We start from the raw sequence: 71,137 nt of genomic DNA on the forward strand, positions 1-71,137 counted from the left end.
CCCTGCTGGGCAGTGTGGGGAACTGCAGCGCCGGCGCTCAGCTGCTGGGCCAGACGCGTTTCAAACCATCAAACCTGGAAATTTGGGAAAGGGAAGGAGCGGAAGGAAAGGTTATCGGAGGCGAGGCCCCCATGTTTTTCTCTGAGCAGCCAGATGGGTCTGTGGGAGTCTTTTCAAGAGGGAAGAGGAGCCGGGAAGAAAATGCAGCCCATTCTCTCAGCGGCAGGATCCGGATTTCAGCGGAGTCCACTCCCGCAAATCGGTGGATTTCTCCAGCTGAGGCCCAGGCTAACCTTGAAGGAGATCAGTTGCAATTCAAGGCCAATTCCCCAGGGACCCTTTTTGGAACTTCTGGCTTCCCTGGGTTTCTTTCAAGTTTTGTGTTTAACGTGTATTCTTTTATCCAAGCCACCCCACATAACCAGAATTTCAAATTTAGTTTTTACCCACACTTTCAAATGCATGTGCAAGTTCACTTTCAGAAAGAGGAAATGTGTTGGCCAAGTCAAGATTGTTCATGGACTCAGCGTTTTTACTGTGTGTTTACTACGTGCCGGGCATGATTCTAGGTGCTGGGGACATGGCAGTGACAAAGACAGACAAAATCTCAGCTTGCATGGAGCTGATGTTCTAGTGTGAGACACACACACAGATGTAAATATCTAACTAAAAATCGAGGTAAGTGCTGGGAAAGAGAAGAACAGGGTGTTATGAAAAAGAGTAAGTAGGAGCAGACTTCAGTTTGGGGAATCTACCCTGGAGACATGAGATTTAATCTGAATTCTTCTCCCAATGGCCATGGGCAGTCTGGTGGGGGAGGAATGAGGAGCAAGAGAGAAGCTGGAAGTTTCAGGTTTTCAGTCTTAGTGAGATATCCCTACCAAGAAGAGTCATTTGTCCATTTTAGTAAATGCTTGCTCTGCAGAAAAAGTACAGCATAGGGGTCTAGAATCAGAGTCCTGGGTTCAAATCTCAGCTCTGCCCCCTTCTTTAGTTTTTACCTCCTTTGTCCCAAGTTATTATAAGGATTTAATGAGATAATAGAAATGTAACTATCGATACAGTGCCTGGCAAGTAGTAATTATTCAATAAACAATAAACATTAAAGGCTCTGAGAAGGTCTGCAACTGGGGACCTGTTGAACTAGGTTCCCTGTTTGGCTATAGAAACTTTTTGTTGCTGAGTATTTTGTGCTCCACCCTATATAGTTGGGAAATATTACTTCAGTTTTGGGAGGGGTTGAGCAGACATTATTTATTGCTTATCCTAAATCCATCTGCCATCTTTTTTTCTTGTTAACAGAACACTGATTATGTTCAGGATTAGGCCAAAGAGCCTTTGGTGTCAAAGAAGGCAGGCCAGGCTTGGTCTAGATGTGGGCACCTTACTTGTTCTGGCCAGTGAAATGTATGGAAAGTTCCCTGGGGGCTTCCCCAGGAAGATGTTTTCCTCCCTGATAAGAAGTAGACGTGCATGTAAAGAAACATCCTCCCAGCCCCACCAGCTGCAGCTCCTGCTTTGAATGTGCTGATGTGGGAACAGGACACTTGGATCTGGGGTCACCATCTTGGGAAGACCTGGGAAAGGCCAACGGAATCACAGAAACGACACCAGGATTCCCAGCCATGCGCGGCTGCTGAACGAGCCTGGAACCACCTATTCCCAAACTCCTTGCGAGAAAACTAACCCCCCACGGGTTTAAGCTGCTGCTAATGGTTTTCTGTTACTTGCAGCCCAGAGCATTCCTCACTGATCCAGGGTTCCAGCTCTCTGTTCAGAATTAAAATCATCCTGGTTTTCTCCATTTGTCTTAATACTCTCTGGTTCACCTTGAGGACAGCCTCCGGGCATTGTACCAGGCCTCCCTGGGGCCTGTTTCCTTTGTAAAACCATGACTCACTTCACAGGCCCTTGCTGGCCTCACACCTTCATTCCAGAGAGGATTCCATAATCCATCCCTCTTTGTCTTTCTCTCCTCTCCTGTCTATTTTTGTCCTTTGGCCACAACTAGGATATAGAGGTATTAGTATACCCTCCCCCCTAATCCCTCAGGCTCCTGTTCCCTTGTCCAAAGTCACCCAAGAGAACAAAGCCAACTTAGCTTTATTTGCCTGGCTTTTCCTGGGGGAAATGGAAGTGCTTCATTGTGTGTCCCAACCCCCAAATTCTCTCCATTCTCTTCACCATGCATGGCACTAGAATGAATTTCTGTCTCAGGGGATATTTACAAGGGAGGAACAGCAGATACACAGCACATGGCATGCACATCACCTCTTTACATCTAGGGCCCATGGCAGACATTGCTAATCAATCACAGCACTCTTTCTTAGTGAGCTTAGTTGGAGTTGGCAGGGAAGAAAGTTGACATCCTTGAGCTCTTCAACATGGTTGGGGCAGGGGATAAAGAGTAGAGTCTACACTCAACTCAAGAAGATTCCCCTGGGGCCTGTCACCCTGGTGCTCTCTTAGTCAGCCAGAGGGGGACCCAGCTGGCCTGGAGAGCTTCAGAGAGGCAGGGGTGGGTGTGAAAGAATCGGTGACTTCAGCCCCGAGACTCGGCATAGGCCCTTCCCACAGGTGTCCTGGACTCACTCCAGAAGCATCTTCAGTCCCTGTTGCATTCAGTTCCATGGAACAAGCCTATCATGGTCACCTACTACGTGCCAGGACTGAGGGCCCTGGAAAGATGAATGAATCCTGGCCCCTGTCCTGGAAGATTCTACCAGAAGAGACTGACTAACAAAACAAGTGAATGCTACAAGAGAGCATCATTCAGTCATTCAACAAACATGTGTGGGGTGCCGGGGGACGCCATGGTGAGCGAGATAGGCTTGGTCCCTGCCCCATCACACAGCCTGGAGTCCAAGCAAGAAGTCAGATGTTGATCAGAAAATCAGAGGAACCAATATAGACTGCGGCTAAGGCTGAATGTTCGGGGAGAGAGGAACACAGTGCTGGGGGCCTGGTCTGGGGAGTTGGGGAAGAACGGACAAAAGGTACCTAGACCAGTGCTTCTCACATGGGGGCAATTTTGCTCTCTGCCCGCCCCCCCCCCAGGGACAGTTGGCAATGCCTGGAGGCATTTCGGTTGTCACAATTTGGAAAAGGGGGAGTTGCTACTGGTAGCCCCTGGTGGAAGCCCACAAAGCTGCTCAGCGTCCTGTAATGCACAAGACACCCCCCCCATAGCCCGAATGGCAATAGACCCCCGGCTGAGAACACCACTCCAGAGTCAAAGCCCCACAGACGCCTGCGTCTCTTCCCGGGCAGGGGCAGGGCCCTGTCCCCGCAGAACTCTGCTGCATGTTAGCTGAAGACCTGTTGAAAGGTCCTTCACCCGACAATCTCAGGTCGGATGACTAATGAGCCGGGAGTGTGACCTTTATATAGCTCCAGACCTGGGCATGAGGGACCAGGTTCGGCTGTCACCGTGCCACGTTCTTCAGCAGAGGGGCTCCAGCAGGCGGGCAGAGGAGAGCCGGGAGAAGCCGGCGGGGGAGGTCGGGGCAGCAGCTGTTGCTGGAATCTGGGCCTCTCGGAGAGGAACAATGGCCCGGGAACGCCAGGCATGCCACCGAGACAGCTGAGCCTGCGGGCATCTGAAGGGCACCAGTAAAAATGGGCTTGTCTGGGTGCCTCTGTCCCCCACTCAGGCAAGGCAGATGACCGAGGGCTAAAAATACCAGGGAAGAGAAAGCCACTGAAGGGTTGCCTGGCTGCCTGAGGCTGCCCCGAGTTCTGGGATCCCCAAGCTTCAAAATCAGAATGCCACGGGGGTGTGGGGGGAAGCGTGGGTGGTAGAGTGTGACAATCTGGGTCCGAAGCCCAGAGCCACCAGGTGCTAGCAGTGGGGCCTTGGGGAGTGACAACTCCTCTCTGACCCTCAGTTTCTTCATCTGGAAAATGTGCCTCATGTTAGTGTCGTCCTCATAGTGTGGTGAGGATTAAGTAAGATGATGGCTACAGCACTTAGCACCAGGCCTGGCACACAGGGAGCTGTAGGTAAGCGAGACGATGATGATGTGATTTCATTTGGGACCTCAGTTGAGTGAGCGCACAGCTCAGTGGCTGGATGGTGGCCGTGGTGGGCAGGCCGGGCTTCCCTAGTCCTTACCCACCCCTAAGGATGGGGCCTTAATGTCCCCTCGAGGAAGGGGGGAGGTGGATGGTGGGAGGTGCTTGGTGGGTCCCATGGGCATAGCTCCAGTGATGGATGCACTGAAGGCCCGGACTTCGCCAACCCTGCAATGTATTAATATCAGTGTAGCAGAACTGCACTTGTACCCCATGGATACATACAAATAAAAAATAAAGTATACCCTAACTTAAAATAAAAATCCCCTCGAGGACCCAATACATGCACGCTTGTATTCTGCCAGCTCAGTGCATCTGTCCCCAAGAGCTCTGTGTGACGGGCCTGGAGGGCGAGGTGGGGGCTGGAATAGGAAAGGAGGCTGGGAAGGTGACCAGTAATACCCACACGCATGCACACGCACATGCACACACACACACACACACACACACACACACGCTCTCTCATGGTGTGTGTGCTCTGTGGCTGGCACCGTGCAAGGCCACTTATACCCATCATGCGAGTAACCGTGTGGAGGGTGCTTAGACAGTGCCTGGCGCCGAATATGCACACGATCCATATTCACTGCTATCTTGAGGGTCACAATTATCCAGTTTTACTCTAACACCACTCTTCTAAGGCAAGCATTATTGTTTCCCCCAGGTACCAAGTGAAAACTGAGGTTCAGGGTGGCTAAGTCACTTATCCAGGGCCCCACAGTCAAGGAAGTGGAGGAGCTGACCTGGAACGAGCTTTCAAATCATTGCACCATTCTGGTAGGTCAGGGTCAAGTGGTAAAAGATCTTCACTGTCAGACCAAGGAGGAGAGACTTCCTCCTGAGGTAGCAGGCAGCCACTGAGGGTTCTAGAGCATGTGCAGGTCATCATGAGAGTGGGGCCCTGGGGAAAGGATTTGGAGCTGGGGTGGGAGGAGGGCAAGAGTGGAAAGTCAAGAGGGAGGAGGCCCCAAACCAATGGGGAGCGACCACCAAAAGCCTGAATTGGAGCAGGACTGGGGGGAAATGTTTGCAAGACATTTTAGAGGCAGAATAGATAGACTTTGTCACCAGCAGGGCAGAATCAAGATGGCTGAGGATTTTGATCTGGGAACGTGAGAGAGGGGTGAAGTCAATGATAAAGAAAGGTTTGGGGGAGGGAGAAGAGAGAAAATAACTTCATATTTGAACATGTCATTTCTTTGACCTCTGTCTCCCTTGACATGGGGACCCAGCTAGTGGTCTGGAATAAGAGCTGGCATTCACCGAATATCACCATGCCCAGCGGCATTCTAGAACTTTGTAAGTATCAGTTAACTCATTCAAACCTCACAATAACTCTTTGCAGTAAGGGCCACTATTATATATTCCCATTTCACAGAGAGGGAACTGAGGCACAGAAAGCTGATGTCACTTGTACCCTGTACATAGTGGGCGCCCCATCAATGTGACTGACTCATCTCAAGGCACGAGGCCTGGTCCACCCAGGTCCGACTTGTGGGGAAGCCGCCTTCCCTGCTTGGCGGCTCTCACTGACGCCTGGGGGCCCTGACACGAGGAGATAGGTGCTATCACTTGGTGACAACATCCACCAGCCACCTGGCTTTGGGCTGGCAGAGCCAAGTATGCCTTTGTTCTATCAGGAGGTGGCTGACTTCATCCCCTCCTTCAGCCCCCTCGTCCTGCTTTACTTCCCCCAGAAATCACAGCGAACACTTCATGTGGCACTTTTCTGCGCCAGACTCTGTCGTAAATATCAGTGCTATATGAACTCTGTCATCTACTGGTATTAACATATGTACTCATGTGACCTGCTGACGAGTTTTATAAAAGACCCACACAGAGAAGGGCTTCCGTTTCCCCTTACAATGTGGGACAAGATAGCTTAGGCTTGCATTCTGGGAGCTGACGCAGAACAAGCCCCTGCAAAAGAAATGAATTAAACCATGTCCCCAGCCAGGCCTGGATTAAAACCTTTAAAAGCCCCAAAGACTGAAGAGATGCTGGTTCTCATTGCCTCGTATTGAATGAAAGATAAAAACAGTGCCAAATATCCAGCTAGCATGACAGCATCCCACAGCGTTCTGATTTTTCTACAGGGTCACTACTCGGACCCTTTAAAAAAATACATTAACCTTTTCCCAAAAAAGATTGTTCGTTTTTTGTTGTTGTTGTTGTTGTTCTGGGCTCGCCTGCTCAGCTGGTGCTCTGAGCGTGCATTAAACGTGCCAGCCGCACAGCCCAGCTCGGCCACAGAGGGGACACCACACGGGGCCACTGTCAGGGAGGTGGGGGCTAGGGACTTCGAGGAAGGTCTCCAAGGCCCATGGTGCAGTGGAAAAACCCAGGCGGCCGGCGTGTGTGTGTGTGTGTGTGTGTGTGTGTGTGAGAGAGAGAGAGAGAGAGAGAGAGAGAGAAAATGGAAGTCTGGAAGGCTGAGTGCAATGTGATATCCTAGATTAGATCCTGGAACACAAAAAGGACAATACTGGACAAACCAGTGAAATCCAAGTCAAGCCAGGAGTTTAGTCAATAGTAATGTACCAATGTCAGTTTCCTCGTTGTGACCAATGTGTCATGGTCATGCAAGACGCTAACACCAGGGGAAGCTGGGCCGGGGTGAAGGAGAACTTGGCCACTTTTCTGTAAATTCTAACATAAAAATTTTATTTTAAAAAAAGTCTGGAAGGAATTTGAAGAAGTTCTGGAATGGCAAAAATGAAGCCATGGGGCTGGAGGTGAACAGGTGGTTACTTTGGGGAGGGTTGCCTGCGAAGGGCCTGGAATGTTCTGTGTCCTGAGCTGGGTGGTGGTCACACAGCGCATGGGCAAATGTAAAAGCTCAAGGCAGCTGGATACTTAAGAGGCCTGCACTTTGCTACAGGTGTGGCAAATTTCAAAAGCAAAGAATAAAAAACAGTCTGCAAGGCTTCACGCCAAACCACACGCACCGGTTCCCTGTGGGGAGGATTTGACTATAACGACAGAAAGGGAGCCTTTAGCTGTAACATTTTGAACTGTTTTATGATAAGAATGTGCTCATTCACATAGTGTTAATTTGATGTTTTCTGGACGCGTAGCACACACACACAGGCAAGAGCACACATCTTCACGAACGTAACACACCTCTGTAACCAGCCCCCTGCTCAGAATACAGACCATCCCGGCCCCCCTTAAAGACCCCCTAATTATTTGTTTATCTCAAATTCCGCTTTAACGGGATGTTTGCTGTATCTGTTGTGTTTTGCTAAACCTGGCAACCCCACCCCTACTGTCCTCCCTCAGTCACTCCCTCCCTCCATCCTGGCCTCTCACAGCACAGATTCGTTTTGCCTGTTCATGCATATATCATTTTGAAATTAAAAACAAAATGTTTCCTTTAAAAAAATGTCACCAGCCATGGTCATGAAAGCAGGGATGGAAGGTTTATAGGAACCCGAAGTTTCCTTACCTGTATCCCTTCGTTCCAAGCCCCGCGTCCACCCAGTAAAAGCAAAGGAGTCAGATCCAAGTTCAGATGGAGACACTGGCTCTGAGAAGCCCCAGTCTGAATTTTTCCACTAGAGTTATGTTCTCTCTGGCCAGAAGAATGTCAGATTTTTTTCTTAATCCTTGGAGTTTGTGAATTTTGCCAGGATATACCTTGGTGTGTGTTTTTTCCCCATCCTTCCAGCTTGGAGGTTGGGAATCCTTTCAATCTACAGCTTCTGTTCTCTTCCCAGCCAAAGAACGTTTCCTTGCATTACTTACTTACTACTTTAGATTTGGGTTTCTGGAACATTTGTTATTTGCATTTCTCCCTTATTTTGCTTCAAGTTATTCCCGAGATATCATCTTCTAGGCCACGATTCAACTTGCAACAGGAACTAACATTTTCTGCAGGTCACCTGCTTAATTTTTAATTCAGAAATCAGGTTTTAAAGGTCCAGAAAGTTATTGTGGGGTTTCACTTGAATTTCCCTTAGGCATTCTTTTTGTTTTGTTTTGTTTTGTTTTATGGAGTAAAGCAACACTTGGGCTTTAAAATATAATGAAATTAATACACTGCTCCCCTTTCAAAATTGAAGATTGTTGTACATGTTACAGTTGAACATAAATTCCCATTTTCCTCAAATTGAAGCTTAACACGTGTGTATCTCCCCTTCCTCTGAATGAAGCTTTACAGATGCACACGAGGCCCTGCACGTAGTGGGGCTCCAACAGATATCTACGCTTGAATCAATGTCCTTTGAAGTGGGGGTCAAAATCATTCTTGCTTAAAAGCAGTCTATATAGAGAAGGGTTGCTCACAAAATTGCCAATGAGTAATTTTTTTTAAATTACTGTTCAATAAAACTGACCTTTTTTCTTTCTTCTTCTTTTTTGTTTTTTGGTGGATATTTCCACGAATTCTAACACACGGAAGTTTTATTGTCGCAATGACTATTACTCAGCTGTTGCTCTGCTGCCTCCAGCCTGGGCACCAAAGATGCCCACGTCCTAATCCCTGGAGTCCAGGAACATGTGACTTACACGACAAAAGGAACTTCGAAGATGTCATTAAATTAGGGATCTTGAGAGGGGAAATATCCTGATGATCCGAAGGTCCTCAAAAGATGGAGAGGAAGCAGCTGGTGAGAGAGGCTGGCGCCAGAGGTCGGAGTGACGTGGACCACGAACCGAGGAACGTGGCACCTCTAGAAGCTGCAAAGGCAGGGAACAGATTCTCTCCTAGACCCCCCAGGAGGAATGCCATCCTGCCAACCCATTCTCTGTCTGACCTCCAGAACTCCAAGATAAGGCCTATGTGCGGCTTTAAGCCACCAAATTTATGGTAATGTTTTTATAGCAGCAGTGGGAAACAAATACACTTGGTTTGCTTTCTGACGGTTCTAGAAGTTGCTATTCTGAATGACCGTCCCAGTTGCTCCTCTCTGGCCTCTGAGAGCCTCAGGTGAGCAGCTGTTTTTCTCTTTGGCGCAGTGGGACTCAGGTCTGGTTGCTGGAATCCTACAGGCAGAGGAAGGTAGGGGTCTCGGGCCCCCAGGCCTGCGGTTCCCAGGCAAGATGCCTTCGCCTCCCAGCCTCGAGGGCAGAGAAGCCGCAGCCGCCCACTCGCCTCCTCCCCACGCACTCTTGAGGTGGATGCCGAAACGGACCCCTGAAGCCTACGTAAAACCAAACCCCAAGTCTTCCCGGGATTCTCCACTCCGAGGGCCTCGTCCTCGGTCTTGGGGGCTCCCCAGGGGCAGCCCGACCCATCGACGAGGGTGAGGAGGAGACTTTGGGTCTTCAGTTCTCCCACCAGAGCCCAAGGCCTAACCCACAGCCTGTGGGCGCCAAGACCCGGCAGCGCGGGGACTGTGTGCCCTGTGCCGGCCACCATGTTCCCAGAATCCCCCGAGCCGATCTCACTTAACCCTCCCCACGGCCTTATGGGAGTGTGTGCTATTATGGTCTCCATTTTCCAGATGAGGAAACTGAGGCCCTGGGAGGGTTAGTGCCCTGTTTGACACCCCACCCCTCTCGCTCTCCAGCCAGAACTGTCCTCCTGGCGCCCCTTCCATAGGCCCAGCTGTGCAGGGCCCCTCAGGGAAACACACACCCACCTGCCTCTGTGGGGCCTGATCCATCCTGACCCCTGACCAGGGCTCCCCAACCCCGCCACATCTTCTCCACATCTGCTGTGGCCGCAGCAACCTTTGGGCTTGGCCATTTATAGCTACTGACTGCGCACACGGCGTTTTAACGAAAATCCATGGTGTGCCTATTAGCTGGGGAAACATTTATTCTGGTGTTGTCAGAGAATCTTGGACAGAAAAGCTCCTCTTGACTTGTGCACATGTGTGTGTGTGTGTGTTGTGCCTCTATGCATGTGTGTGCGTGCGTGTGTGCGTGCGTGTGTCTTAGTCTGTGCATGCATGCACGAGTGGGCACGTGCACACATGCCTTTGTGCACACCCACATATGTGTGTGTGCACACTGGTGTGGGCACACACGTGAAAACACATCTTTTGTGATTAAAGATTCCATTAGAAGAGGCTCCTGGGTAATTCTAGCCCACGTGACTGGAAAGAAGAAAAAAAAAAAGCTCACGCCTTTTTTTGTCACAGCAATAAATAGCCCCTGGGTTTGTGTGCCCCCAAACTGAGACTTTTCTCTCCACCGAGAAGGGAAGTGAGTGATAGCCACCATTTACTGAGGGCTCGGGGCTTACCTCCTTTCACCCTCCAGAAAACCTAATAAGAAAACTTATTTCTTTTTTTATGTTCCAGAAAACTCCAGCCCCATGGGTTCTTCTGTTCCTCAAAGACTCCAAATTCATCTTCCTTTGAGGCTTTTGCAGTCCCCGCTGCCAGGAGCCCCCTCTGCAGTTTCTGCTCAGAGGGACCCACCCTGAGCCCGTCTGAGGCAGCTGACACCTGCCCCCGAATCTCATTCCCATGTCATGTTTGTTACCGCCTGCAATTATCTGGGTTATGCACTTTTTACTTTCTTTTTATCCATCTTCCCCTTGCACGTGAGCTCCAGGAGGGCAGGGAGTTTGTCACTTTGAGGCTGTCTCCCCTGAGCTAGCACAGCACCCAGCACCCAGCACCCAGCAGGGCTCCAGAAAGGGGAATGAACACTGTTCCAGCATCAGCCTAGTGTCCCCACCAGCAGGGAGGGGCGAGGGAATGTTCTCCTTCCACAACGATTCCAAGTGCTATGTTTTTGCTCCCTGAATCCCAAGCTGTCTTTGGTTTTCCCAAAACCATCCTGGGAAAGAGTATTAAATAAGAGGGCCTTGCTCTCGGAAAGCTAGCTGCTATTTCCAAGGCCCTTTAAGAGTCTGGACTCTGCGCACAAATGGGCCTCAAGATGGGGCCACCCCCAGCTCCACCACCGCATGACCCTCGGGGGCTCACATCACCTCTCCAAGCCTTCGTTTCCTCATCTGTAAAATGGGGGCACAGAAGATAATGTGATCCCTACCCCATGGGGTGATTGGAAAATTAAATGAGAACATGAGCCCAGGGACACAGTGCCTGGCACGTAGCAAGTGCTCAGTAAATGAAAGTTGTCGTTTCTTCACTCATTCAGCATATATTTATAGGTGAGCTGCTGCTGTAGGAGTGGGGAGATGGCAGTGAGGAAAACTGAAGAGGACCCTGCCCTCGAGAGCTGACGGTCCCCCGACGCCGAACAAAATAAACAAGCATATTGCATGATGTGTTAGGAAGTGACAAATGCCGTGGAGAAAAACAGAACAAAGAAGGGAAATGGGAGGCAGGGGTGAGTGGCTATTTTCAATACAGTGGCTGGGCAGCCCTCACGCAGGTGACATTTGAGCACAGGGGTGTCAGATAGGTGAGGAGGGAGAGAGCCGCTCCGCTGGGGGCCCTGCAGATGCAAAGGCCCTGCGGTGGGACCCGGGTGGAGAAGTAGAGAATTTTCACCGTTTCCTCTCCCTGCCATTGTCTTTCTCAAAACTGACAGGCACAAATGTCTCCAGCCCAAGCGCTGCAGAAAGCTCACAGTATCTCTCCCTGTGACCGTGACCCAGCCGCTGTCTCTTTGACCTTGAATGCCTTTTTGGGGCTCACGTGTCACCCGGTGGCGAGTGAGCGGCCCTTACTTCAGAAGAACGGCATGGGGTGGGGGGGCCTTAGGTGGCGTCCACCTCACCTATTACTGCCAAAAGTGGTCATGGGGTTATTTTTAAACGCGAGGAGGAAGTATTTATTGTTCTGGGCTGAGGACGGCTGGGCAGCGTGTTGAATTCTTCTCGGGAAGCAGTGCTGGGTCCCTTCCACCATGGTGAGTAGCAAGGGCTCCGAGAAGCGGTGATGCCGGGTGGGTGACAAGGGGAAGCCACCCACAAGCAAAGGAGCGAAGCGGAGGGGGGAAGAAAGGCGGCTTTCCAGGACCCCAGTCCCTCGTGGAAAAAGCGCTGTTGGCTGTGTGCGGTTGGAGGAGCCCCAATCAATGCCCCCATAGGCCACAAATAACAGCAGCTCCTGGGGACTCACAAAAACAAAATAAGAGAGTTGGCTTTTTTATGGCTTGTCTACTGACCTCTCGAGGAATCAATAACTCCCAGGGCTTGCAAAATGGGATTGAACGCTTTTAAGGATCAAATTGTAATTCTTTTCTCTTGTTCAGGCAGCTGGGGAAAAGAATCTTTTTGTTTTCACCTTTTGAACTTGTGAATTTCAAAACCTTTCTTCCTGTGATGCTTGGTTAGGTGTCCCCCGCCAACCCCGCCCCAAAGCAGGCAGCCCCCAAACCAGGGTCAGCACAGGAGGGAGGTCAGGGGCACGAACTTTGGAGTCAGAATGCCCAAGTTCAACTCCAGCTCTGCCTTTTTGTGTCTGTGAGACCTTGAACAAGGAACCCAACCTCTCTGAGCCTCGGTTGCCGCCACCCCCCCAATAAAATGGGGATGATGATAATAGCATTTATGGGACAGAGCAGTTACAAGAATTAAATGAAATAATAATGATCTCTGTAGAGTGCCCAAGTGTTTGCTGTTATTTAAGCTCAGAGAGAAGTGGGTTTGGGGAGAAAGGTTACCTCACTCTTCTCTGCACTGTTGGCATGGTGCAAGGACAGAACATTTAGAGAGGAGATTTCACTGCCATTTGGATCAAGGGAAAGTTGTGGGGTGGGGGGAGCAGTTGGATTTTAACATCCTGAAAAACCGTCATCTCGTCTGGGCGTGCATCACAGCGTAGCGAGCCTGACTTTTTCTTTCCCTCCAATCAATTCTCCTTCTGCGCATTACTAAGCTTTTTGTGCAATGCCCTGGAACAAAAGCGGCTGGACCCTGCCGGGGGCTGATCCGGGGGTGTGGGCTCCATCCCCGGAGACGCACCTGCACCTTCTCTTTTGCCGCGGAGCCGCTGCAGGAGCCACGATCTCTTATGACTCCCCAGGACCCGGGTGATCTGGAGGAATTTTATGTTGTGTCCTTTTATCCCTCCGGCATCGTTGCTTTGAGATATGATGTGAGCACCATCACCCATTTCACAGATGAGCCGCCGAGCCCCTGCAAGATGGACTGACCCACCCCGAGAGGGGCCTGACCTAGTTTTCTAATTCCCAGCCTCTGACTCTTTTAATCAATGCTCTTTCCTCCCCAGGCACCTAAGAAAGCTAAGAAGAGAGCCGAGGGCACTGCCAACTCCAATGTGTTCTCCATGTTTGAACAGACCCAAATCCAGGAATTTAAGGAGGTGGGTGCGGCTGTTCCCTCACCCGCCTGCGTGGAAATCCCACCTGCTAGAGGGAACCTTCTTTTGTTCAGATTCCCAGCAGGGGCCGTTTGACTAGATGTCTTTATCTTCCCAACAATCCCTAATTCAGTCTGACTGTATGTGTGAACCTTTTAAGGAAATTATTTTTTAATTACTTTTGCTGATTATCAAAGTAAAACATATTCCTTGTTGAAAATGTAGGAAAATTTTCCAGAAAAGCACAAAGAAGAAAATAAAAACTACCTACAATTCTACTACCCAGAGAGAATCAGTTCACATTTTAGTATATACCCTCCAAGTTATTTTTGTTATCTATTTATACACTTATTAAGCAAAGTTACAATCTTCTCTGCCCACTGATTGGTACCAGCATTTTTTTCTTTTAAGAAATTCAGCATCAAAATTTCTGTCATTTATTTAAACCATTTCCTATGGTTGGATGTTACATTTGTAACTAATGTCTTCCTATTGTAAATAACACATCTTTGCTCATATCTCTGGGTATTTCCTCGTGGTAACTTCCTAAAAGCAGAACCGCTGGGCCAAAGGAACTTAAAAAACAAACAAACAAAAAGAACTAAAACCAAGCAAAACTGCTGGCCCAAATTATCCTCTAGAATTACTGCAATAATTCCTCCTCCCATCAGCCCCAAGAAGAGAGTATCTTTTTCCTACATTTTCAACAACATTGAGTATTAACAGTTAAAATTTTTTTTTTTTTTTTGCAATCTAGAGGTGTAAGGCAGTATCTCCTGGATTTCGAAGTTTACAGTTTTCTTTTATTGAACACCAGCCAGGTTGAAACCCTGTCACATTTGAAGCGAATGTGCCTTATTAAGCAAACCTAAGTACCAAGAAGGCAAAATTAAGCCACTGCCCATGGACTTGGAAGGACAGATTCTGAATTAATTTTCCGGCAGTCGTGAGGGCTCACACTGAGTCACCCGCACTCGCACTTGGCCCTCCGGAGGCAAGTGTGCCCCAGCTATGCGAGAGACGCCAGTGTGTTTGCTGTCAAAGGGGAAACCGTTTGGGGCCACCAAACAGGACATGAACACTTGCACCTTTTGTCCCCCTCAGCATTCAGATTGCCGGAATGCCACATCTGCTAAGCCACCAGGGAAAAAGAAATTCCTGGGACAAGTGTCATATCTGAACTTGAAATAGTCACTTTCCAGGGAGAAAGCTACACCCACCTCTTCTCTTCAGTCTGCCCCAACCTCTGGAATGAGATCAGCTGCCGGGGTGTGGGCCCAGGGCGTGCAAAGACTTTCAGGAACCAGCTGCAGCAAAGATGGCAAAAGAATGTAGCCATGATACCTCGTTTGTAAAATACTCAAGCATTTATAAAGCTCTGGGAGCGTCCCTGGGAGCGGGGAATGATTACTGGCCCCATTTTATAGACAGCCCAGGCTTAGGAGTGGAGAGGCCAGATCAGACCCCAGTTCTTCACTTAAAAAAAACCCCAGCTTTATGGAGATATAATTCACATACACTAAAATTCACTTTTTTTAAAGTGTACAATTCAGTGGTTTTTAGTATAGTCACAAAGTTTTATAACCATCACCACTATCTAATTTGAGAACATTTCTGTCACCTCTAAATGTGACAGAAGAAAAAAAAGAAAAAGACCCCACACGCATTAGCAGTTACTTCCCATTCCCCCTCCCCCCCCGCCCCTGGCAACCACTGATCCACTTTCTGTCTCTATAGATTTGCCTTTTTGGACATTTCATAGAAATGGAATCATACAATGTGTGTCTGGCTTCTTTCGCTGAGTGTCACGTTTCAGGGTCCGTCCATGTTGTGGCATGTGTCGGAATTTCCTCCCTTTGTATTGCTGGATAGTATTCCATCGTGCACACAGGCCACATTCTGTGTGTCCATTCCGGAGCTGATGGTCTGTAGCTGTTTCCAGTCGGGGGCTATGATGAATGACACAGCTTTGACGTGGACATATGGTTCCAGTGCTCTTGGGTATACACCTAGCAAGGGCATTGCTGGGCTCACAGTAACACTACGCCTGTCGTCTGGAGGAACTACAAGGCTCTTTTCCATTGTTAACTCTTGATCTGATGTCTAGGATGCCCCTTGAAGACCCCAGAATGTCACATCTCCTAGTCCTTGGCCCAACCTCTTGGGCAACTGTGCCCAGTTTCTCCCGCATTGACCAGCAAATGCCTCCCTCCCACAGGCCTTCACCATCATGGACCAGAACAGGGACGGCTTCATTGACAAGAATGACCTGAGAGACACCTTTGCTGCTCTCGGTACGTCGCCCCTTCGAGCCCCCGTCCCCCCTGCACGAGGGTTTCTTTATCCCATAGCCACAAGAGGCACGAGGTGGGACCATCCAAAAAGGTCAAGAGAATGTCATTTCACAAAAAAACAGCTCAACCATAACTGGCCTGTAAGATGAATTTTAGAGGATGGAAAAGAAATGTTTAGTCTTTGAGTGTCCTCAGGTATCTTTTGTCTCTTGAAGTAACTGTTTCGGTGTGAGTTTGAGGGCAATGCCAGCTCTCAATAGAAAATCTGGGAAAGTATAAAGGGGAAAACGACATTACCTGCAAGGTTACATTCCTCTGTTAACATTTCAGTCTCTTTCCTCTGTGATTTTCTAGGCACATCCATTTGGTTTTGGTTTTTTAAATAATTAGAATCATTCTACTTTGAATTCACCTTTTAAAATTTACATCTTGACAGGGTGAGCATGGAGCTTTTTCAAGATAAACATGTCCAATCTGCCACCCACCACCACTACCAACTCCCATCCTTAGAACTCAGGGGCCACCATACACAGCTGTGCAGGTTGTGCACTGCACAATTCTACAGGGCACAGCACTACTCACATTTGTAGCTACTGTAGCTTTTTATATTTAAAACATAAATTGTCTTAAGGAGGGGTGGCTTTTTCTAATTTGCACAAAAGTGGACTTGTGGTAGGACTAGAACGGGTATATCAGAATCTCTGAGGCTGTAGGTTACAGCAGGTATTACTTGAAAAATGTCCTTCAGGGGATGCTGATCTGTCTCTCCCACCTCCAACTGAGAAGGGCTAGTTTACAATATGAGCATTTCCCATTGGAGTAAAAAATTAACATATCTGTATAAAATGTTCCAGGTTCTGAAGACACTATTTTAAAAAATAACTAACCTCTCCGCACTCTGGATGTTTGGGTCGCTTCCAGTCACCTGGTTATTATAAATAACACTGTTGAGAACATCTCACATGGATCGTTGAGCGTATCCACCCTATCTCTGACTATTCCTGCACTAGATTCCTTGAAGTGGAATTACAGGGGCAAATGCCAGTGTCCTAATAGCTGTTTCTCTCCCAGCTCAGAGTCCCTGAGTGTGTGTTTCCTGCCCTAGGGCGTGTGAATGTGAAAAATGAAGAAATTGAGGATATGCTCAAGGAAGCTCCAGGTCCAATTAACTTCACTGTGTTCCTGACCATGTTTGGGGAGAAACTTAAGGGTAAGCTCGTGTGTGTGTGTGTGTGTGTGTGTGTGTGTCTGTGTGTCTGTGTGTCTTCACCTTTGGGCATGAATTAAGGCTTTAAGAGAACAGACTGGGGTTGGCAAAAGATGGATCACTTTCAAGGAGACAAAGTACCATTGGAAAAAAAGAATATAAACAGAGCACGGCACTGTGGCTCGCACCTGTAATCCTAGCACTTTGGGAGGACAAAATGGGAGGATCGCTTGAGGCCAGGAGTTTGAGACCAGCCTGAGTAAGAACAAGACTCCCGTCTCTACAAAAAAAAAAAAAAAAAAAAATAGAAAAATTAGCTAGGCATGGTGGCGCATGCCTGTAGTCCCAGCTACTCGGGAGGCTGAGGCAGGAGGATGGCTTGAGCCCAGGAGTTTGAGGTTCAGTGAGCTGTGATGACACCACTGCACTCTAGCCCAGGCAACAGAGCAAGACCCGGTCTCAAAAACAACAAACAAACCCTAAAAACAGCAACTAACATTACTCCAAGGCTTGCCCTAAGCCAGGCCTCAGGCTGAGCACTTTATACGCATGACCTCATTTAACAGCACACAGGAGGCAGGTTCTGTTCTTATTCCCAGTATACAGATGGGGAACTGAGGCTCAGACACAGAAAGTCACTGGTCTAAGGCCACACAGCCAGGCAGTGCCGGGGTCAGGATTCAGATCCTAGTCTTTCCGACTCTAGATCATGTTTGACTTTGGGTTTGCTCAGAAGTAACCGGGTCCTCAGCCTTCTCTTTCAACACACCGAGACCCAGGGCTCAGGGGGAGGTGACTTATTTCCTCCGAGCAAAGCAGCCTTGCGCTGGCCCCTTCCTCTCTGGGGGGACTTGGGCCCTGCCACTTGGGGGGCCCCGGGTTCCCAGCCACCCGTGCCACACATAAGCTCTGTTTTCTGTTTCAGGGGCGGACCCTGAGGAGACCATTCTCAACGCGTTCAAGGTGTTTGACCCCGAAGGCAAGGGGGTGCTGAAGGCTGATTAGTGAGTGGAGTGGGGTCTGTGGGGGGGTGGGTCCTGCCTCCCCCACACGTACACCTGACACCAACACCTGCTCTCCCTCCGCAGCGTTCGGGAGATGCTGACCACGCAGGCGGACAGGTTTTCCAAGGATGAGGTAATGGGGTCCTTTGGCCACTCCCTGCACCCCCGTTCCTGGGCTCACCCTCCAGGGGCTCTGCCTCCCTCTCTAGTCTAAATCACCCCTGATCCCCCAGCGAGAGAGAACTAGCTATCATTTACTGAACACTTGCCTCACTGCATTCTTTCAATCACCCTATGAGGTAGAGACTAATATTATTGTCATTTTATTCAGATAGGGAAACTGAGGCCCATGGAAGTAAAGTCACTTGCCAAAAATATCAACACCAATGCTAAATGCCAGAGCCTGGATTCAAACCCAGGTCTGTCTGACTCCAGGTTCTGCCTTCCTCACAATGCATAGAGACCTGGATAGAGAATCAGTTTACTACGGTGTGAGGGGTCGCCACATACAGTCGTGTAAGTTGTGCACTGCACAACCCTCTGGGATGCCAGTCTTATAAAATTCATCATAGACTGTATATCTGGTTTTGCAATAGTTTTTCCAGCAGGCGGCAATAAAGTGTCTTATTATAATTTTTTAAAAATCAGTATATATGAACTTTTTCTGGCAAGTGCAGCAACATGTCTGGAAGAAGGGGCATTTGCCAAGGTTCACATGCGTAAGCAATGGTCCTGCCGGCCTTATTAGTGAACCTTAAATGAGTTTATTTAAAATAGTCCCTGTGTAGCTTCTCAGGCCTGTTTCCAAGTTCCACATTTTACTAAACATTGTATTTAGATTTACTCCTTCCCAAAACTCAAGCAGTTAAAAGAGCTGCCTTCACCTTCCCCCAGCTGTGTGACTTTGGACAAGCTCCTTGACCTCTCTGTGCCTCAGTTTCCTCATCTGTGAAGTGGGAATAATAATAGAACTACCTCACAGTATATTGCGAGGATTCAACAAGTTAATCTGTGTTAAAGTGCTGACATGTGTAAGGGGAATATAAGTGTTAACTAGTAACAGCCAACGCGTTTTTTAAAAAAATAACTAGCCAATGGGGAAACTGCATGTAAAAAAGAATCTATATTTCTGACCTCCCTGCCCATGTGGCCACATGCAGCTGGCTGTGAGCATCTGTCACCTCTGAAGATGGGTCACGTGTCTCCATTTAGCCACAGCACCCACGGGCCCATCTTTGTCCCTTACATAAACTGCCCTTGGAACACTCAAGTTCTCGATTCCCGCTTTACCCTGGTTGAAGGTTGTTTCCAGAACATCCCTGCAGGATGTTTACTTGGGAGGGGACTTGGGGTCAGTGCCTGGGGAAGGAAGGGCAGGGAAGAAGGAGTGCATGGGGGGAGATGTTGAGCCAAGGTTCAGGCTTGAAGACAGCCATGGCTGACGCACCCTGGAGCCCGGGGACTAGCAGAGCCCTTCTGAGAAGTCCCAGGTTGGGCGAGGTGGCCCGGCCCTTTCACCCCTGGCTGTGGGCTGCCCCTAGGAGGGCATGATCTCAGGAGAGGGTCTCTCTGCAGCAGCTGGGCAACAAGTCCTTTCCTGGAGGGGCTCGGAGTGGCCATCCCCACACCCCCACGCCCCAGCTGCCTCCCCACTCGGCCCCGACCTCCTGGTTCCCCTCCCCTCGCCTCCAGCACATCTTGCTGGTTGATTGCAGGTTGACCAGATGTTCAATGCCTTCCCCCCCGACGTGACTGGCAACTTGGACTACAAGAACCTGGTGCACATCATCACCCACGGAGAAGAGAAGGACTAAAAGGGGCTCGCCGCCCCGCCCGGGCTCACCTTTGCAGGGTGGGCTTGGCCCTCCTCCCTATGCCCCACCCCTGGCCTGTTGGCCCCGCAGCTGCCCCCATTTATCCACCCCCATCTTCTTTGCAGCCTGGGTGGCTTATGATACCACATGGCCACACGTACTGCAGCTGGAAATCCACCCAGAGCCCAAGTTTAAATAAACAGGAGGTCGTGTATATGGTCATGGTGCTCCTCTGCCAGCTAGAAGCATCTTGAGTAATGAAAGCAAAGGCGGCATATAAGCCAGTGATGACCCTGCTGTCATTACTATTATTATTGAATCTTAGTGACTCTTTATTTAATATAGACCTTTGCAGCCACTCAGGACTGTTTCTCTCAAGGGCTACATTTTAATGGAATGTCACCTGGATGAACACAGCCCTCCCTTCCATGTACAGGCCTAGCTTCCATGACATCCTTTCCCTTGGGACACCATCAGGACGTTTCTCCCATGGGTATGTTAACATGGGCCCCATGACAATGAAAGGAGGTGGCCTCACACACACGCTAAGAATGTGGCTTATTTGACAAAAATGACATCTGCTAATCATAAGAGGTTGACTTCTAGTTTCAGATAAAGCAGACGCTGTCTGTACTCCTCTCCTGGCAAACTGTGGGAGGGGTACTGATTTCTGACCCTCTCTGGGGTCCAGGCCTGGGTGTGAGTGGACCCTTGATTTTGAGTGACCAAAGTCATGGCGGAAGCATTCAGGTCTATATGGCAGCGAGAATCCCAACTTAGGAAACCAGTGGGTTCTCATAACTAAGAAGTCCAAGGGCTTCAGGCACAGCTGCATCCAGGAGCTCAAACACCGCGGTCAGAACCTGAGGCGGCCTCTCCACTGCCCTGCTTTCCTTCATGCTGCTCTGCTCTCCGCGGTGGCAGAACAGCTACAACTGCCCCCGGCTGCCTTCTGTCCCCTCAGCAGTCCCAGGGCAAACAGGGCACCCCCGTCCCCCCAGCTCCACACAAGCATCAGAACAGCACCCCTGGGGGCTCTCCGGGACCTGAGCCGCCCCAGCCCATCGCCGGGGTCTGGGCGGTGGCGCGCTCTGCCGGGCGGGCCTGGGCCACACGATCAGCCCCTCCGACCACACGCCGGCAGGGGGGAGCGGGGATCCCCCAAAGGAAAACCGAGAGGAAGCGGAAAGGGGGCGTCGGGCGCTCTGAGCCTGCAAGAGAAGCCCAAGAACTCAGGACACACCGAAGTTAACACCCTGCTGGGAAGAAAGAGCCGGGACTGGGGGTGGCGCGGGGCTGGGGCCACGCGGGAGGGAGGCAGGGCGGGGGCGGAGGAGCCGGACTCGGGAACAAGGACAGCGCCACCCCGGGAGGCGCTCGGGGCCAGGCCGCCGCTGCAACTGAAGAAATCGCCCCCTGGCTGTCGCGGACTGGCGCCCTGGTGGGCAGGGACCCAGGCGAGTCAGCGCCCCCCCCCGACCCAGGATGACCCCAGCCCTCAGGGACCCGCAGCCCCGCAGCCTCCGTCCGCTCCAGGCACGGCCCGGCAGCGAACGCGACACTGGGGCTCCTGGGGGCGCCGGGTCAGGACGCTCGCTGAGGGTCGCCCGTGGTGCAGGGCGGGACACGGCATGACACGCTCGCCCGCGGGGGACAGAGACACACACGACACACGCAGACATGCGCGGAGCCCCACGTGGCTCTGGGGTCTCGGGGCAACACTGTGGCTCCCCCGTGGCCCTGCGCCCTGCTCGTTCCCGCTTCGCCGGGTGGCCCCGGGGAGGGGTAGCCCGTGCCCGTCACCGCCTCAGAGGTCCCCAGGGCCCGTGTGGACCCCACGCAATTCTTGTCGCCCACGCCCGCTTTCCGCCCCGCCCCCTCCCCGCAAGCGGCTCCCGCAGCCCGGGGCTCTCGGCGACGAGCGTGGAGGGGCGCTGCGCTTGCGGGACAAAACATTTATTCTTTCCGGTCACGGTACAATTGCGGCCCCGTCACCTCGCAGCGTCAGCTTCTTCCTGGACCTGAGCTCGTCCGCCCTCTCGGGCAGGCTGTCCGGGCGCGTCCCGGCTCCGAGCCTCCCTCTGCGCGAAGCTGTCCCGCACCAGCTGCCGCAGGCTGCCGCGGGCCAGGGGCTGCTCCGCTGCGCCGAGGCAAGAGGCGTGAGGCCTTTGGAACTCAGGCCCGGCCCGGGGCCGCCCTCCCGGGGACTCGGTCTCCTGGTCCCGCTCACGGCTGCCCAAGGCAAGGACGCCCGAGCCTGGTTTGGTGTCCCTCTCCCGCGCTCCCGAGCGCAGTGTGAAAATTCTCAGGTCTCAGGGAGGGGAGGGTGGGCACGAGCGTCCTTCTCAGGGATGCCCAGACAATGACTGCTTTTCTCCTCCCAGACAAGGATGTGAAGGATGTTTGGTTTAATATCAAGGACACAGGGCCACCATGTGCAGTTATTTAGGATGTGCACTGCACAAGGACAACGATACCTAGAGGTGAACGGATGCGCTGAAATCTAGCCCCCACTTGACTGTGAAGCCGTGTCTACCCAGAGGGGCCTCTTTTCCTAATTAATCTACCCAGAAGTGGCACCTCTTCTAATTCACACCTACAGGCCACAGGGGCTAGGGGGCTAGGAGAACACAATGTTTACCAACCCTGCCTTGAACGGAAGTGAAGACGTTATCTGTAAGTTCCTGATCTTGTGAGGACAGCTTTCCCAGCTGCTGTGTCCCGCCCCACCCCCAGCCCTCCCATTTTAGGAAACTCCAAAGGGCCAAGGGAGTTGTGCTAAGGCGTGTGACATCTGACTTACCTTTCATACCCGATAAAACAAAGGGAGCTGTGTGCGTGTGTCTGTGTGGTGGGGGTCTGCCCCCTCCACCCGAGCACCCCTGAAATGCCGCAGTGGCCTCATCACAGCTCACAGCAACCTCCAACTCCTGGGCTCAAGTGATCCTCCCGCCTCAGCCTCCCAAGTAGCTGAGACTACAGTAGGCATGTGCCACCACGCCTGGCTAATTTTTCTATTTTTAGTAGAGACAAGGTCTTGCTCTTGCTCAAGCTGGCCTCGAACTCCTGAGCTCAAACAATCCTCCCGCCTCGGCCTCCCAGAGTGTTAGGATTACAGGCGTGAGCCACTGTGCCCAGCCTCAAGATTCTTTTAAAATGATTAAAAAGTAGTTGTGATCTTTTTTTTTTTTTTTTTTTTGAGACAGAGTCTCACTCTGTTGCCCGGGCTAGAGGGAGTGCCGTGGCATCACGTCGCTCACAGCAACCTCAAACTCCTGGGCTCGAGCGATCCTCCTGCCTCAGCCTCCCAAGTAGCTGGGACTACAGGCATGCGCCACCATGCCCGGCTAATTTTTCTATATATATATTTTAGCTGTCCATATAATTTCTTTCTATTTTTAGTAGAGACAAGGTCTTGCTCTTGCTCAGGCTGGTCTCAAACTGCTGAGCTCAAACAGTCCACCCGCCTCGGCCTCCCAGAGTGCTAGGATTATAGGCGTGAGCCACTGCACCTGGCCTTGATCTTTAAAAAAATACACAGGGTAACTAAACTCTGGGATCTGTGGCCAGGTCACCCTCACACCATAGGAAGCAGAGTCCACAAGTGAAGGATGTCAAGTGGCCACAGCCAAAATGGTACCCAAGGGAAATGACAGGCCCATGAGGGCTCATCAAGACAGGGAAACTGAGGCCCAGCCCTGCAGCCCTCTCAGGCACCTGGACACAGCATCGCCAGCCCTGAAGGCACAAGTTTTCTAGGAACCTCAACCCAGCGACCTGCACCGATGGGGACAGACAGAGAGAACTCACCATCATCCAACCTGTCGCTGAAGGGATCTGCCCCGAGCACCGGCGGGACAACCTTGATGGGTTCTGGGGGCTTGAGGAGGGCAGAGCCCCCCCAGAAAGGGTTGACAAAGGGCGTCAGGATATCGGTCTCGGCCCTGTCCATGTCCAGGATCCGCCTGTAGGACTCTAGCACCAGCAGGTCGTTGGTCTTCTTTTCAATGATGGCTGGAAAACAAGAAGCAGGACCAGGATGGCCGCCCAGAGGCCCGTTCCGGGGGGTGCTGCCCCCCGCTGGACAGGAAGGGAAGGGCAGGAAGGACAGGGGGGAGGTCACAGGCTCCTACAAGGACGTGGGCTTTCTCCTGGCTTATGCCAGACATTCTCATGGGGACGTCCCCCGTAGAGGGTGGAATGTGGTTCTTGCGAGGCAAAAATCAACTCCTTAACGTATCAAGCACGGGTATACATACAGGACATAAACAGACACACAGTATATCCATGGGATTAAAGTGTCATGAGAAGGGACAATCAGGAAAAGAATAGAGGCTTCCTGTGGGAGGAGGGTGATAATGAAAAGAAGCTTGAGAAACACTGGGTGACACTGAAAATTGAGAGCTGGGGACAGCCCGGCCCTCCACTACTGTGCTGGCTTTTCCCTAGCGCTCTCTGTCTCAGGCCTCCAGGTCTTTGTTCATGCTGTTCCTTAGTCCTAGAACGCCCTTCCCTACATCCTTGCTGCAGTAACCCCTATTGGTATTTTAAGCCTTAAGTCAGGCCTCACGCCCGCAGGAATGTTGCCCTGATCTGCCTTCTTCGGGAGAGCTGCCCTTCCCACTGTGTTTCCATAGCCCCGTGCAGCCACGAGACTTAGTCGTTCACTCATTAGCCACGCGCTGTGCTAGATACTGGGGGTGCAATGCAAGAAAAACAAAACTGTGACAATAACAGCAACGAAGACGCAGCCCTGGCCCTAATGAAACTTCTTCAGTGTGTACGGAGGGAGAAAGACAAGGTAAACCAGTGAGCAGATACACGTAGGCATCCCTCACTACCCCGATGTTCATTTCTGAATTCCACAACTACTGGATTTGGATTTTCTAAAAAAAATAAACCTCACACTGTCCAACTGTTGCCATTCTATCTAAAAATCAGAGACCAAGAATATTTGCAACTGAAACTGGCTATTGGATCTCAGGAACCTCATAGATTCAGACAGTGAAAGCTGTCAGCAAAGAGACAAATAGTAGGACAGCCGTGAGAGGCAGCTTCAGCCGGGGCAGAGGAAGGAGGCCTTGCTGGAGAGAGGACAATGAAACTGAGATCTGAGAACAAGGAGGAACTGGGCATGAGACAAGTCTTCCAAGAATAGCCTGTGCAAAGGCCCTGAGGTGGGAATGAGATGCAGCAGCAGCCGGGAAGACTGGAAGACAGACAGGACAACGGTGTGGCTAGAGGTGGTAAGCAGGGAGGGGGGAGCAGGGCAAGAGGAGATGAGAAATGTTAGCAGTGTCCGGTGACGGGCTGTGTGCAGAAAGAGTGAACACGGCAGGGCTGAGGCTCTCTGTCTCCTCTGAAAGGTCACTGACCAGGTTGGCCCTCGGCCGGCATCTGGGAACTTGGATTTCAGGAGCGTTCCCACCACCATCAACTGATAGGAAGTGGCTCACCATGCCGAAACTGTTTGCACAAATGATGTGTTTAATGCAAAACACCGTGTTCCCCCTTTCCCTTTTCTGATGTTGCTTTCACGGTAATAAATCACAGCCATAAGTATGGCTGTATGCTGAGTCCTCCCAGCAAATCGCTGAATGTGGTGGGAGGGCAAATCACTACCTCCAAAAGAACAAGTCCTCATGCCTGGTCACAGAAAGCTCTGGAAATGGTTGCTAAGAGTCCAGCAGGCCCCAGCACGACTCACCAAAATACTGAGGAAGGTTGATGTCGGTGATCTTCCCCGTCTCCCCTAACTGCCCCAGGATCTTGGTGGCGTCACAGTTTATCTTCTTAAACAGATGTCCCACTGAGTTCTTGAGACGCTCCAGAGTGTTGTTGGTCTCCCTGCATTTGCTCTCATACATGTCTGCCTCTTCCGTGGTCTTCCTCAGTTTCTCCTGGTGGCAGAACCCAGTTCCCACCACGGGTCAGCCTCCCAGGAGGACATCAGGGGAAAGGAGCTTGGGGGACCCTCAGGGGCCAGGGTCTCCAAGCTGCAGGTTTTCACACCTCTCAGGGGGCATGAGACCAACTTCATGAGCTTCCATCCCATTTTTCAAACAATGAAATAAAATAGAACAGTGAAAAAGGAAGAGAAATACTAGTGTGCATTAAGGGTCATGAGGATAAATACTGTTCAATGTAAGTTTTGTTTCACTTACATAGATGTATGTGTGTCTACATGTGTCCTGGATCATAATATTTTTAAAAAGCTGTTGGCTCATTTTTTAAAAGCCCACAGGAAGAGATACATTGCAACCCACTACATACAAACATATACATGTGTGTGCATATTTATATCATCTAATCACATGAAATTAGTTTCACAAATCAATATTATATGTATATGTATATATATATATATATGTATGTATATGTATGTGTGTGTGTATTTTTTTTTAGAGAGAGTCTCACTCTGCTGCCCAGGCTGGAGTGCAATGGTGTTACAGCTCACTGCAGCCTTGAACTCCTGGGTTCAGGGAGTGCCTCCTGCCTCAGCCCCCCAAGTAGCTGGGACTACAGGTGCCACCACCACACCAGCTAATTTTTTTTATTTTTTATGGAGATGGGGTGGGGAGGTATCTCGCTATCTTGCCCAGGCTGACCTTGAACACCCTGCCTCAAGCGATCCACCTGCCTCGGCCTCCCAAAGTGCTGGGATTACGAGCACGAGCCTCCGTGCCTGGCCTATTAGCTCGCTACTTTCAAATGCTGGTTGCCATCCCATTAACTGATTTCCCCATTCCCAGTTTAAAACACATTGGCCTGGCCCAGCGGTCCTCAAAGTGTGGTCCCAGGACAGACAGCACCAGCTTCACCCGGGAACTCGTTGGAAAGACATTCTTGCCCGCTTCCCCCCACCCCACCCCACCCCAGCCCAGCCCCGCCCCGCTGGATCAAACGCTTTAACAAGCCCCCGGTGGCACCGAGGCACGGGGAAGTCGAGAACCTCCACCAGGCTGTTGGATCGCAACCTTGGCTCCACACTAGCATCACCTGGGAGCCTCAAAAATATTTGCTGCCCACACCCCACCCGCAGGGGTTCAGACTTAGCCCGGGATGCCGAGGGGACATCAGGGAGTGTTAAAGCCCCCCAGGCGATTCCGATGTGCAGCTGGGGCTGGGAAGCTGTGCTGGGGTGTGGCCTTCACCCCATTCCTTCCTCCCCCCACGCCCCCAGCCCCGACTTCTCAGCCGGTGCAGGTGAACATGGCCTGCAGGACCCAGCCCGGCTCCCGAGGGCAGATACTGCATCCGCCATCCCAAATAACCATCCCAAGCGGCCAGCCCTCCCCACACCCCCATTTCGCAGTTGGAGAAACCCAGGCTCCGAGGCACTCGGCCAGGAGACAGAAACTAGGGTTTGAACTCAGTCTCTCAACCACACCAGGAGCCCCTCTGCCCCGCTGCCGGAATATTCTCTTCCCAGAGCTGCCCTCTGTAAAGGTGCATCAAAAGATCACGTAGGTTTTTCTTTTCAGTCACAGTATTAATTTAAAAACAAAAAAAGGTCGGTGTCAACCTGATGTGGTAATGCATGTCCAGCTCCCAGAATATTCCAGGCACTTTACACGAATCATCTCATCTCAGCCTCACCACTGGCCCAGCCCTCAGATGAGGAATACTGAGGCCAGAGAAGAAAAGAACTTGTGTTTAGCTTCTCTGTACTGAGCTCATCTAAGGACCTGACCTTGAGCTCAGCTCTTTACTTGAGCAATGATTTAGCAACAAAATGATGGTGATTTGAGTTTTTCTGACTTACAAGATAAATGATAATTTTGCTACCATGTATTGCTCTCTGTGCTGCAGCGTTCCAAGTGTGTACATGCACGATTTTATTCAACCTTCACAGCCCTAGGAAGTAGGTACAATTATATCCCTATTTTATATACGAGGAAACTGAGGCTCAGAGAGGCTAAGTTAGTATCTCAAAGTTACACAGCTAGGAAGTGACTTTTGTGAGAGTCATACCCAGGCTCCCAGGGCCTGGCTGCTTAACGCCTATGCAAACCCCTCCCATCATGGGAGCGGTCCCACCACTCCGCCCAGAGGGCAGGAGCTGATGAAATGGGAGGTGCAGGAGAGGCTTCCAGGATGGAGCAGGTGGAGGCGATCTTTAGCAGCGGGAAAGAAACATCTGTGAGCCCACTGCTAGGAAGACAGATTCTCCTGCTTAGAGTATTTGCATTTGGAAAGAAGCTCCCCAAAGTCAAGCTAAGCCAAAGAAACAAAAAGTTAATGGGGGGCCTTCAGGCAGAGGTTGGGGGGATGTTTGAGGTTCCCTGGGCAGCCTCTCCCACACCCCAAGATGTAGAGAGAGCAGCACCAGTCTCAACCCCAACAAGAGTCTGGACTCTGGGCGGTCCCCTGGGACCCCGTGGGATCCCCAAACATGTACCCAACTTCGGGAGGGTCTCCTTGGACCTGGACCCTGCCTGAAAGTCCGCAAACCCCCACACCCGATTCCTGGGAGATATCTCTGAGCCGAAGGCCTCAATGGGCAGCATTGCCATGGTGCTTTGCTGCCACCCAGTGGCCAAACAGAGAATGACACCGCCCTCCCTGTCTACCCGGTGCATGCCAAGGACAGAAATAAGCCACAAACAGGGGAAGAGAAATGACCCAAGAGCGCAGTTCCTGGGCCAGGAACTACTGGATTAGAACAGGGCTTTGCAGTCAAACTCTCTGAGTTCATATCTTTGTCAGATATTTGCCATCCATATCCCCCTTATGCCTTAATAAACCCTGATTTTATTTAGGGTGGCAATGTAACCAGCCAGGAGACAGTCCAGCTGAAAGTTACATTTCCAAACTTCTCTTGCAACAGGGATGTCCAGTGAGAAATAAATGCAGAAGTCATTGGCTGCAACTTCTGGGAAACACCTTTTAAGCTGGCTGACTTAGCTAGCAAGATCTTTTTTCCCTACGCCCCTTTGTTCCTGTCTGGAATGTATATGTGATGCCTGGACCATCTGTGAGCCCACTGCTAGTAAGACAAATTCCCTTATGACCCAGAACTGCGCTCCTGGGTCATTCATTTCTCTTCCCCTGCTTGTGGCTTATTTCTGTCCTTGGCATGCACCTGGTAGACAGGGATGGGGGTGTCATTCTCTGTTCTGCCACTGGGTGGCAGCAAAGCACCATGGCACATACTGCCCGTTGAGGGCTCCGGCTCCCAGGAATCCGGTGTGGGGACTTACAGACTTCCAGGCAGGGTCCAGGTCCAAGGAGACCCTCCTGAAGTTGGGCACATGCTTGGGGTCCCACGTGGTCCCAGGGGCAGCTACAGTGCAACAATCAGGCACCCGTGGAAGATAAGCCACACACTAAGGGTGACAAAACAGAAAAATAGATGACACCTGGGCCACTGGTGACATCGTCATGAAGGCACCATGCCGTCCCTGAAGTGTCTATTTTCAGGCTTATTTCTTAAATAAAATTCTGTCTTGCTCAGGCTGTCATTTTGGGTCCCTGTTATTAGCAGCTGAATACAATTCAAAGCTCATACAAAATCCCAGCTCCTTGATGTTGGTCACGTGACTCTACCTCTGCGAACTTAGTTTGCTCATCTGTAAAATGGATAGATCGATCCACCTGCCTCGTAGGGTGGTTGTGAGGATTCCACGAGATGCTGCAAGCAAAGCACTTAGCCCAGGGCCTAGTACATAGTGATTGCTCAAGAAATGTTTGCACTTGCCCTTACTGATTGAGAACAGGACACAGCTGGGACAAGCGGGAGAGAGAAAGAGAGGCTGAGGCAGGGATCTGTCTGGAAGGAGCCTGTCGGGGATGAAATTCTGGGCCCAATGGCCTGGGCTAGACTCCCTGAAATGGTGCTATGTGTCTAGGGACAAAATTCTGCAGCAGTACCTGTAGCAGAGGCTGCCTGTGACAAAGAATCGGGACATGTCTGCATGTGACTCAGGCCAGACTCAAGTCATGGGGCAGACATCTTACTGCCCCTGAGAATCGGCTGACAGACAGACAGACAGGCAAGGGAGGCTCCTGCGTCCCTCCCTCTGCATCCTGGTCTTACCTCCAGCTGTCTCAGGACAGAGCGGCTGTCGTCATGGGACGATTTCTGCTGGGATCGCAAGTCGATGATCTCGTTCTGCCGGGGAGAGAATCCGAACATGAGGAAAAGTGGGGGTGCCCCTTCCCTGCCGTGCCTAAAAAAAGCCTGTGCCCCAAGGCATTGATGAGGATTTCAATTTTCCAAGGAGCCCCAGACCGTGGGCCCCTCTTATGCCCGTGGAGGTTCTTTCTGATGTTTCTTAATTAAAAGCAGGGTGAGGGCATGGCAGGGGGGTTGGTTTCCTTCCTGGACAACTGTCTCGAACAGTGCAGGCAATAGTTTTACTTCAGTGGTGGCAATGTCCTATCTGCTAATACTGTAGTACTAGCCACACGTGGGTACTGAACACTTGAAATTGTATTTAATCTCAATTAATTTAACTTAAATACCCACAGGTGGAGAGTGACTACTGCAGTGGCCAGTGCGGCTCTAGAGAAGAGTTCTCAGACTCTAGCAGGTATCAGAATCACCTGGGAAATTGTAACAACACGGATTGCTGGGCCCCACGCCCCGGGGTTGTAATTCAGAAAGTCTGGGGTGGAGCCTGAGGACGCGCGTTTCTAACTAGTTCCCAGGTGACCCTGATTTTGCTGCTCTGGAGACCAGCTTTTGGGGCCACTGGGTTTGAACAACGTGTCCTAATATAAAAGGCACACGCCCTTTGAGCAAGTCCATCCCCAGGGATCTGTCCCATGGAAATAGGAGGACAAGTGGGCAAAGATGGGTTCCCCATGCTGCCTGTTGTTACTGTTCATAAGGGCCCCAGTTAGGGACAATCCAAATGTCTACTGATAGATCAGTTAAACCGATGATGGTACATTCATACAACAGGGGGGAAAGATCTCAAATAAAAATGTGGCTAAAATGCAGATTCCTGGCCCATCTGCAGAGAATCTAGGCCTGTAGGTATGAGACAGGGCCTGGGGAATCTGTGTTTTTAAGAAGTATCTTGTGATTCTCCTACAGGGCATCCGGGGTCCCCAGAAGCCATTAAAAGGAACACGGAAAATGTTGGGAGGTAACCATGGTAAACCAGGAAAAAATTTTACAAAACAGGATGAAGTGTCTAGTATGATCCTAGGACTATAAATAAGCATCTAGGGCTGTGTGTGTGTGTATGTGCACACGCACATTAGTGAGCACATGTCTAAGTGCACGCTGCCTTCAACAAGCAATGTCACCAAAATGTTAATTATCTCCCAGTGGTGAAGTCTTGGTGACTTTTACTTTTTCTTTATATTTTTCTGAATTGCCTACATTTTCCCACAGATGTGTATGTGTTATCTTTCTAATTAGAATAAAATCATTTTATTTTGGAAAATCATTAAAGGAAGTGAGTCTTCCAATCTTTTCAGGGGGGGAAAAAGCAAGAAAGAACCCTATCAAAAAGATTAAGCAATGCTATTTCCAGGTGACAGGATTCTTCCTGATTTGAGGTTCACACTTATACTTTTTAGTATTTCCCAAATTGTGTAAATAACGGATTCATATGGTGCTGCTCCTCTTCCCAGAACTGTCCCATGGCCCCTATCTCTCAGGGTAACTGCCAAAAACCCTCTGGAAATGTGCATGGCCTCCCTCGCCTCTCGGACTTCATCTCCTGCCACCTCCCACGTCTCTCTCTCCACTCCTTGACCTGCGTGCATTCTCCTGCCTCAGGACCTTTGCACATGCTGTTTCCTCTGCCTGGAACATTATTCCTCCAGAGATCTGGGTAGCTCACTCCTCCACCTGCAAGTTTGCTTAAATCTTAACTCCTCAACCACCATGTCCTCAAACAGCTCCAAACCCATCATATACTGTTCTACTTCATCTTTGTATCTGCACCATTTCTCACTTTATAATCTACTTTATAATTTATGTAATTATTAGGCTTGTTGTTTACTGTTTCTCCCTGCCAAGATATTAATAGAAGCTCTATGGGGGCTGAGCTTTTTGTCATTTTGTTCACTGCACATCACCAGTGCCTAGAACAGCGCCTGGCACATGGTAGGTTCCCAATAAATACTTGCTGGATGAACAAATAACCAAAAGGATGTTCTTTCAGTCAGAATGTACAACTTTATATATACTAGATATGAGCACTATATGTTAATTTAAAAGCACAACCAAAGAAAAGGTTAGAAGGAAATATTTCAAAATGTCACCTGTGATTGTCTCTAGGCAATGGGATAAAATTCCTTCTATCCTTACATAGTTCCCAATTTTTCTATAATGAATTTCTCTTATAACTTTTTTTAAAATTAGCTCTTCCCATTGGAAATCAGTGCTTTCCAGCCTTATTCAACAGGCACTTGTGGCTCTATTTAAGCCCAAAAAAGGTGCAGTTCTGTAACTTGAACAGAGCTTGGAAGCCGCTGTTCTGGCCCAAACATAATTCCACACATTGGGAAACTGAGGCCCAGAAAGGGCACGGACCTGCCCGTCCTTCGTCAGACACATTTGTCCTAATGAAGGAGACAGGTCGTGTAGCTAAGGGACAGGGTCCCCTTACGGGGAATGGGAAAAATCAAGACCGATTCTGGTTCAGGAACATTTCCTGATCAGGTCGGAGTGTTCAACTGGCGTCCTCACAGCCCTGTGCCGAGGCTTGTCCTCGTCATCGCACCGGGACTGGTAACGCGCTGCCTCCTGGAAACTGAGCATTTGGGGCTCAGCGCTTTCGCTCAAAGGCCTTCCCTGCAATACCGCAAACGGCCATCGGAGGGCAGTGGACTGGTAACGCGCTGCCTCCTGGAAACAGCATTCACGGCTCAGCGCAAAGGCCTTCCCTGCAATACCGCAAATGCCCATCAGAGGGCAGTGGACTAGTAACGCGCTGCGTCCCGGAAAATGAGCATTCAGGGCTCAGCGCTTTCGCTCAAAGGCCTTCCCTGCAATACCGCAAACGGCCATCGGAGGGCAGTGGACTGGTAACGCGCTGCCTCCTGGAAACAGCATTCACGGCTCAGCGCAAAGGCCTTCCCTGCAATACCGCAAATGCCCATCAGAGGGCAGTGGACTAGTAACGCGCTGCGTCCCGGAAAATGAGCATTCAGGGCTCAGCGCTTTTGCTCAAAGGCCTTCCCTGCAATACCCCACACGGCCATCGGAGGGCAGTGTTGGGCCGCCCAAACCGCCGTCGCAACCTCAAAGCCCGCTGGGCTCCGCCGGCCTCGAGCACATCAGACCCCGCGGGTGGCGGTAACCGGGGAGCAAGGGCCTGGCCCGTTCACAGGGACTCAGATGCCCGCGGGAATGTGGGCCGGAGTTGGCAGATCTGATTTTCCAAGAGAAACCAGAAATTCACATTTTCATATAGGATATCCTGATATTTAAATGTTGGCAACAAATCAATTAATAAATGGGGGGTGGGGACGGGGATGGAGGAGACCAAACAAAAGAAGAAAGAGGGCTGGATTCAGCTATGACCTCTGACCCCAGCCATCAGGTGGGGGTGAAGTCGGATGTTAGAATCCTAATCGTTTTTAATTTAAAAAAAAAAAAAAAGGCTTCTTTAGAACCTGACCCCAGTATGAGCAGAGGTTCCCCGAGAGCCCAGAAAGACAGGGTCCCAGGCGCCCTTCCCGTCCCCCTTTGGTCCAAGACTGCTCCATTTAATCTGTTTTATATTAGAGTTTCCTAATAACATCGTTCAGGCAAAAATGTTTTGTAGCTTTTATAGAAAAATTTGGAAGCTACTCCCCTAGCCCAAACACGTGTGTCATCCTACAGATGGGGAGACTGAGGCCCGGGGCGGACACGCTCGTCCTAACGCAGGGGGCGGCTGCGAGGCTGAGAGGAAAGGAGAGAGCACCCGCACGGTGAAGGGGAGGTCAAGGTCAGCTCTCCGGAGGAACCACTTCCGGTGCCCCCCACGGGGTGCAGGGCGCATTGTGGGCGCAGGGAGCCACCGTGGGGCCTGTCCCCTGGAACATGGCCCTCCAGGACGGGGACAGAGAGCAGCGCTCTACCCCACCCCTACACACCGAGTGGGGCTCCTCCATTTGCTTCCGGATCCACCTGCCCCCCCCATCACCGCGGGACCTGCGGGGCCCCTTGAGCTCCGCTCCCGGTTCCGGTTCCGGTCGGGCACAGCCAATGGGAGGACCAGAGTGCAGGGTGCACGGGGAGGGCGGGGGTCTTTGCCGCCCCCGGCAGGGCCGCAGTTCGGCCGCGAAGCTGCGGGGAGGGCGGTGCCGCTCTCCTGGTTCCAGAAACTTCTCCCGCCCCTCACCCTTTGTGGATCCCGCTCTTGCTGTTCCCGCACTCTTCCGTCTTAATCTCCTCGGACCTTAGTAAATAGTCCTTTTTTAAAAACTCTCCTCCATTTCCTCATTTCGACCGTGCCATCTGTTTCCTGTGACAACCCTAACTGATAGAACCAACTTAATTGCTGCCATGGTCACCTCCCACCTGGACTGTGATTATCTATAAAAATCTAGGATTATTTATTATGGGTTCTCTTGAAATCAACCAGTTTTATTTTATTATGTTTATTATTCTGTGTTTACTGTTACTACTTGTTACCCTAAGTAGCACCCATAAAATCACAAGTTTCCTCTGCAAGCTGTATTTTTCCTAATACTCATTGAGATTAGTTCATCACTAGTAAATGAAAATGTTTTCACCTATATTCTAGCAGCAATCTATTTGCACATGGCCAGCATCCACCCCCTGCCATTTGGAAAACAGTGACATATTGCAAAGCAGAGCTCCCCTTGTCATATAAACAGAGGACAGGGACCTCAGAGGAAGGAATAATGAATCCCCAGAGGGGGCGACATTTGTGCTGGGTCAGGACTAATGAGCAGGATTTCATCAGAAGGGAAGGGTGGAGGAGGGAGAGGTAACAGCATCAGGAGAGCACAGGAGGAGGGAAATGCCTGGGACAGCCGGGACTGGCAGCTGGTGCCTTGGCCAGAGGGTGCCCAGGGGGTTACAATGGGACCTGAGCCTTCAAAGGCAGGTTGAAGCCAAATTTTGAAGGGGTTTTGAGTGTCACACTAAGGGGTTTAGACTCTTTTCTGTGCAGACAGTTCCAAAGGATGTTTGTTTATGTTCTGGGGAGTATGTAGCCCAGGGAGCCAACTAGGTTTGGGAAATTAAGGGTTCAACAAAGGGAAACAGGTTTCTTTACTGCAGGACTTGTCAGAGCCTTTACTGTGCTCATCATATACATCAGGTCTCTCCAAGATGACAATTCCCCATCTCTCCTCAATTCTAGGAAGCTATCAATTACCAGGGGGTCTAACTTTTAAGGCAAAGGGCCAGATGTAAATATTTTCTGCTTTGTAGTTCTCTTGCATATTTTTCTTTTTTTTTCTCTATCACTTTAAAAATGTAAAAATCATTCTTAATTCATGGGCTGTACAAAAACAGCCTGGGGCTGTAGTTTACTGAACCCTGGATTATAAAACATGCTATGGATTATAAACGTCACTGTTGGGGGTGGGGGAGACATGAACACATTAAATGCACATACCAATTGAAAAGGTAACATGCAGGGGGAAGGCTGGGGGAATATAGCAGTGTTTGCCAAGTGGATTTGACCTTGAGACCCTTTTTTCTGCGGAGTGTCTCATGGAGCCTTCCGAGAAGCCTGTTTTGGGGAAGGCTGCTACGGGCACAGGGGGTCCCAGGCCTAGGGAAACAAGAGCCTCCCCCACCTGGATCCTCTGGGTCTTCTTTTGCATCATCTCCATGTCATTGTTGAGCTCCATGACGTACGTGAACCGAGCAAAGTTCTTCTCCTCCTTGGCCAGAAATTCCTCAATGAGCTGGTTCAGGTTCCCGCTCTCAATCAGCTTCATCAGCCGGAGGTGGGCCACCTCGTAGCTCTCGAAACTCTCTCCCTTGCTCTTCTTGCCGTGCTTCTTTGCCTTGAAAGCTAGGGAAGGAAACACCAGCCACACTGAATTCCAAAAGGCAGCCCCTTGGACCCGTGCCAGGCAGCTAGGATGTGATCGATACTATGACTCAATTCTTCCAGGAGATGGGCAGAAGCTTCATTCGTTATTCACTTCACAAATATTGAATTAAACATTTATTATGTGCCAGACACTGTACCAGGTGCCACTGACACAAAATCTCTGCCTCACAGAGCTTTTAGGCTGTGTTGGGGAGCACAACATTTACCCTAAGCATGGCTGGAAATCATCACAGGATTTAGGCAAAGTAGTGACAGAGTCTGGCGGTAACAAGTTGCTGAGGGTCTTAAATGATGCTGAGAAGCTTTAATTTTATCCCAAGGACAATGGGGAATCAGACAAGAAAAAGAAAGAAAGAAAGATACCCAAGTAAACAGAAAAAGAAATCCAGTCATTACCATTATGGCCCCCAGTAAGAATTTAAGGCACTGAGTCCCTAGTGTGCTCTCCTGGTGGGCAACTCTTCACAAATATTGTCACAACTAGATGCTGGAGGAATTAAGGGTGTTCTGTGTGACTCCTCTTGGAAGCTTGTGCCTAGTTTCCTCTGGACTCTGCCCCATGTCCCTTTTCCCTTTGCTGTTTTGTCTTTGTGTCCTTTCACTGTCATACATCGTAGCCATGAGTGTGCCTATATGCTGAGTCCCGTGGGTCCTCCCAGTGAATCATCAAATGGAGGGATGATCTCAGGAACACAAGTCTCCCCCCAAACAACAGGAGAGCCCAGAGTGAGGACACATCCTGCAGGTGAGGGCTGGCCCAGTTAAATTTGAATTTTGGACAAAGAATATAATTTTTAAAGTATGAATATGTCCCAGTTATAGATAAACAATGAATACATTTTTTATTACAAGTAAGTCCCAAATACTGTCTGGGACATACTTATCTTAAAAATTTATTGTTTATCTAGAATTTAAATTTAACTAGGCATCTTGTGTTTCTATTTGTTAAATTTGGCAACTCTATGACAAGGAGACTTGGGCACCTTAGGGAGAGAGGGAAAGAGGGAGAGTGCAGGAACACATGCACATGCACCTAGAGCGTGTACCTTCTTCCTTTTTGGCCTGCTCCTCGAGTTCAGTGCGGTCATTCAGCTTCCTGAGCAGGAAGGATTTGAGCTTGGTCTCGTGGGCATAGAGACGCTCCAGCTCTCGGATCTCCAGGTTGTACTGCGAGATGTCCTTCTGCTGGCGGTCCTCCATGGCAGCCATTCGGGCCATGGCCTCCAGCCTGGGGGGGTGCAGAACCTGAGTGTTCAGAAGCTCCCCCCTTCTCCTTCCTGTTCCCTGCCAATCAAGAGAGACCTTCTGCCTGGCCAATGTCTTTTTTTTTTTTTTTTAAGAGACACAGTCTCACTCTATCACCCAGGTTGGAGGGTGGTGGCATGATCATAGCTCACTGCAACCTCGAATGCCTTGGCTTGAGCAATCCTCCTACCTCAGCATCCCAAGTAGCTGGGACTACAGCTAATTTTTTTTGTATTTTGTAGAGATAGGGTCCCACTATGTTGCCCAGGCTGGTCTCAAACTCCTGGCCTGAAGTGATCCTCCCACCTCAGCCTCCTCAAGTGCTGGGATCACAGGCGTGAGCCACCCTGCCCAGCTGACCATCGCTTTTTTAATCATGAAGGTTTCTAGGGCAGAAAAACAGCCCTCCTTACCTGAACAACAGGAGCTGTAAGCTCTAGACCACCTCCGGGAAATTTTTCTATCATTAGTATCATATCACCTTTATCACATCATCACCACCATCATCATCACGATCATCTTCACCACCACCATCACCACCATCACCCCACCATCATCACCATCATCATCATCACGATCATCTTCACCACCACCATCACCATCATCACCATCATCACCATCATCATCACCACCATCATCAGCATCATCAGCACCACCACCATCATCATCACCACCATCACCACCATCACCATCATCATCACCGTCATCACCACCACTATCACCACCATCATCATGATCACAGCATCATCATCATCACCACCACCATCATGATCACCATCATCACCAACATCATCATGATCACAGCATCATCAGCACCACCACCATCATCATCACCATCATCTTCACCGTCATCACCACCACTATCACCACCATCATCATGATCACAGCATCATCACCACCACCATCATCATCACCATCATCACCATCATCACCAACATCATCATCACCACCACCACCATCACCACTTACCAACGCTATGTCCCAGCACTCCCTTACATACATATATTATTGAATCCTGTCTACCACCTAAAGAGACCCTACAACAACGTAGTAGTGATGGAGCCAGGATTGAAACCCAGGTCTGTCTGACTCTAAAACCCGGGCTCTTTGCAGCCCATCTATGTGCCTTTTGTCTCTATAAGTGTGAAGCCAGGAGAGAACCAGACTGAGAAAGACCCCTTGGACTAGAGGCAGGGACCCCTGGAGGAGATGGTATCGTATGGAGGTTTGAATGTCAGCTCTACCACATCCACCACTTACCTGGATCTCAGGTAAGTATTTTAGCGTCTCTAAGCCTCCCTGTCCTGACCTGTAAAATGGGGATCATAACCCCCAGGGCAAGTTGTGAGGGTTAAAATAATACCCTGAGCTTCCAGCATCATACCTAGCACACAGTCAGTGCTCAGAATTACTACTGTTACGATTATTATGACTTAAGTTTCCCCAACACGTAAGCACTGGGGGCAGAGGTGGCCCAGAGCGGCAAGCTAGATGCTTAGCAAGGGGCCAAGAGATGTCACTGTCCCGGGCCTCTCCCCCAGCGCACCTCTGCTCATAGGCCTGCGTAGATTGCTCGACAGCCGCCTGCATGGTTTTCTTCTGCACGGCCATGCGCCGGTGCAGCTGCTGGTAGACGTTGTCGTAAGCAGCCTTCTCAAACCGTAGGTCCTCAATCTCCTTCCGGAGCTTGGCGTTGGTGGTCAGCATCTTGTCAAATTGAACAGTGACCTGTGGGAAGGGCTGTGCTTCAAAACAAGGCTCATTCCTAGGGCGTGAGACAAGCTTCCAGGAGGCAGCTGGAGGGCTGGAAGGCCTTCATCCACCTCCCACCCCAGGGCCACAAAACAGTGGTCGGAGCACTGGGCGAGAGGCTGGAGTCAGCCACAAACTGGATTTCTCAACTACTTTTAGATCTAACTTCCAGTTTTCAGCAATTAACAGGGGAAAGAGGAACAAGCTAAATGACACCATAGGAAATAATCAACCAAACCCAAAAGGTAGAATGTTCTTTTTTTTTTTTTGAGATGGAGTCTCTCTCTGTTGCCCAGGCTACAGCACCATAGTGTCATGACATTTTACCCCAAAATACTTTAGTTTGCATCCCTTAAAACTAAACCTTTTCTTTCATAAACACAAGACTAGTATCACACCTCACAAAATTGATATTTTCATAATATTACCAAATACCAAGTCCATATTAAAATTTCTCTGGTTGGCTCAAAAATATCTTTTAAAGGTGAAGCCAATCAAAGTTCACATAATTGTTGTGTATCTTAAAAGTCTTTAATCTAGAATAGTGCCTGTCCGTTGGTGGTGGATTTTGCCTCGAAAGGGACATTGTCTCCAAAAGGAAACACTTGAAATTGTCACAATTGGGTTGGAGGTGAGGGTGCTACTTGCATCTAGTGGGTAGTAGTAGGTATTTAACATCCTACAACACACAGCAAAGGCCCTCACCACACAGAATCATCTAGCCCCAAATACCAATGGTGCTGAGTTTGAGAAACTGCACAAAAATAGCCCCACCCCAATTTTTCTCATGCCATTAACTTGTTGAAGAGTCTGTTGTCCTGTAGAAAGTCAATTGTCCTGTAGAAAGTTCTACCTTTTGAGGGCCAGGTGTGGTGGCTCACGCCTGTAATCCTAGCACTCTAGGAGGCTGAGGCGGGAGGATCGTGTGAGCTCAGGAGTTCAAGACCAGCCTGAGCAAGAGCAAGACCCTGTCTCTACTAAAAATAGAAAAATTAGCTGGGCATTATGGTGCATGTCTGTAGTCCCAGCTACTCAAGAGGCTGAGGCAGGAGGATGGCTTGACCCCAGGAGTTTGAGGCTGCAGCGAGCTACAACAATGCCACTGAACTCTACCCAGGGCAACAGAGTGAGATTCTGTCTCAAAAAAATTAAGTGAATAAAAGATGATGTTGTTGGTTACATTATTAGTGGGAATGTAGATTGGCGAAGCCATAATAGAAAACAGTATGGAGGTTTCTAAAGAAATTAAAAATAGAACTACCATACAACCCAGCAATCTCTCTTCTGGGCGTATACCCAAAATAAATGAAGTCACCACCTCGTAAAGGTATCTGCATTCCCATGTTCACTGCGGTATTATCTACCACAGCCAAGATTTGGAAACAACCTAAGTGTCCGCCGACACAGGAATGGATAAAGACATTGTATGTATACACAATGGAATATTATTCAGCCTTTAAAAAAGGAGTTCCTGCCATTTGTCACAACTTGGGCGAACATGGAGGACATTGTGCTAAGTGGAATAAGCTAAACAAAACAAAACAAAAATACTGCATGATCTCACTTATATGTGGAATCTAAGAAAAAAAGTAAAATGTACAGACAGAATAAAACAGTGGTTACCAGGAGCAGGGGGTGGGAGGAGGAAATGAGGAGATGTAGGTCTGAGAATACAAAGTAGCAGACAGGTAGGATAAACAAGTCGAAAGAGCTAATGTACAACATGAGGACTATGGGTAATAAAATTATACTGTGTTAGGAGAGAGATGCTTCCTTTTTGCTGGCAATTGTTCACATTGGGAGCTACTCAAGAATGAAGTCCACCCAGAGGAGAGCTGGACAGAGATTATGTCCTAAAGACATATTTGAAGCACCTGGATCCAGCTGTGCCTGAAGGCCCCATTTCCTCCTCTGAATTTTTCAGTTCTGTGACCTATACAGTCCCCCTTTTTTTTTCTGTTTTGCTTAAGCCACTTTGCAATTTAGAAAATCCTGCTTAATGCAAAAGTCACTGAAATTGAGGGCAATCAGGAACTGTCACTTTTCCCATCATCAAGTTATACACGTCTATGCCTTAGAGTTCTTAGAGACAACATCGACAACAACAAAAAGACAGTAGCTATAATAGAGACATGAGAAGACTGCCATGGAGGAGGAAGGTCTAACTAATTCTGCCTGGTGACCTGCTTCTTGAAACCAAGCAAGAGTTTTCAAGACAGGAAACTAGGAGTAGGCATCGCAGGTGAGGTGGGGGGTTGGAGGAAAGGGCTCAGGGGACAACAGCCTTTGCTAAGGTGGATGGAACAGGGTGGGTGCAGCAGGCTGGATGGTAAATTCTAAAAGGCTTCCTGGTCCACATGGGCACCATTAGTTAACCTTCTCCAGAGTCAACCAGCGAAATGGGTACATTCTGCTAAATGGCTCAGCTGACACCGTTCTTTAGTCTCAGCAAAGCGGGGAGAGCTGCTGGCAGAACTGCCGAGAACACCTTACATACGAGATTCAAACGGGTTTCCAAAACGTGGATCTGTTTCTGAAGTTTCTGGGGGTTGTTGGCCTCCTGCATTTTTAAGAAGATCTGTTTTTGGTCTGCGATTTTTTTTTCCATCTGAACAATCTGAAAAAGAGAAAGAGAGAAAGCCCAGCTGTGCTGGCATCTGCATGGGTACACATTCTACAGTCCACTCACTCAAGTGTGCAAAAACAAAAACCGCAATGTTCTTTCTTTTCCTATAAATAGAATCTTAGTCTATCTCCGGGAGGCCTGCTCAAGTCAACTTAATCTTAGCCAGTTTTGGGTAAAATGAGGCAATTTAGAGTTTTTGCTCTCACCTGTGCATGTACATTTTACTCACATGCAGACATAAATTTTGCCTCCCTACACCTCTGGTTTCCGGCATAAATGACATTGTCAAGGGGCCTTCTATAACCTCATGGTGTTTTGTTTTGTTTTGTTTTGTTTTGTTTTGTTTTGGGGGGTTTCTTTTGGCTCTTGCAATGACGAGGGCACTAGTGCCACTTACTATGTGGGTCATGAGATGCCACACACCCTGCAACATGTAAGACAGCACCAGACATCTAAGACTCACCCCTATCCCTTGTGACCTCCCAGTGTCCCTCTGGGCATTATGTAGGTGAAAAATCTCTTTATAATTTTTTGTACCTAGAATAAAACCATCTTTTATATGTATACACACCATATTTTTCATTCATTTCTAATGGACACTGAATTATCCATGACTGTAGTCACTGCATAAATCAAGAGAAGATTATTCTTTGATTTGTTTGGAACTTTACCAAGAGTTGGTCACCGTTCTGGAAATCATGTCACTAGCACAACCTGGATCATGTTCTTTGAGTTGTGGATACAACAAGCCTGCCTCAGTCTGCAGTGTGGCTGTGGAATCCTTGGTGATTTTACGTAGCATTACAGGTCTCCGATTACACCTTTTAGGCCAGGGATCTGCAAACCACAGCCCGTGGCCAAATCTGGCCCACTGCCTGTTTTTATAAATAAAGTTTTATTGGAACACAGCCACACCCATTCATGGATATATTGTCTATGGCTGCCTTCCGGCTGCAAAGGCAGAGTTAAGTATTAATATTAATAGTTTCGACAAAGGCCAGCTGGCCACAAAGCCAAAATATTTACTGTCTGGTCCCCTGCAGAGACAGTTTGCTGGCCCTGCTCGAGGTGAGTCAGACCAGAACATTCACATATCAAAATAAACATTTTAGTGCAAATGACATTTATTTCTCCTTTATATTATAATGAGGGCATCATATTGATTTAAAAGAATAAGTAAGGGTAAAGGATTCTACCTTCTGCAAATTTCAGGGGTATTTATTTGGTATTGAAAAGGGCTGTGGGCAGACACAGTGTTGACTGAGAGAAGCCAGGCATGAAGAGCACGTTCTAGAAGAGGCAATTTAGATGCAGGACTATATGCAGACCAAACAAATCCACGATGCTGAGGTCAGGAGGGGCGTTCCCTGGGGGGTAGTTAATGGAAGGGGCCCAAGGGAGCCTTCTCAGAGCTGCAATACTCCATGTCTTGGTCGTGGTGACGGTGACGTGGGTGTACCCCCAAGTGAGAATTCATTGAGCTGCACCCTTAAGATGTGTGCACTTGACTGCGTGTAAGTAGCATCTCGGTGTGAGGAAGAAAGAAAGGACGAGAAACGAGTGTTGGGAGCGATGGGTTTAAGAACCGCTGTCCTAAAGGGATCCACGCACGGGCTGTGTGTTTGCGAGTTCCAGGTCTCTGGCTGGACGCTGCGGGAAGGCCACTGGGTCGGGAGAGGCTGAGGTCCTTGGTGACCCCAGAGAAAGCAGTTTCAGGGGAGGCGATGTTGCTTCCGTCACCACGGGTAGAAGTGGAGATAGTACCTCCCCTAGAAAGGGAAGCAGGGAATGCAGATGAGGACTTCTAGAAACTTCTAGAAAGGGGAAAAGCTGGCAGTAACTTGGAATTGCCGGAATGTTGTTTTGGGTTTTGTATGTGCTTGGTTTTTAGGTTAAGATAAAGGAGGCAAAGAAAGAGCGCCTCGGAGAGAGAGGGTGGAGACGGGAGCAACAAGGTGTCAGCCATCCAGCGAGGTCTCCATCTAATGACGGGGACGGGGCTGAGGGCGGCTTAGCGCAGGGGGGCCTGGCCTTGCGGAAGGGCAGCGGCCACCTCTCCCTCTGAGGCACGCAGGCCTGCAGAGCCGGGAAGGACGCAAGGTCAAGTGCAGGGGAAGCCGTGGCTGCCGCAATCTTTTAAAGCAGGTGAAACAACACTGAGGCCACCTGTGTCCAGAGGACTTCCTGTTAAGCAACAAATAACCTCCATGCGATGTGGCGCCCTGGATTGGATCCTGGGACAGAAAAGGACATGGATGGGAAAACTAGTGAAATCCCAACAAAGACTGGAGTTCAGGTGAAAATAACAACCATTTCTTTGTATTGGCGAATGTCGCGTGGCATCATGGGATGTGTACATTAGGGGGAGCCGGGTGAAGGTGCGTGGGCACTCTCTGTACTATCTTTGTAAATTTAAAAGTATTCCAAGATAAGACGCTTCTTTAAAAACTTGATAAATAAGTAGTGTTTTGGTCCAGGCCTGTCTTGGTCGGGTGTTACGTCACTTGCAGCCAAAAGCATTTCTAGCTGACATGCCATCCACTTTGCCCATGATGACAAGGGACCCTGACTTCAGAGAAGTGACACCCCACCTGCTGCGGCTGGCAGGAAAGAATCTTGACATCTGTCTCCGCCCTTGTCACTGGAGCCCAGTCCTCCAGGCCCAAACCCTCCCCAGCCACTGCCCCAGGGACCTCACTCCGCGGTTCCTCGTTCAAGTCATCTCCACACGCTGCCAGCCGCGACAGAACCAGCCCGCACCGTGGCCTTAGTCTAACAGTTTTATCTAAAGAAAAGCGCCCTTCAGAAACTGTGCATCCAGATCCTAAGAGTCACAGGTGCTTTTCTTCTTAGGGTTTGAGCTGAAACTAAGTTCTGAGACTATTGTTTTTGATCCCTGGTGGATAAAGGCAGCAGGGGAATGAAGGCGACACGGCCCTTTGAAGCAAGCTGCTGTGTTCCCGTTTGTCTAGAGATGTGAATTCACCACGGGGGACAGTCTGACGCCCAGGTCCTGTTCTGGAACTGAGAAGTTCTGGATGAGGAAGGCTTAAGTGCTCAGTGTGGTGACATATAAAGTTTATCAGCCACACGGAAGCCAGCCTCCCGCTGGGAGCAAGGGGGCCCTGTGCAGAGTTTGGTGAATTCTGGGACCAGCTGCATCGGGGATCCCGTGTTGGCATCACTGAGTTTTAATTCTGTTTGGTTATCCCCAAGTCTTCAGAAGGTCTATACAGCACAGTCTCAGCTGTCACCATGAGGACACTGAGAGAAAATTCTCTTCTAAGGGTTGCAAAATGTGGCCAGCTGTGTGGCACAGAAACGTAAAGTGGGCCAACTACAAATTGCAGAAAGCCCAACTAAACAGTGGCTTAAACAAATTATGGTTTATCTTTTTCTCATAACAGTTTCCTGACTCAAGTTTGGTAGCTCAAGGAAATTAAGGACAAAAGCTCTATAATTCACCCGGCCTTTCCTGCATGGTTATAAGATGGCTGCCACTGCACCAGCCTTCACAGTCATATTCCAGGGCGGAAGGTAGAGATGCAGTATGGATAAAGGGGTAGGACTTATATCTGGAAAGCAAAACTTTCCCAGAAATCCCCAACAGACTTCCCCTTAAAGCTCATTGTCCACCCTTAGCTGCAAAGGAGCACGGGAGTAGCTTTTTAGCAGGGCTCATGACCACTTTGAATAAAATCAGAAATCTGTTAGAACAGAGGAAGAAGTAGAGGAGAGGTAAACAGTTGGCAGCATCACCACAACACTTTCTAGTTACATTTGTTCCATGAAAATTTAGGCCCGATATTGCCCGATCTTCCAGTATTTTTTAAAAAGAAAAGCCAGAAATCTGAATTTTTACATGAAATCTCCCAATTTTTAACATCTAGTCAACTAAGTAAATTTTAACATGGAATGGGCCAAAGCCCTCACGTTGTCAGGGCTAATCCATCCTGAAGTCCGCCAGCCTGAGACCCACAGTTAGGGACATGGAGGAACCACAGTAGCACGATGGATGGTGGGCTTTAGGCAGCAAGAGGTGCCACGTGGAAGACAAGAGTGGTCCGGAGCCCGGCAGCTAGCAGAGGTGACAAACAGCACTGTGGTGGACACAGTGGGTGGTGACTCCCCAACATCCCTGTCACCCCAGAAGATGGCCCCAAGGCAACCATGGTTTTTTATCCCTTCTACCTGTGATTTATTAATATTTAAGGGCAGGGCTAACCAGCTGGGGCCACTGCACTGAGAAAGGATGTCTGGTAGGGAAGCTTCTGGAAAAAGTTTCCTCACTCCTAAAAGAGAGTCATAGGAAGAGACGGTTTGTCTTCTGAAGACAGTGTCACGTCCCGTTGTGGCGCCTGCAGTGGTGGCTGCCATCTTGCCCCCGGCCAGAGGATAAAACCCAGCGGAGTTGATTACATAATTGAGTGGCTGAATCAACCCACCCTGAAGCTGGTCTTACCTTTGTACTTCCTGTCACATGACAAGACATTTTCTTATTGCCTGTAAGCTGCTTTGCACCCCAGCCCCAGGGGATAAAGAAAGTTTATCAGTCTGAGCCAAAAGTTGGAAAATTTTTTTCTTAAAGGGCCACAGAGCAAATATGTTAAGCTTCAAGGAATAAGAGGCTATAAGACAGGTACTCACTTAACCCTTAAAAATGGAACCATTTCAAATGTAAAAACCATTCTCTGCTGGACCATAAACAGGCTGAATTTGGCCCTTGAGTTATATACTAATTTACTACCCCTGGTCTACTCTAAGCCAATTTTGGAAATTTCATTTCCCTTTGCCAGTGACTGACCTTGAAGTGGGCATACACCCTGGTCCTGGCCAATGACAGGAAATCTGCTGGAGAGATTCTGTGAAATAGTCTCTCCCCTCCCTCCTTCTTTGCGTCTTAGAATGAATGTGGTTACGTGAGGAGCCGATGCCAGCTAAGCTTTGGCAGCCATCCTGTGACCATGAGGAGAAGGCCGGGCGAGGGGATCAGAGAGAAAAAGACCAAACTGTCATTGTGGAGCTGCTAAACCACTCCCGGGATGGCTATTTCCATCAGGTGTCTCGGTATGTGGGTAAACAGGCCTCTGTTCACTCAGCTGCTTCTAGTCAAGAATTCTGTTACTTGCAGCCCAACACATTCTCGCTGGTACCTCAGGCAAGGTGGCAGCCCAATGATCAGGTGTCAAGGGAACTGCTGGATGTCACACACAAACTGGTGAGGCGCATGAATGCCATTTACGGTTGATGCTAGCCGTGGTTTGGACTTTAGCTGGAGCGCGGAGACACACACAGACATGAGTCCCGCAAGGCAGGACGAAAGGGCTTCCCCAGCCCTGACACACACGGCCACGCCAGGCTCCCTGCTCAACTGTCTTCTCCCGTTCCGTGCACAGGCAGCGTCCTCGGCGCAAACCCTCACCAACTCGGCTATGACATCAAACAAGCAACTTGTTTTAACATCCGCGAGGGCGGCATCTCCAGACTGCACCCCCGCCTGCTCGGAGGGGACGCCCGCCCCTGCTAGACCCAGTCCCCAGAGTCCTCGATCTTCAGCTCCTTGTCAAAGGAAGCTGCTGTATCAGCGTTTCCCGGTGGCTCTTGTGATTAAATTCAGCGTCTATTCCCTTTGGCATCTTCATGTCAGAGGCTGCTTTTGTGACGCTGGGAGTAATTAGGCCTCTGCCCAGGGCTGCGGCGGATCGGGAAGTGTGTCCCCTGAGCAAGATGCCGCCTCCCAGTCGGCTTATTAACGTTTTGCGGGGCTGGGCAGGGCAGCAAGGACGAGGCTCTGCTCACTGTGTGGTGGGCGCGGGAGGAGGGGATTCTAGGACCCGCCCACCCCGGGATGACATTGGGCAAGGACAGTTTGCACTGGGCAGTGAGCCCCGTAATCTTTTGAGGATCCCAAACTGTGTGGCCTTTTCCTAACGCTTCTGAGGACCCGTGTCCCCCGCTTGTCTTCGATTTTCCTCTTTCTTCACTGTTAGACTCTTTTTGCATTCATTCATTCATTCATTCATTCATACATCCACTCATTTATCAGTGTTCAGTGAACACCTGCTCTGTGACGGACAACAGGGGTGTGATGATGATGGTAACAAGACAGTGGGTCCCTGCCCTGAGAGAACTTACAATCTAGGACTGGAAACAAGCCATGAAGAGCCACGATGAGCCTCAGGGAGCGGACATGCAAGGTATTTCGGGCATGCACAGTAGGGGCATCTAGCAGGGAGAGACAAAGAGGAAGTCCCACCAGAAATAGCATTTGGGCTGAGACCTGAAGGATGAATAAGAGGTCCCCAAATGCAGAAAGGGCAGGGAAGGGCACTCCAGGCAGAGGGAACAGCACGTGCAAAGGCCTGGAAGTGAGGGACGGCACCGTGGGCTCAAAGGTCATGGTGAAGGCCACCGTGGGTAGATCAGAGAAGGGATTAAATTCTGGGAGGGGCAGGCAGGGCAGGACGCTGCAGAGCCAGTGAGGGGTTTGGCCTTTGTCAAAAGAACAAGAGAAAATTACTGCAGGGCTTGAAGCAGGGGAAAGATGGAATGAGATTTCCAGATTCACGCAGTGGTAAATATTTATGGAAGACCTACTGTGTGCCAGGCACTGGGACAGGCATGGCGGGGGGTGGTACTGTGGGAACAAGACAGACGTACGTACAGCCTCCCTGACAAAGTCCCATTGAAGTTGAGACCTTAAGGACAAGCAGGAGGAAAGAGGAGCACGTGCAAAGGCCCTGAGGTAAGCCTGCCGGGCAGGCAGGGGCTAGATCAGCCACAGTGAGGGATATGATCCTGAATGCTGTTCTGCAAATGTCTCTAGCTCTTTGCCTTCCAGATGCGTGGGGGGGTGCGCTTCCTGGACCCCTTTGTGGATGGGTAGGGTCACATGATTATTTGGAGCCCATGAGTCAGGAGCAGAAGTGACTGGAGCATTCAATTGCCAGTGTGAGACCCTCCAGAACTGTTTTTCTCTGCCATAATACCTGCCAATGTTCAAGATGGTTTAAACCACCTGATATTTTCTGGTCCCATAGGTTTTGGGCACCCCATTTGCCCCCAAAGAGCCAGTCAATGATCTGTCCTCTCTCTCAGAGCAGGAGCTCAACTTTTTCCTAAGGCAAAAAAAAAAAAAAAAATGTTCCTGACACCCAGAGCCAAGTACACTGCTGAGTCATCAGGCACAGATGTGCAGGTTGTGTACTGCACAACCCTAGGAAGCGTCATCGCTTGAAAACACATCACTGGTATGTTTTCTGCCCAGAATGAGAAGACATAAGGGTCCTCAGCCAACCCACGACAGACATGTGGCATGAACAAGGAAGAAACCTTTATTGGTTTAAACCACTGCAGCCTAATCTAGCCTCTCCTAACTGATCTGGTGAGGATGTGGGATTTGTCCTAGGTGCAGGGGGAGCTTGGTGGAGGAACAGATTAATAGGACAAGGCCTACATACTGGGAGCCCAGAGGTCACAAGGGTAGTGGAGACAATATCCACAGTGGCATTTAGAGGGCTCTCCCAAGAAGTCATGGTGGATACTGGGGTGTCAGGTCTGGCCTGAGGCATCATGGGTACCCCCCACTCCTCGCCCTGCTCTATGTTCTGGTTAACCCTTTAAGAGAAAGACCACACCTTCTCATCCAGCTGGGCCAACAGCACTTTCGTGGACTTAATCAAGGCCTCGTAGTCCTCCTTGGTTTGCAGCAGGAAACGCAGCTCCATGTAGTTTTTCTCGTTCAGATCTGTGTTCTTTGAGGACTTCATGAGACTCAAAAGCAGGCTGATCTTATCCTGCTCTGCCTTCAGGGTCTTGATTTCCCTGCTGTTGGGAAAGCAGCCATGATTCAGCCTGCCCTGCTGCGCTTACCTTGCTCCAACACGCCAGGCACCATCGCCCCGACAGGAGACTGGCAGAGAGAGGCACCTCCCGCCCAAACAGCTGAAAAGGATTTGCCCACGGCCTCGGATCCAGGTCTGGAACCCTGATCGCCTGAGACCCAGTTTGCTGCAATTTCCACTGCTCCTCAGGGTACTTTTTTCCTAGGGAACAATTTGCAGCTGCGCTTGTCAAAATCCATTACCTAGACATGGCAGAAGCCCTCAAGTTCGCTTTTGCCAGCGGCTGGCTGGCATCTGTCTGAGTTTGCAGACCATCTTCCCAGACTCTGCAGCCAATTATCTCTGGTAATGAGGAACAAACCCATCAGGCAGGATTTTCAAGTTTGCATCAACACAGAGATGCACAATAACCTCCATGGTTTCTCTACTTGGGGTGCTAACAGATTTATTAAATGGGCTGATCTGAGCCTCCTCTTTCCCCTTCCTGTCTGCTTTGGAGAAGTGACGGGGTGGGGGATGTGGGAAAACAGGGACTTTGAAAGAGAAAAGGTGGCTTGGAAGACTGCACAACAACTGAACGATGGGAAATGGCACAGAGGCTGAGTTTCTGGAAAATTGGGAACCAACATCGCTGCTCCACGCGGTTTACAGATCAGCTGCCTCAACGTGCTTTGGAAGCTTGGAGAAATGCAGAATCTCAGGCCCCAACCTGGGGACCGACTGGATCAGAATCTGCTCTGCAACAAGACTCTCAAGTGCTCCGTGTGCACGGTCAAGTTTTGGAAGCACTGCTCTAGAACAGTAAAGAATGTTCTAGAGTGGGGATTGGCAAACTTTTTTCTATAAAGGGCCAAACAGTAAATATTCTAGGTTTTGCAGGCCATGTGGTCTCTGTTGTAACTATTCTACTCTGCCCTTGCAATGGAAAGTAGCCACAAGCAATGCATAAATGAATAGGTGTGGCTGTGTGCCAATAAAACTTTATTTACAAAAACAGGCAGCCAGCCAGATTGGGCCCGTGGGCCGTAGTTTGCTGACTTTCCGTAGTGATGGAAATGTCCTCTCTCTACAGGGTCTGACAGCATCCACTTGGGCACATGTGACCATTGAGCACTTGAAATGTGGCTAGTACAATCGAAGAACTGAATTTTTTATTTTATTTATTTTAATTAATTACAAATGTAAACAGCCACATGTGGCTAGTGACTGGGAGCTCCCAGTCTTCTCAACCTGCATGCTGGGACTTTTGTCCCCTCTTTAGCTCCTCCTGGAAGGGGGTCCTTGTTAAGTGGAAAGAAGAAAGAGAGAGACAGTGCCACCCTCTACCAGAGCTGGGCTTTCAGGAAGGGTTGGTAAAAGCAAAAGGAAGGTTTGTGTGTCTTGTATGCAGAGCTGGGACTGGGATAAGGGAGCAAGGAGCCCCAAAATTTAAGGAGGCGCTCACTGTCAGGGTGCTTTAAGCATAAGGTCAGCGCTGGGGGGAAAGCGCCTCCTTAAATATTACACCCTAGGCACTGCACCTCAGTTCTGGCCCTATTTATATTTAATAGGTGTTTCACTCTAAAGAACCTAAAATCTCCACTTTTCCACTTCTTCCTTTTTAGTTCCATCAAAGTGAAACTAGATCAAAGAGATTGACTGAGAGCCAGAGCACTGTGTGGGGGGTGGCGTGGGGGTGTGGAAGGGTAAGATTCAAGACAAACTGTCAGAGACACACCAGGGAGGAGGCACTTCCTGATGCCCACCGGAGGTAGGCTGAGAACCAGGGCGGCCAGGCACAGATGTGCAGGTTGTAGACTGCACAGCCCTAGGAAGTGCCATTACTTGAAAATGCATCCCTGATTTGTTGATTTATTACTCTTTTCTAGGGGACACTTTTTCTTGTTCTAGCAAAATCCCTACATAATGACAATTTTTCCAACAGATGGCAGTAAAGTGTCTTGAGAAAGAGTGCCTTTTAAAAAATTCACATAGAGGTCCCATATGGACTTAGTCCTGGCCCTGAGTAACTTGAATCTATGGAAAATCTAAAGAATCTCTTTTCTCCATCCTCTGAATTTTCCACATCATCAAACAGTCAGATTTTCTTTCTAATAACAGACAGTTGTTCCTGCCTTTATAAACAATGAGGATGTAGCTAAGGAATTACATTTCCTTGGAATCTAAGAATGCCTGTTTAATGTTTGTTTATTCAACCCCAGGGAACACATTTCTATTGCCCAAAGAAATAATATACTCCATAATTTCTAGAGCAACCCAATTTTAAATATTCTATCTTACAGTGCTCTAAGGACACACCAATAGGAAACGTCCTTGGGGTGTCCGCAGCCTCATGATTCTGCCATTCTCTGCGAACTCTCCCACTTCCGTGGCAGGACCATAGGAGTGATAGCCAAAGCCATGTGTCCTATGCTCCTACCCACCCGCCCCAGGAGTAGACACCTGAGCCAGTCAGAGTCTCCCTCTCCCAGGCATTTGGAATTGGAATTGATTTCAAGACAGTCTCTCTGTGTAGCTTGGCAAGCTCAAGAGTTGGGGCAGCCATTTCCCACAAGCCAGGGCTGAAATTCAGAGAGAAAAGAACAAAACTCACGTGTAGAGAGAAACAGGGACCAGAAATGGTTCTTGCAGTAGGTCCTTCCCTGAGATATGGCTGTCCTGTTCTCCAGGGGTCCCCAAGGCACCCTGCATTCTGTTCCCCCTCGCCTCTGAAGCCTTCCCAAGTGGGTTTCTCTGGCAACTGAGAACATGAGTCCCCACACTGGGTTCAGAGGTGGCTCTGACACAGGGGAGTAGGCGAGCACCAGGGAACGCCACCCCAAACTTTCCTCCGAGATCACTCAGCGCAAAGCTGCGCCGCTCACTTACTACTGCCTCGAGATCTTCTGCTGGCTGCGGAAGTTGAAGGACTTCCGACTTTCCACCATCTTCCGGAACTGCTGCCGCAGCTTCCGAAGCTCTGCCTCCGCCTGCTGCTCTCTGACCTTCTCCGAAGGCTCCTGGGGAGGAGCGGAGGATTTTCTCCTGTTCTTCCTCGACTGGGTGAGACAGGGACAGCAGGAGAGGCAGCAATGGGTCAGGTGGCCAGAGAAGCCCAGAGCTCAGTTCAAGGGCTGGGAGTGGGCGGCCCCCCTTGGGTGATGTCAGCTGCCTGTCTGTCGCACGGAAAGCCCACCCTGGGTTGCTAGGGTGGGGAGATAGCCGGCCTCATTATTGCATACTGAAGAGGCAGCTTTGCCGTGTGGGGAAGAGGAGTTTGGGGTTCAAGTTCTGGTTCTGCCACCTTGTGTGACCTCGGGCGAGTCACTGGAGGTCTCTGAGCCTCCAGCCTCCCATCTCTAAAATGGGTGTGCATAGACTTGTTGTCAGGATTAGATGAGTGATTGTGTGAATCACCTACCATCGGCATCTTGAAGGAATCGCGCTTTCCCTCTGCTCAGACACCGTCCCCAGGGAGGTCAAAGCCACGAGTGTGCCTGTCTCTCTCTGCAATGCCCTGTCCGCAGAGGCAAAGGGAAAAGACCTCATGAGCCACCCCTGCTGGCGGTGCGGGACAGAACAGGCACCTCTTCCCCTCCCCCCAGTCCCCAATTCCCTCCTCCGCCCACAGCTTGGCACATGGGGAGGACACGCAGATGGCTGTCCAGGTGTGAGAAGAGGCACTTTTTTTGTTGTTTAAAGCAATGTTTGCCTGGAACCCGTTCCTGTCACCATTTATTATTAGGAGCTGGGCAGATGGTTCTGGCGTGTCAGTTACCCTTCTGCTCCCTGTGTTCCCAAGGAAGGGGCAAAATGGCATCAGGGCAGTGTGTCCCCAGCTGGGGTTAAAGCAAAATGTGCCCAACTTCAGCTGCAGCTGTGGGGAGGCCCCAACCCTCCCATCTTACAGCAGGAGCCAGCGGTACTGAGAGGCCTTTTTATCATGTCACAACTTGAACTTCATCTGGCACAGAGGTACTCAGAGGAAGGGACAAAATTAATCCCACAAGCGCAGTAGGGCCATGAGACCCGCCACACTGCTGCTCTCAGACGGCAGGGGCTGGGTTCCAAAACAGAAATTCCAGCTTTGCAACCATTGAGTGGGCCTGTGATGCCGTGGTTAAGGCATTGGTTGTGTTCACCACCAGATCTCAGCTCAAATTCCTCCACGGCTACTTATTAACCTGGGGCAAGTCACTTCAGTTCTCTGAGCCTCAGTTTCCTCATCTAGAAAATGGGAGAAATTCTAGAAGCCACTTTGCAGGTCGTTGAATGTGTAAGGCACCTTAGTACTGTGCCTGGCACATAGTAAGTGCTCAGTAAACAGTGGCTGGGATGCTATGGTACGATACAGGTGGTTTTACACGACAAAGATCCAGTGTGGTCAATGTTTACAAGGGTTTGAGGGATGTTCAGCATCTTCTATCTCCTGGTAACAATACCGTGAATTTCCTGTGGGAAGCTACACCCTCCTTCTCTCCCTCCTGGTCATTTTTTTGCTCCCCAGGGGCTACCCACACCCCGCCAGCTTCAGGATTGGGGCATATGACTCTGGATGGGCCAATCAGAGTGCCAGCCCCCTGGCCTGGAATTAGTTCAGGGATGGGCACATGGCCCTCACTAGTCCAAGCAGAGTGCGTGGTGGAATTGAAGCTTCAACACTCAGGAAGAGAGAGACTTTGTTTCCTCCTGCACTTGAGCCTAGATGAGTGAGGTCAAGAGTGGCTGACAGCCACCTTGCCTCTGCAGGTAGCCTGAGAATAAAGCTAACAGTTGTAGGGAATTCAGTGGTGAGTCAGCCTTCAAGGTGCTATGAAGCCTGCCCAGGGTAAAATAGTGGAAAAGGCTCCACAAAGGAGATGACTTTTCACTTGGGGTTTTGAAGGATGAACAGGAGTTTGTAGGCAGAGAAGAAAAGTTGGGAGGAATTCTGGGCTAAGAGAACTGCCTGGGCAAAGGCTGAGGGGCAAGTGTTCAGAGAATGATTCATGGTCTAGAATAGGTGGCAGCACCCGGAGGGAAGTGACTAGTAAGAGGTCTGGAAAAGACTGGATGTCCCTTAAAAGCAAGGATGTAATAAGATCAGCCAAGAAGAGATTGATTCATTGCCTCCCCAATGGCCACTTCCCCCTCATGTGGAGTTGCTTGAGGTTGCTCACTGGCCAGGGGTCACACTTCCCAGTTCCTCTTGCACCCAGGCAGGGCCCTGTGATGGACTGTCACCAATGGCATGTGAGCAGAGGGGAAATGTGTCACTTCCAAACCCTGACTTCTAAGACGGGGATGTGACTTTTCCGTCCTCTCTTCCCCCATCTGATATTTATGGGAGGCAGAGTCACAAAACAGTTCCCCAAATCAACTTGTGAAAGCAGTTACCTGCCAACTGTGAACATCCTCATTGGACTGTGACATAAATGAGACATTAACTTCTGTTGAATTAAGCCAATGAAGCGTGGAGATGTATGTGTTACAGCAGCTAGCATGACTGTAACCCTGACTTCTTTCTTCCTAACACAATTCTGATTGTCTCTCCCTCAGTGTGCCCAGCTCCAGAGCATGAGCCATCATTGGTTCCCACTAGTCATGGTAACCCCACTTCCCTTTGTCTATGATTGGTCTAAGGCTGGGCATGTGACCCACATATCTGGCCAATGAGACATAAGGAGAATTCTACTCTGTTCCTTTGTGACAAAAAGTGAGAGCTTGTCCATGTTCCCCTCTCTTCCTGCTCTCAGAAATTAGTATGAAGGCATGCAAGGATGGTTGGTGCTGTGGCAACCATCCCATGACCATGAGGAGAAATAGCACTGTCACACTGAGGACAGCAAAGAGGAAAAATGGGAAAAAATTTAGGTCCTAATTGACACTGTGCGCTACTGCCCCATCCCTGAAACTGCCTACCTCCAGGCTTCTTGTTAAGTGAAATAACAAGTGTCACTATTGTTTAAGGCACTCATCAAGCATTTTGTTCTTTATAGCCTAAAGCATTCCTAACTTACATAATACGCTACCTTGAAAATGATTCTCAAGTTGATGGGTGATAGGACAATAGAATCTGGCAATATAGGAATGTTTGGCTTTTCACTGTTATATTCTAGAGGGTTTAGGGGCCAATGGAATTTTCGTAAATCATTATCTGAGGGAAAATTCCCACAAGCAGGGAAATGGTGTAAGACAATGGTGCCACATCTTGATCATTTCTGGATGAGCCCTCAAGGTGTGGGTAGAAGCTATAGCAGGGTTTACCTGACTGATAAGGTTTGGGCAAAGTGTACTCACTCTGGGACCTCTTTCAACTCTGCAATTTTGTGCAGTTCCAATTTTTTCTATTAAGCCATTCTATTTTCCAGGGCTCTTTTGGTTCTCAGTGGATCTGTAATGCACCATTTTAAAAGCACGACGTGGGAATAGCTGACCTTCACTAGCAGTGTGATTTTACCTCTCTGAGCCTCAGTTTCCTCATCTGTAGAATGGGGATACCCACACCCATGTCTCAGCATAAAATAATGTATGCAGGCCGGACACGGTGGCTCACGCCTGTAATCCCAGCACTATGGGAGGCCGAGGCGGGCGGATCATTTGAGCTCAGGAGTTTGGGACCAGCCTGAGCAAGAGCAAGACCCTGTCTCTACTAAAAAAATAGAATGAAATGATTTGGACAGCTAAAAATATATATAGAAAAAATTAGCCGGGCATGGTGGCACACGCCTGTAGTGCCAGCTACTCGGGAGGCTGAGGCAGGAGGATCGCTTAAGCCCAGGAGTTTGAGGTTGCTGTGAGCTAGGCTGACGCCACGGCACTCACTCTAGCCCGGGCAACAGAGTGAGACTCTGTCTCAAAAAAAAAAAAAATAATAATGTATGCAAAGCACTTAGCAGGGTGCCTAGCAGGTGACAGGCGCTGGATGAATGTAGCTCGATTTTGAATCAGTATTTTCACGTATCAGTTTGTCTTGGCAAATACAGTTTGAGCTAATGAAGCTTCCTCCCGGCAGAGATCATCTTTATGGCCTAATGTCTAGTTAGCTGGGGCAGGGGAGGCCTGTGCATCCTCTGCTTCTGAGTTTTAACAATCTGCCTCTAAAAGGTAAGCCTGCCTGCTGAAGGGCTCTGTGGGGAGCTTGGCACAGGCAGCCATGTGGGTTATACTGAGCCAGGGCCGTGCAACCCGGCCACAGAATTAAACATGTGCTCAGGGCACCGGCCAAGCAAGAGCACAGAAACACATGCACAGATTTTTTTTTTTTTTTAAGGATTGTTACGGGAGGAAAATAGAAATTTGTTGGGCTTTTTCGTAGTTATTTTACACGCCATAATTTATTTATGTTTAACCCTAGAGGACCATGATGTTTTCCAGGCTTGGAGCAGCCAAGCCTGAACGGGCTGGGGGCTGCGACGCCCCTGTGCCTTTCCGGGTGGGGGACTGGGGAGCCACCCGCAGCAGGTGGCGGCGAAACTTACCAGAGGGGCGGCCCGACAGACTGCGCGTGTCCCTCCCTCTCGGAGGACTGCTCGTGCCCCCCCTGCCCCACCTCCGGGCGTTCTCGGACCCCTGGAACGGGGCCTTTGTGACCCGCGCCGACGGGGCGTTCTCCCCTGGAAGGACCTGGGAGGGCGCAGGGCCCTCGGGAGGAGGGGACAAGGGCAGGGGGTGCGAAGGACGCTTTCGGGAGCGGGAGACGGGGAGAGGGCGACCCCTTAGCAGACTGGCCCCGGACCCTCCTTGTCACTGACTGGGTCAGCTCTCAGTCCCTCCCTCAGCCACCCCAGCTGCTACCCGCTTACCGTGCTCAGACCCGCAGCTGCCCTGCAAGGCACGGACCGCGCGCAGCTGACTCAAGGGACCCAATTCTCCCTGCTCTGCGGAAAAAAGAAAAAGAGAGAGAGAGAGAAATCATTTATACGGAAAAGCACTTTACCAGTGCTGGGGGGTGGGGTTCCTTCAGGACCCACCCCCACCCCACCCCCTGTGAGCATGAGATCGGAACCCCAGTCTGATCCCGGTCAAGTGTGACCACGGTGACCCTTTCGCTGCCCTAACCAGAGTCTGGCAGTTTAGAGATACTCATTTTTCATACAGAGGCCCTGAAACATAAGTCACCTGCTTCCTCAGAGGCTAAACTCAAGGAACAGTCACAGAGCTAGGGAGAAATTATTGGGGTACTAGTTTTTTCTTTTTTAATTTTATTTATTTATGTTCATTTATTTATTTGAGACAGGGTCTCACTCTGTCACCCTGGGTAGAGTGCAGTGGCATCATGATAGCTCACTGCAACCTCAAACTCCTGGGCTCAAGTGATCCTTCTGCCTCAGCCTCCCCAGTAGCTGGGACTACAGGGGTGTGTCATCATGTCAGGCTAATTTTTCTCTTTTTAGTAGAGATGGGGTCTTGCTCTTGCTCAGGCTGGTCTCGAACTCCTGAGCTCAAGCGATCCTCCTGCCTCGGCCTCCCAGAGTGCTGGGATTACAGGCTGAGCTACCACAACTGGCCATGGGGGACTAGTTTTCTAGAGTGACTTCAATTCCAGGTGACTTCTCCTTTCCTCCTTATATCCCTGAGTGAATTGTAGCTCAGCCCTGCTAAGATCTCCACCCTCTTATACCTAAACTCTGGGACAAGATGTGTTTTAGAACATACTATATTTTCGGTTTCAGAAAGGTAACATGGTACACAAAGGGAGCATGTTGCCCCAGATGTTGCTGGCAGCCATATTGTAACCATGAGGAAAGTTAGCATCACAGGGTATCATGTATAGGGTTTGGGCAACACATTAAAATTAACATGTTAATGTTTCTTCAAGGAAATGCCAAGTGAGATAAATATAGATTCTGAACAGCCTCATGTCAAGCCTTGCCTCCAAATGACTTATACACAGTTTTTTGGATGTACATATATTACCATCCTCATTTTACAGAGGAAGAAACAGAGGCTTGGAGAAACAGCGTTTTGCAATAAGCAGGTCAGCCAGGACTTGAACCTGGGGCGGGCTGTCCCTAGAGCCCCATGCCTTAGCACAACCCCGAGAGGAACCACAGCCCCGGACCCGAGCAGCTCTCTGCAGGCTGGTGTCTCTCCCATCTCTCTGATATTTAAAAGGCTGCTCCAGTCCTCAGCTCCGTGCACAACCCGGTGACTCACACATTTCAAGTGTCAACGACTGAAAAATGATTAAATTCAATTAGGTTCAGGACTTGTTAAAAATAGGCCTTCTGCAGAAGAATTTACTCTCTCTGCCTTTCTGGGTACAGATCTCAGCAGCCCCCATGCAGAGACATACAAGGCTTTTTTAATTAGAACATGCCAGAATCAATTCTGCTAACGGGATCTTCTGCTCCATCAGCGGGGCTTGGAGCGGGGTGAGATGCCAGCTTGCCAACTCGATGAGCCAGCGGTGAGAAACGTTGGCGACAGCAGTGTCTGCCGAATGCAGGAGGAAATTAGAGCCAAGCTCAGAGGGGCTGGGCAAAGGCATTTGGACACGGCCCAGGAAGCTGACTGTCCAAGTGACTCTTTGGCTACAAGGATCAGAAACCCACTTGAACTAACTCAAAATGATTTTTTTTTTTCTGCCTCCCGGCATCTGCTCACCTTTCCTCCTTCCCAGCAGATCCCAGTTTGCTCAGGTAATCATCCCTCGCACATTCAGCCCATGTGATACACACCTTCCAGGTAGATCTCCATTAGTCTTAGCCAATCACAGCCATCCCATGCTCCTTGCCAATGATTGCACCAGGAATCTAAGTTTAAGCCAATGAATGCAGAGCATTCTCCTGGAAATTGCAACTGGTCCAGACATAGGCACGTAACTGACAGTGGCCTAATCAGACAGAAAGGAAGGATATATAATCCAGGGCTGCCAGGAGATGCTTTTCCACCTCCATGGATGTGAACAAAGAAGTATGTTGCTCATGTCTTTTTGTTGCTGGCAGCCCTCTTGTAACCATGAGGGAAACCAATGTGAGATCAAGGTTAGTACATGATGGAAGGAAGAGCCTAGAGGGAATTACACAACAATGTAGCTGGCACCCTGATTATGCCATGCCTGAAACCCACCTTAGTTCTGCACTTCCTATTATGCAAATTAATAAGTTTTCTTATTGTTTAAGCCAGTCTTGATTGCAGTTTCTGCTTCTTTCCGCCAAAAGTGTGCTCAATTACATGAATACCAGGGTTGTCTTGTGTAAGCTGGAGGCAGATGCCCATGAAGAAAAAGAACCAAGAACTAGAAAGCTTTCAGAAAGCAAGTCAGCTCCTCTCTCAAGCTCTGTCTCTCTGGAACCACCTCGTCTCTCAACCCGGCCTCTTTTTTAAAGGACCCTTTTCTCTGCTCTCCCCTGTTCCCCCAGCTTGCTTTTCAGGTGTTCCCATTTTAAAGCATAGTTTAAAAAATAAAAATCAATGTCCTAATCTCAACTTCTCAGGTAAGAGAACACAATTGTCCCAGATGTGATGCCCTGCCCCAATCACATGGGGCAAGGGGGCCGTAGTCAGGTGGCACAATACTCCCTCAGTAGGGACTGTGAAAATAATTCTCAGCAAAGGGGGCACAGGCAGGGAGGACCCAGTAGTGTAGGAGAGAGAACACGGGAGTCCTGGATCTGCCACTAATTTGCTGTGTGCCCTTAGAAAAGTCAGTAGACCTCTCTGAGCCTCGATTTCTTCCTACTTCCAGGACCAAATTGAGAACTCTAAAGCCTGCAAAGATTGTGAAATATTTCACCCCATCTGTGACATTGAAAATAAAACCAGTACTAATCCATAAGCTAAGTGTCAGGCAGTGTGACTGGATCCTGACTTCTGCTGTCATGTCTTTGTAATGACATAACAAATCATTTTGGAAAAAAAAAAGTTGAGGTGTTCCTGCTTCGCTGGTGCCATTGGCACTGGCTTAGTTTGTCTTTTAGGTTACAAACTGTCTTTGTCCAGCCAGGGAGGCCACTCCTGCCCCTTCCATCTTCCTCAGCTCGGCTGAGTGGCCTAATCTCCGTGCTTGTGGCATGTGATGTCCCCCAAGTCTCCCCACTGCAGTGACTGATTTGATGAGAACACCCCACCCAGGTTAGACCAATCAGAGCTTCTTTCCCAGGAAATGGAATTTGGATGCAAACTTCCCCAGGAAACAAAGCGCTGAGTAACAGGTTAACGGGGTATTGGGTGCTGGAACCAAGAGACCGTGCGAAGTCAGGCCGGGGAAGCCATTTTCCACCGAGTGTGCACTGCTGTGGCCACAAAGGTGGCCCCCACTCACGGCCCTTCCCCCACATCTCCCTTGCTCATAAAATCCCGATCTTTATTCCAGGCTTGAATGGAGAACTCTGAATCTCTTAGATCTTGAGATCTCATTGAGTCCGCCTGAGATCTTGGGGTGGCCAGTGAGACACAAGAGGAAACCCACTGGGAGACGCTGGGACAGAGATGCCCTGTGTCCGTGATGCAGGAACTGAAGTTCTGTCCCTGCTGCAGCACCTGCAAGCCTGCCACTGTAGCCCGTGGACTGCCTGGTCACCTTCCATGCATTCATTCCACATCTGCTTAACCCAGCGGAGAGGATGCTGTCGTTTGCAACCGAGAGCTATCAGATACAGACAGAGAGGGCAATGTCCGCATTTAAAGTTTCATATTCCTCCCCGGGGCCATCCAGAACTGCACCCCTCTTGGCCAGTGAAAGCTAGAGTCACCATTATAACCTGAGTGACAGATGGAGACAAGAAATGGTGGGGGTAGGCACAGCCTCTGGAAAGCATTTTGGCCTCATACCGCTAAAGCTCTAAGAATGTTTACACTGTTCAGCCCAGGAACCCTAAATGTGGGGTTCGTCCTAAGAAAATAAGTCAAAGGCAAAAAAAAAAAATCCCGATGCACAGAGATGCCCATTGTAACGTTGTCTGTATAGGGCAAGTGGGAATAAGTAAATAAGGAGAGAGCCGGCCCCGAGAGCTCGTACTAACAGATGCCATTTGTGTAAAGTACAAAATTGGGGGAAACTAACTTATGCTGTTGGAAGTCAGAATACAGATTGTCTGATAGAGGGGGTTGGAGAAGGAATAACTGGAAGGGAAATCAGGAAGTTTCCAGGGTGGTGAGAATATTCTGTTTCTTGATCTGGTTAAGTTCATTTGTGAAAATTCATCAAGATGTACACCTTTGATACGGACCCTTTATACGTGTGTATTGTACTTTAGCAAAAAAGTTTTCTAAAAAGAACAAGAGGAGGATTTTTAAAGGAATTTGTGGCATATCTATTAATGAGACATTCTGGACTATTGAAAAACTAATTGTAAAAATAACCACATCTACTGAGCCTGTGCACAGTGCGTGTGTATTGTTTTACACAGTCCACTTCCCTCCGATTCACGCTCTGCCCTTGCCTGCCTGCCGTGTCCCCAGAAGTGGGGAGCATGGTCCACACCACCCCTGGGCTCCCTTCTGCCTTCTGGTTGGGTTTGGCCAACAGAAGGGGCCAGCAGGAGACCAGAAGGCAGGGTGAGAGAGAGCAGGGACATTTCTTTTAAAGTCCCTCCTTGCTTTGGCATCGTGTCCCTGGCAGTAGCTATGTCCTCGCAGCTGCAGCCTCTGAATGACCCCTCTCCCCGGCCCCAGCCCTCGCTGGGCTCGATCACAGTTCCCTCTGTTGCTAATCTCAGTCCCCTGACCTCCCTTCCCTGTTCCATTAACCCTGCGTGCACTCAGAAAGAAGTCCCTTATTTAAAGTCTCTTGATCCATTTGAATTAGACTCAGTTTTCTTCTGGGGCTCTGACCGTCACAGTCCCTGCCCCACCTTCCTGTGTGACAAGCAAGTGACCTTCTTGGATTCAGTGCTGCAGAGGCTGTGCCCTTAGGAGGACGGTGGGAACCAGCCTGGGAGTGGAGCCAGCATTAATTTCAATTGAGCACCAGGAGCTGTGCCAAAAACTTCCATCTTTTTGAAAAAGTAAATGACTGGGCCCTCCCCCCTCCCTGTGTATGCCATCTTCCTCTTCTTGTCGTGGTCCCACCTTCCTGGCTGAGACTCTGAACAGGTAGAGCTCACAAAGCTGGGGAGACAGGGAAAGAGAAGACTCTGTGTGTCATTTCTTTACCCTGCGAGGGACTGGGGACCAAATGGCTGCCCATCTGGAGGTGGCAGCAGAGACCTGGTGCCCCAAGCAGTATACGTACCCGCCATGCACTCAGCTGCTCTAAGCAGAGATCGGGTCTGTCTGGCCTCCTCTTCAAGGGAAATTGAAGCTTCAGTGTGACGGATTCTGCTGTTTGCCTCTCCGAGATCCACTCAGTCCTTCCTTCTTTCCTTTTCTAACTTTCACTGGGGATGGCACATGCCCAACTTTACAAACTACAACTCCCAGGCTCCTTTGCAGCAATGGCTGGCCATGTGACTAAGATCTGGCCTGGAGCTATGTTTGTGGAGGGCTGGAAAAATCTCTTATTTATCAAGAGAAACAACTTGGCATCACATTTTTTAAAACAAAGTAAGGAAGAGATGATCATTTTTAATGTTGTCTGTGAGAAATATGGAAGAATCTCTCTTAGGCTGAAAACTGCTCTGTTGTTTAGGAAACCATCTGGACGGGACTTTTTAGTTTTGGAGGTGAGCCCTTCTCCCTCCCTCCTTCTCCCTGGGCTGGTCTAGCAGGATGAGACAAAGAAAAGGGTTAAATATATCAGCATAGTGCCTTAAGTAGGATTTAGATTTTTGGAGTGGTCCAGGAGGGCAGGGAGTGAGGACTTATCCTATCCAGGTCTCAGTTGCCTCATCTGTAAAATGGGGATAATGTGAGTATCTACCCTATAGGGTTGTGGTAAGAATTTTAAATGAGTCATTGTATGAAAGGTACTTCTAACAGTGCCTAGCACATAGTAAGTGTTCAAAAGATGTTACCATTACTATTACTGCCATTGTCATTATTATGGAGGAGAAAGATTTTGTTTTTTTGTGAAGGGGGCAAGAAGTTATAGTAGCATGTGGTGATCAGAGCCTAAGGAGAAAGATATGCAAGGGAGAAATGCCCTGTGGTGAGAAAGAAAACAGACTCTCAGAGGCCACAGGTGGTTAATCTTAAAGACAACGAGTTAAGCCACAGGTGGTTGATCAAACACAGGGGCTGTTGCCGGTGCTGTGATCTTTCCCTTCAAAGGGGCAATTATGAGCTGTGAGTTTATTCCTCTTTCTGATAGTTTATTTTTCTCCATTAGACAGTCTGTTAGCAATGCCATCCTTTCACCCACCTGATCAAAATAAATCCCAAGTACACTAAAATGGGTGCCTAGCATGGGACATCCTGAGGGCTCAGCTGTCATAATATTGTGCAGAAAATAGCAAAGATGTAGTTCACCCTCTAAGAGCTTATGTTCTAAGTGGGGGAAATCGGTGTCTATTGGGACAGGATGCAGATGGCTATTGCCACAAGCACAGACCAGTGTCTTCCGTATGTTGAGGGGTGACAGAGCCCTGTGAGAGGCCAGACTGATGGGACCCCAGGCTCTGGACATCTCCCTGCCCCACCCAGACAGCTGGAAGGGGGAATGCTGAGCCAGGCTGGGGTTGAGCGTGGTGCATGGTGGAGGCAGCTAACAGGTGCAAACCGAGTCCCAAGGCCAGAGTGGGAACGGCCAGAGAGGCGAAGGCTCAGGTTTTCTGGATTGTTGAACCGTGGACCCCAGCGCACCTGCAACCTCGAGTGTGAGGTGGGGTTGCCAGTTACAGCGGCCGAGCCAGTTTAAATAGATGCTTTTCCTTATCCCCTGTCAGTTTTCTGGAATAAGAGCAGGACACCTCACAGAGGGTAGAGGTGGAGAATTTGGGCTTCTGGAAGCTGGCAGACTCAGGTCCAAACCTTAGCTTTGCTCTTACTGCTGTGTAGCCTTAGGCAAGCCATTGCCTCTCTGTGAGGCTCGGTCTCTTCTGAAATTAGGGGTAATAGCTACCTACCTCGTGGACTCTCTGAAAATTGGTGCTTGGGCTAGCACTTAGTGAATGCTCCATAACTTGCTCGTTATTATTATTCAGGAAAATGAAATTAGGGTTGACTGTTAGGAAGGGGAGCGTAGTTTCTGGGTCTTCCCAAGCATGCACTAGTAGATGCTTATAAATATTTTCTTCCTGTTCCCTGTCGAACTCACAGTAGTCACATGACTTGCTATGGCCAATGAAACATGGACGGAAGAGACGTGTCCCTTCTGGTAAAGGTTTGAAGAGCTGGCACGTGTGCTCCAGGGCTCTTTCCCCCTTGCCCAGGGACGTGATTTCCGGGGAGCAGCTGCCTTCAGTGGGGCTCAGAGAGGAGCAGGTGGCGCTGCTCCCGGGGCACGGAGGGCACCAGTCAGAGTTTCTGGCAGGAAAATGGAAACCACATCAGTCATTTTAACAAACAGAATTTATTACAGAGCATCGGGACAGATGTGGACGACTGAAAAAGCAAAGGGGAGTGATGAGACTGCACAGAGATACCAACGGCAGGAAGCAGCCGCTGTCCCCAGGCTGGTGGGGAACAAAGGGTCAAGGTCAGAGTGTCAGACCCCGGTGCCTTGGAGGAGGCGCTTCGGACTCCGAGTGGGGTGCTGCTCAGCTCGTGCTGCTGTCACCAGGGACACGGGAGGCTGGTTCCAAGAGAGCGTGTAAATAAGCTGGAGACTGGAACCAATGGCCACTGGGTGACACTAACCGGAACAGACAACAGAAGGAAAGGACAGTCCTTTCTCCTCCCTCCAGCCTGCAGCCTCCCATGTGCCCCTGCAGCCTCGCAGAGCCAGCAGGGAGCAGCTGGCGAAGAGGCCGTGTGGCTCTGGGGTCCCGGCCCAGCATCACAGAGCAGAGAATAGAAAGGCCGGCATGTAGCTGAGAGATGGCAGCTTAATAACAGGTGCGTGGAGCGACAGTGAGAAGTCACTCCCTGTCTAAAGCCACCGAGGCACTGGGCTGTTTGTTACTCAGCATAGCCAAGTCCTTTCTGACTCTCCCACAGCCTCAGCCTCCAGCCTGCATCTCGAGACCCCTTCAAGTCCAACGAGGGGCTCCCCTCCTCACTGGTTTACCTCTTCACCTGCCTTATATTGAATGCCGTCCCTTCCCAAGGGGCTCTAGAAGCCTCTAAACCCCTAAACATCAACCCTGTGAGAGAGGCAGAGCCCTGGTTCATTGCAGGAAGGAAGTAAAGCACAGAGAGGTGAAGAACTTGCTCGAGGTCACACAATGCGTTACTTGCAGAATTCAGACTTGACCCCAGAACTCCTGACTCCCAAACTAGGTTGCCTGAGGAACCTGGTACTAAAAATAATAATAGGCTGAGTGAAATGGCTCATGCTTTTGGGAGGCTGAGGCAGGGAGATCGCTTGAGGCCAGCAGTTCGAGACCAGACTGAGCAACATAGCAGAATCCCCATCTCTACAAAATTTTAAAAGTAAAACAAGTAGTCAGGCATGGTGGCACAGGCCTGTTGTCTCTCACCTGTAATCCTAGCACTTTGGGAGGCTGAGGCTGGAGGATCACTTGAGGCCAGGAGTTCGGGGCTGCAGTGAGCAATAATCGTGCCACTATACTCCAGCCTGAGTGACAGAGTGAGAAAAAAAAAAAGATTTAAAAAAATAACAATAATAACAGATGCCCAAATCCCAAGCAAGGAGATTCAGATTCAGGAAGTCTGGGAGTGGGGGGGTGGGTATTGAGAATGTGTATTTAACAACAATCATAAACACAAACATTTCTATAGCACTTTTTTGGTGCCAGGCATGGCTCTAAGTGCTTTGCATCTATGAACTCATTTAATCTTCACAACAAATCTATGAGGTCTGTATTATTATTTTCCCATTTTACAGGGGTGGAAACTGAGGCACATCTCTATAACAAGTGGGGAATCTGATACCACGGAGCATCAGATTCTTTCAGGAATCGTAAATTGTTTGGCCCACAATGGCCACATGTATAAATCCTAAGCATTTGTGCAAGAGAAAATGGGGTACAGTGTTCCAGAACAGGGTGCTGGAGCCAGACCAGGTTTGAATCCAGGGTGACGAACAGTTTTCCTGTACTGAGGACTTTCCTGGGACGTGGGACTTACAGCGCTAAAACCAGCACGGTCCCAGGAAAACTGGGACAGTTGGTCACCTTTTATCCGAGTTCTACCACTCACCGGTGTGTAACTTTAGTGCAAGTTACAAGGCCCCTCTGTACCTCAGTTTCCCCATCTGTAGAATAGGGGTCATAATAGTCTCTACCTCATAATGTTGCATTGATATTTAACACCTTAAGGTGTTTCAGAGCTGCCTGTTTGCCATTAATATGATTAAAACTTGGATTTCCAGCTTTACCTTCCTTGAAAGATTGGAAGATCTGGCGACAAAAGCCTCACATGCTTATTTACCTTATTTCCTAGCAAACATTTATATACAGCACGTTTTCCTACGTGCCAAGCTCTATCCTAAGCTCTTGCAAACATTTATTTATTCATTTAGCCCTCACAAAAACTCTATGAGGGGGGCTCGATTATCGTTCAGTTTTACAGATGAGGAAACTGAGGCACAAGGAGGGACAGTGACTTGCCCAATGTCACGCAGTGAGTTAAGAGGCAGAGCCAGGACCCAAACACAGATTGTCTGGCACTATTCAGGGACAATCAGCTGGCGCTGGGTCTTAACTGTCCCCTTGAAGAGGGCACAGACTCCGCATTCCGCCCCAGCCCCCAACCCCAATTTTATATTTCCATTCCTCCCAGGGCCCTGTGGGCTGCGTTTTCTGCCCCCACCTCCTGGGGCTCAACCACAGCGGGAGCTTTACCAAACGACCCCAGGTGAGCAAGGCTGAGGTCACACCGGCCTGATGGTTTGGAATTTAGCCTGAGGTCCCGAAGTCTAACTTTCGTTTTCTGGGTCCCGGGCTTTCTCGAAAACCCATCCTCTCCTCAGACAGATTTAGATTAATCCCCTTATCCAATAAGCCTAGTGCAGGATCAGCCGGACAGTCGGGTCACCTGCTTTAGCCCGGCCAGACCGGATTACCCTCCGTGACCCCAAAATTCACTCATGCGCACCTGCTCCTGGGATGTTTGCTGATTAATAACAGCAGGGAGTTTGGGGACAGTGTGTTTTCCACCTTCTGGGAGCATCTATGGCTTGAACACCAAGGCCACCTGACGTAGGGCTGTAGTTAAACACCCATCACCCGTGGCCTCCCCCTTCGTCCCCAGCTACCCACCCTGCCCTGCTCGGCATCATTTTCAAGTTCCACCAAATTTCATATAATTCAATGTCCCAGAAAATAAAAGCTGATCTAGGCCAGGTGCAGTGGATCACACCTGTAATGCCAGCACTCTGGGAGGCCAAGGTGGGAGGGTCACTTGAGCCCAGGAGTTCAAGACCAGCCTGAGCAATAGTGAGACCCCATGTCTACTAAAAATAGAAAAAATTAGCAGGGTGTGGTGGCATGTGCCTGTAGTCCCAGCTACTCGGGAGGCTGAAGCAGGAGGATCGCAGCCCTTGTAAGAGCTGAGCACCCCTCTCACCCCCAATCTGCTTTCTCAGCCCCGTTTAGCTCTTTCTTGCCCAGGTGCAAGGACTCACACGCATCCCCTTTGTTGAAAGTGCTGTTGTCACCTCTCTTTCAGGGTTTCCCTTCTCACACTTAGCTTCAGGGCGGGCTACAACCTCCCAGCCACCGTCTTCCTCCTCGCCCTGATTTACTTTCAGCCCAGTGCCCACCGCGCCCCAGGCACCATGCTGGAGATTTCTGCAGGCACGAGCTCATTTGCTGCTCACCCTGTGGGGCAAGCCAGGTGGGAGGCCACAGGGTATAAACAGTCTTCCAACAGCCAAACAGCCACGGAGGCAGAACTGTCGCAGATTTGGTAAATCGGTGGTTGGCCGGAGAACATGGTGGTTACGGGCTTGGGGCTGTGAAGTCAGACAGACCTAATCTCAACTCCCACCTCTGCGTGTGCTAGCTGTGTGACTTGGGCAAGTGACTTAACCTCTCTGCGCTTCTGTTTCCTGATCCATGCTCCATGAAATAACGTTCACAGTGGTGCACCAGGGGATGCCACTTACACAAACTGTGGAGTCCATTCTACCCCTGACCCCCACCACTAAGTCGTCCTGCAAGGCGGTGGCACTGACAATACTGCCTCTCTCAGAACATTGTTGTCAGGGTTCAATGTGGCAAGAGTAGGCACACTGCAGTCAGCCCAATAACCTTTTCCCCATTTTACAGAAGAAGAAACTGAGGTTCAGAGAGGTCAAATGATATGCCTCGGGTCACATGTTAAGTAAATGATTGAGCCAGGATTTGAATTCAAAGTTTCTTTTAATTCAGAGCCTGTGCACTCTCCAACCTGCTGTTCTGTCCCCAGACATCTCCGGTTTGGATGGATGCTACACTGCACACATCTTCACAGCCGCAGTCCACCCCCTCCCCCTCAGGGTGCAGCCTATCCTCCCACCTTCTGCATCCCTCCAGGCCCCCGACAGGCCAAACCCGCCCAGCTGCAGAGGGCAAGGCAGCCTATGGATGTATCGCAGAGCAGGTGGAGGGGGTGGGGAGTGGATCTGGGGAGGCCACCATGTGACACCCAACATTGCCCAGGGTCACACCGCTAGTTAATGGCAGAATCAGAATTCGAATACAAGCTGTCTGGCTCCAGCATGTACGAAGACAGCTGTAGAAGGCCAGGTCTAAAGACCACCTACCAGACTGGGGACACACCCTGACGCTGACACATCACTGTGGCCGGGTTGCATGCTCCTCAGCCTCCAACTGCAGCTTCCTTCCAGAGCTTTCTGGACCTTACTTGTTCCCTGGTGAGAGGGGTGCCGAGATGGTTAGGCAAACACAGGCTTTGTAGTCAGATGGGCTTAGGTTCAGATCCCAGCTCAGCCACTTCTTAACTAAGCAATGAGGAATAAGTGACGTCACCTTTTCGAACCTCAGCCACCTTATCTGTGAAATGAACCTAATGTTTTTTCACACCACAAAGAGGGGCGAGAGTCCTGGGGGAGCAGATCTGCCCAGAGGGCCCAGCATGTGGCCAGCGCTCAGTGCGCAGGGAGGACTCCATTGCAGTTTTCATCCCCACTCAACCTTGACCTCAGTCTGCCCTCTGCTCCCCGCCCGCCCACCAGCCTGCTCCTCGACCTTGCCAGAACCCTCCCGCCTTCCAGAGGATCAAAGTCAGAGAAATTAAAAGCCCAGCAGGGATCCCTTAAAACGCAGCCAGCTTAGCAACCGCGGCAATTAAGAAATCTCCTGGATTTGAGTTCTGAGCAAATCGGATCTTAAAAACCAGAGTCCCCAACTTGAAATCCCTCTGAGGAACTAAATCCGGTGCCCTGCAAAGGTTTTTCTTGCTTTTTTCACAATATAGTTCTTTGAACTCCTGAGAGGTGAGAGTCATGCGTGTGTGTATCTAGACAGGACTGACCGATCCTCTTCAAGGTCGATGCCCTGTTCCCCAGACAGACACAAACGAGGGGCATTCTGCCCGACCAGCTGCTCCAGACTCTCAGCAACGTCAAGGTCATGAATGACGGGAGTGGGGACAAGGCTGAGGAACTCTTTCAGATTAAAAGGGACCAAAAAAATAAATTAATAAAAAGACAACCAAAAGCACAGTGCGATCGTTTAAAAAAGGGGAGAGGAGGAGGAAAATTTATTATGTGAAAATTTACTAAGGAAATTTACCATGTCCTGTGGGTTAGAAAATAGTATGGTTTTGAATCTAAATATCCTGAATTTGATAATTATGCTGAGTTATGTAAGAGAATTTCCTTGTTCTCAGGAGGTAAGCTCAGTTAAAGAGCCATTGTGTTTGGAACATCTCAAATGATTCAGAAAAAAAAATGATACGCACATTTATATGTGGAAAGAGAAATGATTGAGCACACAGGACTCCAGTCTATATGTGACTCCTCTGAACTATTCTTGCAACTTTTTTGTAAAAGTGAAATTATTTCAGTGAGAAGATTTTTTTTCAAACGCAGATTCCTGGCGAGCCCAGCTCACCGGACTTTTGGAGCTGCCCAGGAATCTGCATTTGTAGCAAGCTCCCTGGGGGATGCTGGTACACAGCAAGCCTAATTCCAGCTCTGCAGAAACGTGGGCCTCTGTTTCCAATCAGGGGACAGAAGCACAGGCCCTGTGGCTTCTACACGCCTTTCCCTGCTGTTCCAGGCAACAATCAGAGAGCCACTGATGGAGGGTTTTGCAAACCAACAGCACCACGGGCTCTTCCAGATTTTTGCCAAGGGCAGAGCTTGCTCTGAGCCTCTAACCCACTCATAATGACACGCTTAAAATACAATTTGCTAAAGACAATCTTCTGGGGAAGGGAGACAGGAAGACAGAAACCGAGGGTAAAGAAGGCCTCCGGGACACGTCAAAGGGGGACCCGGGAAGGCCAGAGGGCTCCTGTGTGTGTATTCATCAGGGATAATGGTGACACCGCTTGGCTTTAATCCTCCTTAGTAATTTTCATTTGGGGACATTGGCAGCAGCTGCCATTTCTTAATACATGGGAGGCACCAACAGCTCTGCTTGGCATCGCAGTTCAAATACGCCGTCAGGGACAGGACAGGAGGGTGGGGGCGGGGGAAGGCGGGGGACAGGGGCAGTCTCACCAAGACGGCTGCTTCTCTCAAACCAAGCCTCAGAAAAAGTGACAAGACGCCACGGGCCAATTAGGAGAAAAACATCTCAGGCAGAGGCATGACAGCTCAGCCAGGGGCTTGCAAACCACTTTGACCAGGACCCACAATACGGAAGACATTCGCGTCACGACCCAGTTCACACGCTGCGGTGGACAGCAAATGTTCCATGTCCTTTCAGGGAGGACCCTACTGCCCCAGCTGTGGGAGTGTTGTCCTCAGAGAGCCTCCAGCCGTGAGCCCCTGGGCTGGGCCCTGCCCCATCTGCAGAGGGCCACCCAACTACAGGCTCTGAAGAGCCATTGCAATATTGTAACTTCCAGGTGCCCCGTGGGGCTAGTTAAGGGGGTCGTTGGACTTGTACCCTGGTCAGCTTCTCCCCTGCTCACTCCTGCTCCCCTCCGCCACCTCCTGAGCACTAAATTCCGTCCCAGAGTGGGCTTGCTTCCTGGGGAACCTAACCTGGGAGACACATGTGCAAGACAATATTGAT

The 71,137-nt window shown here is 49.8% G+C and overlaps 2 protein-coding genes across 2 annotated transcripts; one reads left to right on the plus strand and one right to left on the minus strand.

Moving 5' to 3' along the window:
- The first annotated feature begins 11,657 nt into the window (after nt 1-11,657).
- On the plus strand, nt 11,658-19,795 carry MYL2 (myosin light chain 2). Its single transcript, XM_045534832.1, has 7 exons — nt 11,658-11,847; nt 13,173-13,265; nt 15,481-15,556; nt 16,662-16,766; nt 17,689-17,767; nt 17,852-17,900; nt 19,483-19,795. Exons 1-7 carry the CDS (start codon nt 11,845-11,847, stop codon nt 19,579-19,581), a joined length of 504 nt encoding a protein of 167 aa, XP_045390788.1. The 5' UTR covers nt 11,658-11,844; the 3' UTR covers nt 19,582-19,795.
- Nucleotides 19,796-20,595: 800 nt separating this feature from the next.
- CCDC63 (coiled-coil domain containing 63) lies at nt 20,596-52,504 on the minus strand. Its single transcript, XM_045534722.1, is given in 15 exon segments — nt 20,596-20,792; nt 20,925-21,151; nt 21,278-21,515; nt 21,577-21,641; nt 21,643-21,721; nt 23,392-23,595; nt 25,289-25,481; nt 29,621-29,695; nt 35,308-35,528; nt 36,617-36,798; nt 38,362-38,543; nt 41,065-41,184; nt 48,831-49,020; nt 51,906-52,075; nt 52,438-52,504. Coding segments are annotated over 15 exon segments (2,352 nt in total). The 5' UTR covers nt 52,447-52,504.
- Nucleotides 52,505-71,137: the final 18,633 nt, after the last annotated feature.

The sequence above is a fragment of the Lemur catta genome, chromosome 21, assembly GCF_020740605.2.
Source record: "Lemur catta isolate mLemCat1 chromosome 21, mLemCat1.pri, whole genome shotgun sequence".
Taxonomy (NCBI): Eukaryota; Metazoa; Chordata; class Mammalia; order Primates; family Lemuridae; genus Lemur; species Lemur catta.

Excerpts from the sequence above, each read along its gene's own strand:
- MYL2 (XM_045534832.1), top strand. Across the intron at positions 13,266-15,480 it reads AAATCCAGGAATTTAAGGAG|GCCTTCACCATCATGGACCA; the intron begins GTGGGTGCGGCT and ends TCCCTCCCACAG. Across the intron at positions 17,901-19,482 it reads ACAGGTTTTCCAAGGATGAG|GTTGACCAGATGTTCAATGC; the intron begins GTAATGGGGTCC and ends GGTTGATTGCAG.